The 62,050-nt window shown below is 44.3% G+C and overlaps 1 pseudogene; it reads right to left on the bottom strand.

Moving 5' to 3' along the window:
- Positions 1 to 11,163: 11,163 nt before the first annotated feature.
- On the bottom strand, positions 11,164 to 60,107 carry LOC114695751 (annotated as a pseudogene).
- Between the last annotated feature and the right edge of the window lie 1,943 nt (positions 60,108 to 62,050).

The following is a 62,050-nucleotide window of genomic DNA, read 5'->3' on the forward strand; positions in this document are numbered from 1 at the left end:
TTCCTCCCTTCCCCGCTCTGGAAATGAAAGTAGGTTGTGTTTCTCTCGCCCTCTTCCTCCGAGATCTCAGAAAACTGGAAACTAAGAGGACTTTTATTAAGGTATCTCTGATTGCCTCTTTAGATTCCCAGCCCGACCTGTCCGTGTCTATGCCTTTTGTCTCCGAGTGACTGATAAAACGCTAGAAAAGCCTGCTAGACTGACCACAGATCAGCCACTGTGGCTTGCAGGGCAGGCATCAAGTCCCTAAGGGATTGAAAGTCAGCAGAGGCTCCCTTCCCTGGGGTTGGGGTTTGGGGTGTAGGGAAGATGGTAGAGCCACATGGGCACTCACAAGCGGGGAACAGAGCCACACTGGCTGGTTGCGGGAAAGGTCTGGGAGAGGACTCTGCATAGCCACACTTCAAGCCATGGGCTCCTTCCTCATCGAGAAACTTCTCTTGCCCTCTAACTGGGCATAAAAAGACCATGGAGCATGCGCGGGGGTGGGTGGGGGGCATCGGAGAAGCAGAAAAGGAGATAGTTTCTTCCGTCCGGTGTGCAAACTCCAGGGCTCAAGCCTGTGAAAAGGCGCCCTACCCACCTCGGGCAGGCTCCTTTTCTTGTCTTCACTCAGCCTCAAGGACTGTGATTCAGGAGACCTAGAAACTGAAGGAAGGCAGATGGAACCCCAGCGACTCTCACAGGCGATATACCGCGCTCATAAAAGTCAAATCCCTAGCCTCGGTTCCCAGGCCCCCCCGCCCCCTCCAGGCGCCAAGGCGGGCAGCTGTGGCCAAACAGCAGGTGCAGTACAGAGGACTCCCGGTGCCTCGGCTTTCCATCAGCCGACCAGAGGAGTGGAGGCGAAACAGAAACTGCAAACTCCTTAGACAGAAATACTTGCTGGCCCTAAGGATGGAGAACTGCACACGTTGGCTTCAGCGCTCGCTCGCTTGTGGACAGCGGGGCGCTCTGCACAGCCCGCGGCAGAGCAGCGACCTCGCGCGCCCCTCCGGGGCCCCGCACCGTGCCCGGGGCGCAGCGGGACTTGACCCAGAGCAGAGTGAGCGGCTTGGCCTTAGGGAGGAGCATGAGCGAGTATACAGCCCCCAAGTGCAGCAGATTCATCATGATCACGTTCCTCCAGACGATGCTCAGCCGCTTCCCGCGCCGTGCCCAGCTGCTCGCGGATCCCTCGAGCCCCGCACGGATTTCTTCCTTGGCGTTGCAGAAGGGGATCTTGGACGGGTCGCGGCCGAGGCTGGCATGGTTGGAGAGCGGTGGACACTGCTGCCTCTGAGCCGGACGCACAGCACTTCAGGTCTCCGCTCTCTTCTCCAATCCTCTTCTTCGGAGTGGCCCGAGGGTGCACATCTCAGCGGTTGGCATCTGTTGGTGCTCTGTCACCCGCAAAAGCTGCAGGAGTGATACTCAGCTGCGAGGAGAGGAGGCGGCAAGAGGGCCAGGGGCGGGGAGAGGGGTGCAGAGGAGGGAGGGCGGAGGTCGGGAGCAACACACGGGAGGCGACACTGAAAGAGAGAAGGGAAAGAAGACCTGCACAACACACGGCCTATCAGGATCGCCTACAAGGTGTCTTAAAGAGAAAAGGCAGCCTTTGGCTCCCTGCCTGACCTCAGAGCCTGGAATTAGCAGCTGTGCCTCGTGGTGGTGCATGGATGAGATTCCCTGGCAGGCAGCCTGTGGGGCATCTCATGGCATTCCTGTTGGTTATGGCGTGTTTTTCTTCAGATCCCTCAAATACCAGTTCTAGGCAATACCTTATTGGGAACTCCACCTCCACCCCCTTTTTCTGAAACCACAGGCCACCTCTGTAGGATAATTCTAGCCTTAACTTGTACTCAGAGTTAAGGCCAGATCCACCAAAAGACTGTGAAGTCCTTGTGTCTATATGTAAAACTCCTTGAACCGCGACCGATGGAGAAGACCGGGCAGTTGCTCTGCTCAAATTAGTGGCCATGGATGATGTAAGCACACAGTAAGTGCCCCATGAATACCTTTGGGGATACAGATGATTTGGGGAGGGCTCAGCAAGCAGCACTACCCTGCCACACACAGCAGACGCACACCGTGGCTCCACTTGGCAGTTCTGTTGATGGTGAATTCTCAGACTTTCTTCGCAGTTCTGTTGATGTGAATTCTCATTCTTCTTCGCAGTCTGTTGATGGTGAATTCTCATTCTTCTTTGCAGTTCTGTTGATGGTGAATTCTCGGACTTCTTCGCAGTTCTGCTTGATCGGTGAATTCTCGACTTCTTCGCAGTTCTGTTGATGGTGAATTCTCAGGCTTCTTTTTCCTCCAGACAGAACAATCAGTAAAGTAGCCCTGAGGAACTGGGCTTTAGAGAAGATCACAGAGAACATTTCAAGGAAAACTTGCCTATGAACATCCACCTGTTTCTCCCCTCCAAAGCAGATTTCTAGCTGCCGCGCGAGGTGGGAGTTGCAGAAACAGAGGGTGAGCGTGTGCCCAACAAGTGCCACTACACGGACACGCACGGAGAAGGGGACTCTGTTTCTTTCGACTTGATGGCTTTGGTTTGACTTGGTTGGGTTGTTTTCTTGTTTGTTTTTTTAAGATTTATTTATCACAAAAGCAGTACTCTGTGGAGTTGGAGTTTCTCTTTGTCTTGGCAGCCACTTCCCAAGTAACCACTCAGAGAGTTAATAATTAATTATAAGGATGCTCGCTTGATAGCTCAGGCTTTTAATAACTAGCTCTTACAACTTAAGTTAACCCATATTTCTTATCAATGCTTTGCCACACTCACTAAGTACCTTTTCTCAGTAACCCATGTGCATCTTGCTTCTCTCTACATCTGCTTGAGACTGCAGACTCCACCCTTCTTCCCAGCATTCTCCTTGCTGCTCTCCTGCCCAATCTCTTCTGTCCAGCTATAGGCCAGTCAGCTTTTTTTTATTAGCCAGTAGAGATAATACATACTTACGCTGCACAGCAATTCTGCATGCATGTATCCTGCAGGCCAGAAGAGGGCACCAGATCTCATTATAGACAGTTATGAGCCACCATGTGTTTCCTGGATTTGAACCCAGAACCTCTGGAAGAGCAGGCAGCACTCTCAAAATCCTGAGCCATCTCTCCAGTCCCTTGTTTTTTGTTAGTTAGTTTGGTTGGTTTTGGTTTTTGGTTTTTCCGAGACAGGGTTTCTCTGTCCTGGATCTCACTATGTAGCCCAGGCTGGCCTCGTACTCATAGAGATCCACCTGGCTCTGCCTCCCAAGTGCTGGAATTAAAGCATGCACCACCACCACCCGGTCCCTTGTTGGTTTTTAAACCCATCTCAGCATAAATTCCTTTTCAAGGAAACAGAACTATTCTTCTTCCAGCTTGCAAATTATTTGCATCTGAGTTTGATAGGGTTCATTTTATTTTTGATTTTTGTTTGGTTTTTTTGAGACAGGGTTTCCCTGTGTAGTCCTGGCTGTCCTGGAACTCACTCTGTAGACCAGGCTGGCCTCAAACTCAGAGATCCACCTGCCTCTGCCTCCCAGATGCTGGCATTAAAGGTGTGCGCCACCACCTCCCAGCTGTTTTGTTTTGTTTTTGATGAATTGTTATTAAGAATCCAGGACTCCTAAAGGGCGGGAAAACCCTACAAAAATCAAACAACAACAACAACAAAACCCACTAAGAACTAAGCACCGCAAGGACTATGTGGTGATTATTTTATCTGTGCTTTAATAAATAAAGCTTGCCTGGAGATAAGAGGAAAAAAGCCAGCCACAACACAGAAGTCACAGCAATGTTAGCACACACCTTTCAATCCTATCACTTGGCAGCAGGCGATCTCTGTGTGTTCAGTGGCCACTGAACCACACTGGAACAGAGCCAGGCGTCCGGTAGCATACGACTTAAATTCCAACACTAGTTACCCATGGAGGTCTGGAGGTCTGTACAGACAGACAGGAAGTGACAGAGCTGGGCAGAAGAGCGACGTGATATTGGTGATATTCTTATTTGTACTGAAATATGATTTTAATTGTATGTTAATAAATAAAGTTGTCCTGGGTCAGAGCTATTAAAGCCATAGCAAGAGCGTGGTGGTTAGAAGAGCTAGGTAGATTTCTGTGTGTTCAGGGATACAGCCAACATTGGGAGACATACGCCTTTAAGACCTGGAGGGCGGTACTTTTTTTTTTTTAAAAGATTTATTTATTTATTATGTATACAGTGTTTCTCCTCTGCATGTGTCCCTGCAGGCCAGAGGAGGGCACCAGATCTCATTACAGATGTTGTGAGCCACCATGTGGTTGCTGGGAATTGAACTCAGGACCTCTGGAAGAGCAAGCAGTTGCTCTTAACCTCTGAGCCATCTCTCCAGCCCCCTGAGGCGCAGGTACTTACAGGCAGTGACGAGGCAGTCATGTGTTTGGGTTTACAACCAATGAGAAGGAAGAACAGAAAGACCTATTTAAAGACAGACACACAGGAAAGTAGCTCTCTTTCGAGGAAGCTAGGAGCACTGCAGGAGGTAAGATTTAGCTCTGAGCTCTGACCTCTCGGCTTTCTCTTTTACATTGGTTCTGTGTTTCTTATTTTAATAAGACGATTCTACTACAACGTGAATATAGCACTGGACAGAGAGAGCAAATCATCAGATGGTAGAACACCAAGGCATCATAGATGTGTGGGTAGACAGGAAGTAACCTCCATTTGGAAGCTGCAGAGTTGGTGACAGGTAAGGTTGGCTGGTGGCTCTCACTATTTCTGACCTCTCTAAGGCTTTCACCCCTATATTCTCGCTCCTGTTTTTTTTATTTAATAAGACCACTTAGAAATTCATCTACAGGACTACACACCAGTCCCTTAATCATAACAGATCTGGTGGTCCCATCAGCCAGATAACAAACGATGCCTAATTTAGAACCAAGACCAGACCTGAGGCTGGGGAGTCCTGGCTACTGGTGCCTTCTGCTGGAGCTGACATTGTCGGGCAACGAGAGGAAAATCGTCTGGAACTCAGAATATCATGTCGCACTATGTAACAACCAGTTGAGACAAAGGAGCGTGGCACCCTAGAGAATGGATGCATTGAACTGGGCTTTATAAGAACACTCCTCCTTCCTCTCTGAAACTCTGGCTCCCACCAGCCCCTCGTAAGTCCCCGGTGACTGACCACTTCAGACTGTCTTTCTCTCTAGCTGGACACCACTCACTTGGCATGAGGTCTCCCCTTGAGATTCTTGGGAAGGACTCCCCTGCTCTCTCATGTCACCATTCAGTTGTTTGTTTGGTGTGTACTGAGCAACTGTTTTTGTGCCAGAATCCGGTGGGTATGAGAATGGAGTAAGGTGTGGTCTCCTGTGGGGGATATTCTACCACTGTGAACCCTGAGTTTTGCATTTGTGTTAATTAAACAAAATTAACCTTGGCGTCAGGAGGCTCAGTTAGCAGCTGGTTGACAGAAAGTAATCATAGAGCATCAGAGGGCATCTGAAGAGAGAAAGAGATGCACCGGACAGCAGTGAGGAGGGGTTTTTGAGTGGCATCATTTTTTTTCTGTTTTGGAGGAGCTGAAGGATGGACTTTTTGGGAGAGGCCAGCAAGGAGAGAGGTTAGCTAGGTGCTATTCAACCTCTCTGAGCTATCAGGTTTTCACCCCAGCCTTGAGTTTGATTTATAAATAGAATGACAGAGATTTAGTAAAAGCTACCTTTAACAGCAGCAACACAGCCAGCACCTGCGGGAACAGAATTCCCACCAGACTGCAGCCTGAGGGGCCAGATCACTGCCAGAGAGAAGCAGACAGGTAACTGCAGAGTCACAATCGCTGGCTGAAATAGCAGTAGATTAAGGTGCAGCCACTGTGCCAAAGATAAAAACAAGTCTCCCATTATCCATCATGAAACCAAGACTGGCCACTTGTGTGACCAAGACAAGAAATTCCAGCCCATCATCAGACTTCCCACCCCAGGGTGAATCCAAGGCCTTTTGCATGCTATGGAAGTGCTCTGCCACCAGGCTACAGCCCCAGGTGCCATGTGCATGTGTGTGCACACATGTGTGTTAGGGGCACATGCATCATGAGATGTCAATCATATAAACAGGTGGTCCACAGAGAGCACTATAAGCTGTTAAAACTGACTGCTTATCCTTCTTGTTACCCTGCTGTGCAATTCTGGGGATCTTAACACATGCAGAGCAGACACTTTGCCCACTTATCCATCTCCACAGCCCATGTGCCAAGATGTGTGGAAGGCTGGAGAGACAGTTTCATGGGCAAAGTGCTTGCCTCATAACATGAGGACTGGAGTTGATCCCCAGAACTCATCTGCTGTGGGATGGTCTGTATGTCAAATGCTCTGATTGGTCAATAAATAAAACACTGATTGGCCAATGGCCAGGCAGGAAGTATAGGTGGGACTAACAGAGGAGAATTGAGAGAACAGGAAGGTGGGAGGAATCACTGCAGTCACTGCAGTCTGATAATGCAGCATGTGAAGACACCAAGACGCCGGTAAGCCACAAGGCAAGGTATAGATTATGGAAATGGATTAATTTAAGCTGTAAAACAGTTAGCAAGAAGCCTGCCACGGCCATACAGTTTGTAAGCAATATAAGTCTCTGTGTTTACTTGGTTGGGTCTGAGCGGCTGTGGGACTGGCAGATGACAGAGATTTGTCCTGACTGTGGGCAAGGCAGGAAAACTCTAGCTACACTAATCTAACAAAGCTGGGGTGCTGGGAAGGCAAGGGTAGGTGGATCCCGAGGCTCACTGCAGTGAGCTCCAGGTCAGCAAGAATCAATCTCAAGAAAAAACAAAAACAAAAAAAGGTGGGCCAGTGCCTGCAGAACTACACCCAAGGTTGGCCTCTAGCCTCTACAGGAACAATTATACATGTACATGCACACACACACACTCACACACATATGTACTCACCTAACACATAAGCATGTATATAGACATGCACACATACAGAATGCCAAAGTATTTTAAAACCATGACAAAAGTATTTTAATAAGAAAATTCAGGCTTTAGAGAAGAGAATGAAAAGCATGCCTCATTCTTGAATCGAAAGACATGAGTTTCACTTGTATGCACTTGTTAAATAAATGTACATTCTGACCACAGGTGCTATCGTCAATGAAAATGACCAAGCTTTGCCACAGACCTGGACTTTAATTTAGTCCTACCCACTTTGAATCAACAAATCTGAGAATTCTGTGACCTGGAGGCAGACACAGCCTCTCCGATTTTCAATGTCATCCTGTATAATACAGGAATTCAGACAGATCTTCTCTGTGAAATTACCCATCAGTCTCAAAAAATCAGTGTTTTATGTGCAACACGAGACGGCACCACACTTCCAAGAACTTTGCGCAGTGTTGTAGTGGGTAGCCATTCCAGCTTGGATCTGGAAGTTCCAACCCCCATTGAGACTCTGGCAACTGTCAGGCCTACGAGGTGGGGCCAGGGGAGGCACCTGGAGACCCGAGAGCTGGATGGGCCAGCCCTCTCTCTGGGCGCTCTCTGTGCCGGGACCCTGAACGTTGGAGGTGGACTGAGCAGAGTTCCAGAGAACACCGCTGGACTGTGATACACCTTCCCCAGACCCTGTGACCTACCTATCACTTAATTTGTGAGTTACGCCATTAAATAAATATCCTTTTAACTACGTGGAGTGGCCATAATAATTTCACCAATACAGTGTTCCAGTACTGACTAGTGTGGTTTTGTTATTTCACGGCATCTGAGATGGGTTAGTGCCTGGGTGTTGCGTGGGCTCCAGGCTGAACAGAGAGAGAGAAGTGTGACTAAGTGGGCCCCAGGGTCAGCTCTGGACATGGTTTCTAGGAGCCACAGAGCAGCGGTGCCGTGAGGAGAGCTGTGAGATCCAATCACCCACTCGGCTTTCTGTCATCTGTGACTGGGAAAGGGCAGCTCCTTTGCAGAGGGAATTTGCCTGCAACTCTTTGGATTTAAGTGGAGGGGTGGGGAGGTCACTGACAACTTCTGTAAAGGGAGCAGTCCACACCAGGGTATGGAGCACTCCTCAGACTTACACCAGAGGGCGTCAGGGAGCAGAGGAGGGAAGCCAGACTTCCAGGCTGCAGGGAGAGTCAGGAACCCCCGCCCCCCCCCCCACACACACTTCAATCAGTCTCCTCTGCTTGCTCTGCCACAGGAGGGCTGGTACAGGCAGTGGATGAGGGAAGCCTGGTTCTCTCAGATGAAGACTTGCGTTGCTTTGGGTGAGGAGAGTCAGGGGTTTCCTCCACAGAGCCTCTCATCATCACGTTTCCTGTTCTTGATAGAACCGCTGTGATTTGACGACAGAAATGAAGCTCTAAGGCGGCAGCATTTGTTTGGGACAGGTAGGAGGTCTCTGAAAGACTGAAACACTTAAACCCACCTCTCCTCCTTGTCAGCAACGGCGTGCCCTTCGTATCTGAAATGACCTTAACTTTGAACTAAAAAAAATATTCTGGGTTGTTTCCAGGTCCTGGCTATTACAAATAGTGCAGCTACGAACACAGTTGAGCATGTGTCCTTGTGGTATGACTGAGCATTCCTTAGGTACATGCCCAAGAGTGCAATGGCTGGGTCTTGAGGTTGGTCCCCCTGCCCTCTGGTCCCCTGCTGCACTAACACCATCTTTTTTCTTTCTGGAGGCTTGCTTGGGTCCCAAGGGCAGATAGACAAGTCCCTGTGGTTTCTCAGCATCAGCTTGTGACTGTTTCTGTTCCAATGGCTTCTTTCTTCCTGCTGTGTCATTTACCACAGGCTGTTCTCCAGCAGGGGGCAGGAATTCGTAAACAGAGTTCAGGAATGTCAAAAGGGTGACCGGACTTGCAGCACCAAAGGGACAGTAGGAGGTGCCGTCTGGCAGTCCAGGGGCAGCCCGCACCCGGGGGCAGCCGTTCCTGGTGAGAACCAGGTGCACACAGGGCTGGGGTGTAAGCACATGCTCAAGGAGGAGGCTCACTACTTAGACGCAATGTCTGGAATCCTCATGATGGAATCCTCAGATCATAACCATCTCTTCTGTGCTAACCATTAATTTCAATCAAGGTGCACGATACTTTTCTTCTCCAGACCGGAAAGCAAATGAACTCTCCAGGGGAAGAATTCCCGATAATTCCTGTCATCTTTCTTCAAAGCTTGCTGCTCACCAAGTCATTTCCCATCCCTCAGGAGGCTTGTAGATCATATACAAGGCCGATGGACCACGGGCTCCAGGGCCCTGAGAGAAAGGAAAAAGCCCAGAGGCAAAAGATAGACAAGGCAATTTAAGGAAAGCTGGCTAGAAACAAGCCAAGCTAAGGCCGGGCATTCATAAGTAAGAATAAGCCTCTGTGTGTTTATTTGGGAGCTGGGTGGCAGGCCCCCAAAAAGAACAAAGCGTCTAGACAACAAACAAACAAAAATCTGTACCATACCTGAATTTTAAGACAGTACCTCTCTATGTAGTACAGACTGACTTTGATCTTATCATCCTCCTGCCTCAGCTGAATTATACGTGTTACCCCACACAGCTTGATCATCACTGATTTTTAAGCAAGGTTAGCCTTAAACCAAAGTTCCTGAGTGGTAGAGACATATATTAAAATAGAACCATTTACAAAATCCAGGTGACTTTTGTTCTCTTTTTAAAAGAAGTTTATCTCCAAATAACAAACTGCTCTTTCCATAATGTGGAATTGCTGGCACTGGCCCCACCCACACTGTACCCTTTCGGGAACTCATTCCTTTCATCCTTTGACTCTCTCTCCTTCTCTCTCTCTCTCTCCTTCCCTCCCTCCAACTATGACATCCTCACACCAAGGAAAATAAAGCCTAATAGTAGGCCATGCGTGAAAACAATTCCTTCACCTGTCCAGAAGGCCAAGTGGTCACCCCAGTTCCTGGAGCTGAGACCGTCTGTCGAAGTCACAGGAGACTCAGCCAGCCCGCCGTCTGTCGAGACACTATCCTGATACCGGGATGCTAGCACAGTGCTTTTCTGCTTCTTGTTACAAACTGTTCTCAACTACAAAGTCGAGTTAATTTTTTTAAGTGTGTATCTGGGAGGAGCGGTCCTCTACAAAGGAAACGGAGAGGTTCTTGAAAGCTGCTTCACGCAGGCTGGGAGAGGCCACTGGACAAATGCACCAACTCCCTCTACAGCCCAACTACCCACAGAGCAGTCTCACTATGCATTTTCTGGTTTTCTAACCTGCTTAGAAAAGACGGCATAAATGAAGATTATTAGTACCCAGTTCTCCTCCAGATTCTACGGGGCTCGTGATCTTTGCTTGTCACACAATCTACGTAAAGGCAGACACTAAACCACCTGACAGAAAACTGCCTGGAAAACCATGGCTTTATTTAGGAACCTGGCTGTAACAACGTTTTCTTTTTGAACTGAACTTTAAGAGCATAGGTAATTTACTACCTACATGGGGGAGCAAATCTCTAACTATGAAATGAGACAATCTTGAACCCAAGCAGAACACTGAAAATACTTATAAACAGAGAACTCAGTAATGTGCGCTGCAGACATGCAAATGCCCAGCGCCTTCCTGTATATATTTAAAGCTAACGATCCACTCCGAATTGGCATTTGCTAATAGCTACGTAGCGACTTCCACATGTCCGTCCATGCTCAGGACCAGGCAGCAAAGGTGCCGTTCTCTCTCTAACGGTGGCTCTCAGCCTGTGGGCCGCGACCCCTTCAGGGGCTGAGCGACCCTTTCTCCGTTATCACATATCAGATATTTACATTCATATTCATGACAGAAGCAAAACTGGTTATGAATTAGCAATGGAAATAATTTTGTGGTTGGGGTCACCACAACCTGAGGAACTGTATTAAAGGGGCGCAGTATTAGGAAGGTGGGGACCACTGCTCTATAGTGATGGGAATGGAACCCAGGACCTCACATATGCCAAGAAGTGCTCCATCACAGAGCTACAGCCCCAGCTCAGCAGGCGATTTTTAAAAAGACGACAGGGCTGGTGGATGGCTCAGTGGGCAAAGGCGATTGCTGCCAAGCCTGACAACCTGAGTTCAGTCCCTGGGAGCCACATGGAGAAAGCAGAGAACTGGTCCCCGCGGGCTGTCCTCTGATTTCCACATACACAGTGGTGTGCCCACACCCACTCATATACATAACAACATGTAATGAAGATGAAAAAAAAAAAAGACTATAAACAGGTAATCGAATTACACACTTTAATCTGACTGACGTGGAGAAAGTGGGGAAGACATCAGAGAAATTTCGTTGTGGGTCCATTTTATACATAGCCAGATGCAGTTTTTCCAAAAAGTACAGCAAAGTTTTAAAAAACCACTCTGTCAGAATCCCTCAGGAACCCACAGTGTGTAACCCAGGAAGGACACTATTTGCGGAATAGGAGAATCATAATGGGCAACAAAAGATTCAAACAAAAGAAAGCACCAGGCTCCAGCAGTTCTAGGGTGAGTGCACCTGCAGAAATCACGTTGAAGCTCTGGGGTGGCTGCCGTGGAAACATGCTACGGAGGGGCTGCCCGAGTCTCAGCATGGCTTTCTTTGGAGAGGAGGCGATGTCAGCGGACAGCGCAGCTGTTCTCAGACACCCAGCTTACTGGCCTGACTGAGAACAACCTTGAGGACCGGCATGAACGCCGACGTCTCACTGAAGTTGCTGGTGCTAACGATGTGGGTGTGGACAGTCAACCCTTCCGAGTAGTTCCTCGTCTCAATGCTCCTCGCAATGCTGTGTAGACCGTTGATGATGGTTGGGGAGAGCTGAAATAAAGGTGTTGGCAGGAGAGGGTTACATCAGGGGTGTCCTATGAGACCCTCTGAGACAGAGAGCCTGAAGTACACTCTCTAAGGATGTACAACTAGCTAGCATTTCTGGAATATTTTAAACCAAGCAAACATTTTTTAGACCAAGTAGAAGTTACATTTTAAAGTAGAACCATGGTAAGATGATTCGTGTGAAGTCATTTATGAATTAATTACACATGCACCGGTCTCTTCTGGCATTTACAAAAATTTGTTTTACTTTTTCTTTGCGGCTAGATCTAGCAACATTGTGCAGGCTGGTCTCACACTCCTGGGTTACTTTCTCCAGTTTACTGGCTGAGTCCTCTCCCTCTCTATGTCTTTTTGAGACAAGGTCTCGTGTATTCTGAGTAGCCTTGAACTAGGTAGCTGAGGATGTACTTCTGACTCTCCTGCACCCACCACCTGGCTCGCCCTCCCACCTCTTAAAATCAAAGTCTAGCACTCTGCCATGCGTCACTCAGTACTTCCCATCCTTTAGAAGAAGACTCTTTTAGGATCAGTCATAGACCACGCCCCTTCCTATTAGGCCAGCTTTCTTTGCTTTGGTTCTCATGAGCAATGCTATTCTCAGATGGTACTTCGTGTGAACAGGATTACTACAACCCTGTCAAGCATGCCATCTGTCCTCTCCAATCTTAGTGCATTCACTATTAACCTACAGTGGAGCAGCAGGTGGGTTCAAGGGACCAACCAGCGACTCCCTGCTGTGGTTCTTCTTCACAGTCACACAACATTACCCTGACCACCTGGTGGTGACATCTGGTTTTGCTTTCTGTATCAGCTGTTTTGGGAGAAAAAAATTCGGAGTCTTAGACTCCAGAGACAGACGACAGATTCCTTCTCTAGACCACAGAGCCCCTGGCTTGTCTCTGGTTTCTGACACACGGCTGTGAACATGAGCGGCAGGCCAGCTATCCTGGGCCCAGCACAGTCCCGTCTGTATCTCCCTGAGGCTGTCTCTCCCATCCACATAAATGAGATCTGGAAAGCTCTCTCTGCAGCTGTCCTGGCCATTTGACCCTCCACACACTGTAGGACAGTGCTGACGAGACGCTTTCTTTATAGCAACAAGAAAGAACTGACTGTTGTCATCTACCGTTCCCCCGGAAAAACTTACTGTCTGTTCCCTAAGCTTGTCGTACAGAAACTCCAGGCGCTTGCTGGCATCGTCTAGCTTCCTCTTGGTTTGCTATAGGACAGGAAGAACAGGCGTTACACATGAATCTTTCGATGCTATTAGTGTGGAGGCAGCATGACCACAAGCTCGAACAGGTTGCTGGAACGGACATTAACGACCTACTGAAGGCAGGGAGGGATGAGCACAAAACAGGTTTTAAGTAGGTTTCATGTGGATCACCAACTCCCCTGACGAGGAGTGCCATGTACAGCCTGTGACATGTTTCAAAGCCTTGGGCAGCAGCAAAGGATCAGTGTCACCGAAGAGGACAGTGACGGGAGATTATGTGTGTCAAAAGGAAACAGAGGAGGAATTGTGGAATCTCTCTCTCACCTCAAAATTCCTATTTACACACTTCCCAACACCTGCCTCACGTTTCTGGCACTCAGATCACTAGGAGGGGTGGGTGGTGGGTGAGAGCTCACAAACATGGACCACCCCTGGGTTGATCCCCAGACCTCCTCCCTCCAAAGAGGATGACCAAGAGGGAAACAGACTTAAATGAAGGTCACTCTCCTGCTTCAATGTGCACACTCTTATGTGTAGAGCCAAAAACTTTCAAACACTAAAATTAAAGGTTTTAAAAATAGAATATGATAAATGATCAGCCTTAGAAATATCTCATCATTTTTATTGAATATCTACCATGTTCTGTACTAGAGACAGACTTACATATCAAAACTTCTAATAAATGGGAAAACACTAAATAATTGCAGTATTTTCATGGTGACTGGCAGTGTTGGGAGCTGGCTGAGGGTGGAAGGGGCAGCAAGCACAGGTGCCGGGGTGTGGGCAGGAGTGAGTGCCAGCCTGCGTCTCAGCAGAGGGTGAGGGCACTCAGGGCAGCACTGCACACTAACTGTGCTGCATGCCTATGTGTGACTAAAGGGGAAGAAGAAATCCCCATTACACAAATGACCCTCACTGCTAAGTGAAGGGAACTTTGTAGACAGGAACCCCATGGCCCCTGCTGAAAGCTACTGCCACCTAGGTACAGACAGACAGCTGGACAGGACAGGGCTAACTGCAGAACAGAGCTGCTCCTCCTGCTCCCTTCACCCCGGGCTCCCAGGTACGCAGAAGGAAGGAGTTCTGGAGACAGAGGAGGTTGGACTCAACACCAGCTGAGAGATGAGCCATGTACTGCATCCTCTTCACCCACGCCTGAAGAAGTACTGGAAATCTGCCATGGCCTCACTGAACACCCCCATTTTTGGAAGACTGTGCACAAGACTGCACCATTTGGCTATTGGCTTCATTTGCCCCCTAGTCTACTTGGTCTTTCTATCACTCCCAGAATACCAGTGCTGAGGTCTCTGAGGACATTTTCAACACAGAACACGGCTTCCCACTAGGCTAGCAAAAGACTGAACAAATCAACACCCATGTCTGAAGAAACAACAAATCCCAGAGGCTAACTTCTCATTTTCAACAGATGAGCGGCCAATGGCTTAACAGACATTTTCTGTGCTTGCTGGTACAAAATCAAACTTCATTTCCCACAGGGCCGGCTTTATGGGCTCTGCTGCCAAAACAAAGGCATCCTACGCAGTTATGTTGACCATGGCCACATCTCCAGTACTGAAGAGCTCCCAAGTAGCAGCCCCCTGCCTGGCCTGTCACTGCTGTGCCCTACATCTGCATGGGAAAGGTCAGCAGACGACAGGCAGCTCAGCTTGTAGGCTGAGAACCCGGAGCAGGCTGTTCTCCGACTCCCCTTTCTCATCTGGGAGAAGAACGAAGACCCATCACAGGGTTGTTACAAAGGTTAAATGTAACTCACTAATCTGAGTAAAGCAAGTGCTAGCTTTATTACCTCTAAGACACACAATTTGCAGGACTTGGAACAATAATGAGGGAACAACTAAAAGGACTTTAAAAAAGATTGAGAGATTTTTCTTTTACTGTTTTATGTGTACACGTGTTTTGCCTGCATGTACACCACATGTGTGCAGTGCCTTCAGAGGTCAGAAAGAGGGTGTCAGATCCCCTGGGAGTGGAGTGACAGACAGTGGTTAGCTGCATGTGGTGTTGGGAATGAAAACCCAGGTCCTCTGTAAAAGCTCTCCAGCCCCAGGTTATATTTATAATTAATTAAACCACACGAGGGAAAATACATACAGGATCCGTGGCTGAAGAGAGGCAGCGCTGGATGAGGTCCTCAAACGTGGTCTTGAGGATGAGGTGCTCATCTGGAATAGGTTTCTTGGTGATTTTCTCTGTTGGCAGAGCCTGCACATGCTGTAAGAGTTAGTGGTATACAAACAGTCAGAAATGCCCAGGAAGTACTTTTATATACAGTCTGGAGTCTGTGGGAAAGAGAACCAATCACCTTAGAGAGATCAGTTAGAAACACAGTGAAGACTTCGTGTGTGAAATCCCCAGCATAAGACGACACTAGGAGGAAGTTGCAGCCCTCCCTGGGCAGCTGATGCGCCTGAGCAGAGGCTGCAGCTTGAGCTGTGTGGGAGAATGCGTGTCCAACCAATGTGAGGCCCCGGGATGCATCCCATCTCCTCTCCTCTCCTGCCCTAACCCCTCCCCTCCCCCTCCCCTTCTCTCTCTGCTCTCTCACTCACACACACCTTGAAGTAACGGTACTAGTCTAATATACTGAGTCACTTATTTCGTTTATCCTAGCGTTCTTCTATTCGTGTACTCCTTTCTCATTCATTGTCTGTTTGGGACAGGGCTCTGATGTACAAGCCAGGCTGTCTTGAACTCGGCGGTGATTCTAACATAGCCTCCAAAGTGCGTGAACTGCAAGTGTATACCACATCCAGCCACTCTCTCACTCTTCTTAGAAAGTGTGCTGGCTGACTACAAAAGACGGCAAGATTAGGCCAGAGGGTAAGACAGAACAGATCACAACGTTGCCAAGAACAAAGACGAAAGGGTAAACGGGGACTCCAGTTTTCTACACTTCTTGCTCGTCAGTTAATTCTCTCCTTCACACAGTAAATGCAGGCAACTATGGCACCAGGACTAGCTACTCACTGGTGAGCCAATATAGAAATGATCTCAGATGAAGAAAAGGTCAGAGGCCACTGGGAGAGAAGCAAAGCTTAAAAATGTAAAACTACACTAAGTCGATGCTTAGGGGAACTAAAAAGTCACTAAAACTCAAATCTGACCAAAGGGAGGGAATGCACTTCAGAAACTTATAGAAGATAAGCAGGCTAACCACTTGAGGAGGTAGTGAAGCATCCCAGACAGAGGGAAGAACATGCAGAAAGGAAGGGCCACAACCACACAAGGGACCAGATGGAGGCCAACGTGGTTGGAGCAGAGAGCAAGGAATAATGGATAATGGTGCCTTATTTGTCTTTTTCCATTACAACAGGAGCTGTAACGTTTTAGCGCAAAGGCGAGGTGAGAACCAACCCAGGTGATGCAACCCTGCAGTACCGAGAACTTCTTTAGGCAGGATGATCTCTCAACAACCATCCATATGCTCTAAGCTCAGGCAGGACTTCGTTCCATTTCCTCATAGTGGATACTGACCCACGCTCTTCACATTTTTGTGTATAGGTCAAGACATCTTTGTCTTTCTAAGTCTCACTTGGAAATGTATTAGGAGTTCTTAAACTTCTGAGACGCTGACAAAGTATAAATGTGTCTCACCATCTAGCGGTACGGCTAGCTTAGCAGGGTTTTTTGTTTGTTTGTTTTATTGTTTTTTTCCCAAACAAAGAGTTTCTCTTTGTAGCCCTGGCTGTCCCTGAACTCAAGAGATCTATCTGCCTGCCTCCGCCACTGAGTGCTAAGATTAAAAAGGTGTGTGTCACCATGCCAGCTTGGCTTAGCAGGTTTTAAGCAAACACATTAAATGATGTAACGCATAACATTTTTAAACATGTTAAGAAAAGCCTATAAACCAGCTTTTTACTTAGCGACTTCAGATGTTAGAGAAGACTCATCCAACCTTAAATTGTGTACTGACTAGATTAAGACTATAATTACCGCGACATAGTAAACATACACTCCGAAAATGGATAATTCTTGTTTCAAAAGCTTACATATAATCATGTAATTGAAAAATAACATACATGTGCACAATCAATGCTCTTAAAATGGAGTTGCTGCTTTGAAAACACCATGGGTAGAACTGTGTAAGAACAATGCTGAAGCGAGCCATCTTCCCATGCCACGTCTACCGATTTATGTTACCTGGATGGTGTTTCCAATAGGAGCTCCCGGGGCCCCCTCAATGTTGGGCTTTGAGAAAGACGGTGGCATGCCTGTTTGACCAAGAGGCTGCTGGACGCCATGGAAGGGCTGGCCGCTTGCGAGGTGCGGCGGCTGTGGGAAGGAGGCCTGGCTTGACAGAGGCCCTGGAGCTGAAGGCTGCTGCTGGAGCATCTGGGACTGGGGATCACCGCAAGGGTTCATGATTGGTGACGTGATGGGAACAGGAGGCGTGAAGTTTTCAGGAGTCTTTTAAAAGATGGGGGGAAAAATTAAAACACCAAAACTAAGAATAAAAAGGAAAACATTTTTTAGCTAATTAGAGTACCTCACAGTTAAATTTTCTTTGCAGTAGAACACTTTCAAATGAAACTTTATGCAGAATCGCAGGGTAAAACATCAATGCAGACCTAGTGTGGCTAACGTAGGTGAGGAATACACCTAAGAGCCAGCTCCCTGTGATCTCATACAGTCACCAAGGCCATGGCCTTTTCGTCTAGCAGTACAGGAATTATGTGTCATAATGTGTGCTCATGTGAGCACGTGCATATTAAATGACAAGGGACATAACTCCAATCTCTTAAATCACTAAGTAGCTATTACTAGGTACTGAAAACAGCAAGTTAGGTTTCTAGTTATTATTAACCTTTTGTTGGGGCTTCCTTACTAACTTAATGTCTTCTAATTTTATGTTCTAGCCTCTCAATATTATACTTGAGGGAAAGAAATCACTAAGAATTTACAATATATATAGTCTCAAAGAAAGGAAAAGAAAAATACCATTTTGTGTTCATATCACTGACACTGTATAACAATTACTGACATATAAACAATGCTAAATACAGGGCATTTCTTCATTTAATACTGTGACAGGGACAGCAAAATGGCTCGGTGGATAAGGGCAACTGCCACCAAGCCCAAGGACCTGAGGTCAGCCTCTGGGACTCACATGGTGGAAGAAAAGAACCAACTCTCTACAAAGTGTTTTCTGACTTACACACACACACACACACACACACACTCAAGTGCTTGTGTGCACACGGAAAAAAATCAGAAACTTATTTTTAAAAAAATATTGGGAGGGGCTGGAAAGATGGCTGAGGGTTAGAGCACTGGCTGCTCTTCCAGAGGACCCGGGTTCAATTCCCAGAACCCACAGGCAGCTCACAACTGTCTGGAACTCTAGTTCGAGGGGATCTGACATCCTCACACAGACATACATGCAGACAAAACACAATCATTAAAAAATATTGCAAAAGGAAATCTAAAATGTAATTATAAATTTCACTGATTACAAAATATAATCATGATTATTGTTGGAACTCAAATAATCAAGAGCCCAGTGTGAAATCCTGTTTCCTGCTGCTTGAGGCCTGTAGGAGAGTGACAGCCTGCCTTACCAGAACAACCTGTCGCCAGAACAAGGCTCTCCCGGGGTGGGTACCGGCAGAGAGATCAGCTGACACAATCTCACGACAGGGTCAAGCCCAGTCGGCCTCAGACTCCGACCAGTAGTTGGGATCTGGGCTGTGTTTCCAGGTTCTTGGCCTCTTATTCAGAGGACTAAAATTAAGGCTGGCATACATTTGCAAAAGCGGTAAAGTAACTTTATTCAAAGCAAAAAACAAAGAAGGTTTGGATTAGAGAGACACACGGTCAAGACTGACAGACAGCAGGCCCCATGAACAAGGTCACTCAACAGTCCACGTTTGTTGCTGTTGTTCCCTGAGGTTTCTAGTTATGGAGTCTAAAGGCAGGGGCTTTTTGTTCTCCATTTTGACTGACAGAATAATTTATAGAACCATTTATCCACTGCTCAGGCCCCACCTCACAATGCATCTGATTTTACACATGCAAGCTAAATCATGTGTAGACAGAGATGGTAAGCAGGAAATTCTTCCTAAAAGTTCACTTGTGGACACAGTTTTGCTTTATTCCACATGTGCTCAAAACTAGTTCAGGCCAGATCAGGTTTTCTAATCTAGTACGTGTTCAGCTAGAATCTGTCCAAGTTTGGTGGTCATTAAGGAGAGGAGAAACTTATTCCATTGTTCAGAGTGGGATACCTGTGCAGCTCAACCAAAGTGGAAGCCCTAAGTGGCTAATGAGTTGCTAGGTGCATTGTTCAGAGAGGGAGTGTGGACACGGAATGTGCAGGTAAGCATCTCAGGCTGCCAAGAACATGAGAAGAGGGAAGGTAAGCTCATTCCAAGCTGAGTCCCAGGTTCCTCAGCCATTCCCCATGGCTGCCTGCCTCAGCCTCCCAGTCCTCCACACTGAACTGGGGTGTGGGCCGCCCTCAGCACAGGGAAGGCTTGAACACATTCTCGATTCCCTCCATCGCCACTGCTTAGAGATGGGTTTTTCTGGAGATAAACTGGGCAATGCATTTGACATGCATTAACCTGCAAGCTCTGCCTTTAAAAGGATCAGTCAAGTGTGGTGTGCTCTGCATGGCCATAGCTGATCTAGACAGAGAACTTTTCCATTACCTTTTTCTTCGGTACTCTGTTCAAAGCTGGAGGATCATTCCAACCATTCTGAGGACCTAGAACAGACAACAGAAGACATTTTCCTTCAAAACCCTGAAAGGAAGAAAATGATTCATCTTACACTTAGAAATTCTCCTCAACAGTGAGGTAGCTGCCATACGGCTTTACCAATCAGCAAGGGTCACACAGGGCATGAAGTCCTTATGTCTAACAGACGGCAGCCTCCAAAGGCAGTTCACTCTCCTCTCCAGAGTGTCCGTCATCCTCGACGGACAAAGACAACTAACGGGAAAATGCAGTACAGCATGCACATCACAGACACTCAACACGGTCCTCTTAAAAAGAGTGAGCACCCAGGTCAAGCAGCAGCTCAACATTGGAATGTCTGCCCAGAATAGGAAGTCCAGGTTCCATTCCCAGGACCACAAGGCAAACGCCAAAAATCCAACAGCGCTCAGCTATATAACAGCAGTAATTCTCAGTTTCCTGTCTTATGAAGCTATAGACAACTACAGTACGTTTCATCAGAAACTGGAAACCCAGTACCCCAGCATCTCCAGGTAAAAGTGGCCATCAGTATTGCTCGGTGTTTTAGTGCCAGTACCTTACACAGCACGCTGAAAGCCGACAATTTCCAGTTAGGACGAGGTTACGTTACACCTCACTATGGACACAGACGGCTGCTAAAGCACATGTGTGTGAGAGAACATGTGAAGATGGATTTCCCCCTTGCCAGAGAAGCTGATACACATACTAAATCACAACAAAAATTGCTTAGCACACCAAAGGAACTGGTTCATGCTTAATGTTACTGAACACGGTCAGCTCTTTTCCTAAACACGGTGGACTTAGCTGCTTTGCTTTTTAAAACAAACTTACTTCCTACAAAATTCATCTGAGACAGGAGGCTGAATAGGGAGGGCTTCGAACATTTAGGAGCTGGTCACAAGCTACTGAGTCACACAGGAATCATTCAAATCTCTCCCATGACCTCATATTCTTACCTGCATAGAGCAATCTGTCAATATTCATAGAAGACACATGGCTTCTATGATTTAAAGCTGTGAGTCATCATACACATTCAATCACTTCTAAAATTTGATTCAATTAAGAAGCCAAATAAAAATGATACCAATCAGATTTAGGGTAAGTTCACATGCATTATTGCTGATGTCCATTCATTAGCTGTATTTAATGATTAAAGCATTTTAAAGGTATATTTTACAACCAATTCACCTTCCAATACAGATGCCTGGTCTTGGAAAGACTGATTTTCTGTAGATAAATGTAAAAGTCACTTAGACAGTATTATGGAAGACATTCTAAGCTCAATTATCACGTTATATTTTTTCCGTCCCTGCTTACAGCACTCAGAAAATGCAAATGCCACTGCAAAGCAACAAAACTTACTTTACAATTTGTAAAATTTAGTTCTTACAAGGTCTCTAACTAGATAGCCTGGACTGCTCAACAATGTAGCCTAGGCTACTCACTCTGTAGTTCAGGCTGCTCACTATGTAGTCTAGGCTAAGTTCAAACTCATGATCCTCCTGCCTTAGCCTCCCCGCTCCCAAGTGCTGGAATTACAGATGTGCACTACCACATTTGCCCTAAAGCTTACTTTTAAATCAAGTGATGTGAAATGTCTTCTGTCCGATTATGCTCTAAGAGAGGTTTGCCCTTCGCTTAGAAGCCAGTGTCCCTAGTCCTCGTCCTAACGGCTTCTCTGTTTGACCTGCATTTCCAACGATACCTCTTTCCGCCATACGGCACCAAAGTGTTTTCACGCTAGCATCACTCAAAGCTGTGAACCAAGCTGACTGAGAACCTTGTTTAAACTAGATTCTAATTGGTGAGGTTAAGACAGGGCCTAACGTTATCTTTCCAGAGAGTTCCTCAGTGACACCAGTGTCGTCAAGCTCTCTAGCACTGGAGCAGAAGCAAACAGTCTGACCACACTCCTGTCCCGGCAGGCACTCAGGGCCAAGCCGGCCTGGTGCAGCTCAGAAGCATGAAGGTAGCTACATCACAGCCTTTCAGAGTGCACCAGCTTCACTTGGTAAGGAAGAGCCAAGAGAAAACAGCAATTAAAAAGGTGAACTCAACTCCGTGTGAGCTTCACCAAGACACACACATCCTTGAGAAAGCAGCTGCGGTAGGAAAGGATCCCACAGCCTGAGGTCTATTGCTCGAAGATGGCTCCAGTCTTGACTGACATGTTTCCCTTACAATATGGCTCCCAAATGCAGGCCGATTTCTTCATCTAGGGCTTGACTGAAGAGTGATCAGTGCTGTCTAGAAATGTTTACATGATGACTATACCATACAACCCAAACTCAAACCACAGTTAGCCAACGTCTGGAGAGTCACCACGTGTACTCTGTAAGGAGACTAGCCTGGTTCCAATTACAGATGCACTGTCTGCGCCCAGACCTCGGTTTACGGGGTGGGGATACCACAGCCGACACCTCCAAGTACCAGAAACAGGCTGGATGTGAGCTTCTTTGAGGAGTGTGTCAGTAATATGCCCTCTTCTTCACCCTCTTGACAGGAAGGGACAGGGGACAAAGACTCTTCCAAGCAGAAGGCTGGGAATGCTTTCACCAAGTAGCAGCACGAAGAAGTCTGGGGAGAATTTTCACATGACCCTTAGTGGCGACACAAAGGTCAGAATGAAGTCAGAAATTCAAAGTTAGCAGTGAACTGGAATCAAAACAGAATCGACTCTCGAGAGAGAGCAGCCAGTTCTCCAGCTTGAATGAGAGCCAGGAGACACGGCAGTGAGGCAGTTTGCCGAGGAGGAGAATCTGACAATCATCAAGCCTCTCTCCGTTAGATGCTCCCTGACTCTGGCCTAACATCAAATCATGCAATGTTTAAAACGGGTTCTGCTTCAATAAGTCTGGCTAAACATTTTCTCAAGTTAATACACAGTTTTGGCTCAGCCATATTCTATTGTAAAAAATGTGGTGATTAACTTAGTGTTCATGCATGTGGGTGTACCACAGCTCACATGTGGAAGCAGGAGACCCATGGGAGTGCTGAAGCGGGGTCTCTCTTGTCTTTGTCACTGAGTCTCACTGCAGGCTAGCTGGCCCCACCAGCTTCACAGGTTCTGGAGAACTCAGGCTGTGAGACTTGCAGAGTCGGCACTTTTTACCAGAGACAGGGCCTAGTCCTCAACCCTGTCCAATCCTGCCCCTCCACTGCCCCCCCTCTGTATCTGTGTGTGTGTGTGTCCTCCTCTCTCTCTCACTCTCCTCTCTCTCTCTCCCTCTCTTTCATGAGTAGAACTGAACCTCAGCTCTAGCTTTTTTTTTTGCTTTGACAGTTTAAATAATTATTTACATATGACATTTTACAAACACAACTGATCTCTACTTTACAAAACTCTATAGAACTACTCTACAAAACTATTCTACTCTACAGAACTACTCGACTCTACAGAACTACTCTACAGAACTACTCTACAGAACCACTCCCTTTCTCTATAAGCCCAGCATGGCATTTTTTAAGGGGTCACAAGACGACTATTATAATTAGAAAGATAAAGAATCCTTGAAACCATTGTTCAAAATAAAAATAAAAGCACTCAGAGAAAAGGATGTCTCTCCTGTGCCTCTCCTTCATGTGAAGACTAAATAAATCAAGGACTATGAATGAACTAAGGAAAGTCCCATGAAAATAAGCAACATCAAGTACATGACTCCATTTTGAACAAAAACAGTAATGTCCACCCAAAGACAGCTTCATCATAGCTTACAGGCCATTTATCGTAAAATAATTTTTGAGTAAAATTCTAAAGCCTTCATAGTTTTCAAAGTGTTTTCTCTTAGGAAGCCACTTTCTCAGACCTACACCGCCGTTCACTTCACCACAGGGCGGCGGGCGGGAGGGCAGCGTTTGTCTTTTCTCTAACTCTGCTAATCTGTCCACAATCTCTCCTGCAAGGACAGCTCCAGGTTAACTGACCCTGAAGTACCGCTTAGTAGTTCAAAATCTCTCACTAGACTATATTTTGTTACTGTATGAACTATAAACTCCTACCCTAGTTCATAAGGCTCTTCAAAAACTTGACACAAAACTTGCAGAGAAATCTTATTTTCTAGCATACAACAGGAATTCTATTCCCTAGAAATACACTGTCGTTTTCTGCCTGTCTCCTCTGCGATAATTCCAATTACAGATTAAACAGGCTCTCATTAAGAAACAGACTGAGTAAACAACATCCATTTCTCTGAGACTCTGGCACACACTCTCATATATTAACAGAAAGCTTGACTCTGCAGGATCTAACAGGAATTTTATGCACTGGCCAACTGGAATTTCTAAATCCCGAACAAACCCCACGATCCAAGAACACATTACAGTAATGACAAAATTTCAGTCATAATTACATAACATCAACAAAAACTTTAGGAAATCCACAATGAAAATGTGGTGAAGTACTGTACAAAGAAGTAAAGGAAGGCTAATATGTAGGAGGTTAACAGCAGCAGGGCATACCCAGTGCATGCTGAGTACCAGGATGTTAGTTTGGCTCTTCTTCTGTCTCTCAGCCAGATTAGAACAATTGTACAGCGCCATACCTCATGACAAAATGCACTTTTGCTCAAGAGGAAACAATGCTGTGCAAATATTTATTTCTATTATAAAGTGACAAATGCCCCCAGCAGTGGTGTGGGGAATTTCTGTAGTTCTACTGGGAAGCGTCTATCACTAACATCAGAACTCTGACACAGACTGAAGACACAGACCCGGGCGTATCCTATTGAGACTGTTCTCGAACTCAGAAACCAATGCACACACTCCTGAGACTGACTGTTCACAAACTCCCAGGAGCTCTAGTCTCCTCATCTACATGTTAACAAGACAAAGAATTTCTGTTTCTTGGATGTGTGAGGACTAAACACAAAACACACAGTGAATGCTAGAACATGTCCAAGACATTTAATAAATGTGAATTCCCCTTCTACTTCCTGTACTACTTTTTTAGAGGGATTTACTTGAACCCACAATACCTTTTTGAATTAAGAATCATATCCAGCTACTCTGAATGGTTGCTAATCTAGGCTTATAGGGCATTTTTGGAACTCTATGAGCTGGCACTCATTTCTAAATGATCAAACTACTAATGTGTCTGCAGTGAACTAGTGAAATGGGTGTGTGGCTGGCTCCCCTTATAGGTAGTTTTGTTTTCCACGGTCAACTTCAGTCCAAATTTATTAAATGGAAATATTAAGAATCTGTAAGCAGTATTTGTAAAATAAACATGAAAGCTTTTAAAATCATGTATCACTGAGCAGCCTGATACCATCTGATGCTTATTCGGCTGTCTTACCTCACTTCGAGACAGAAGGTGCAAGCTGTCCCTTTGTCTGGCATGTCCACTCTGTCTATGCACCCACCCCATGGGCTGCCCTTTCAGTCAGCAGAGCACCTCCAATGCAGTGGAGAGCACCTCCAGTGCAGTGCAGAGCACCTCCAGTGTGGAGCACCTCCAGTGTGGAGCACCTCCAGTGCAGTGCAGAGCACCTCCAGTGCAGTGGAGAGCACCTCCAGTGTGGAGCACCTCCCAGTGCAGTGGAGAGCACCTCCAGTGCAGAGCACTCCAGTGCGGAGCACCTCCAGTGCAGTGCAGAGCACCTCCAGTGCAGTGCAGAGCACCTCCAGTGCAGTGCAGAGCACCTCCAGTGCAGAGCACCTCCAGTGTGGAGCACCTCCAGTGCAGTGCAGAGCACCTATAGTGCAGTGTGGAAGCCTCCAGTGCAGTGCAGAGCACCTCCAGTGCAGTGGAGAGCACCTCCAGTGTGGAGCACCTCCAGTGCAGTGAGAGCACCTCCAGTGCAGAGCACCTCCAGTGCGGGCACCTCCAGTGCAGTGCAGAGCACCTCCAGTGGCAGTGCAGAGCACCTCCAGTGCAGAGCACCTCCAGTGTGGAGCACCTCCATGTGCAGTGCAGCAGAGCACCTAGTAGTGCAGTGCAGCACCTCCAGTGCAGTGCAGAGCACTCCAGTGCAGTGCAGAGCACCTCCAGTGGAGCACCTTCAGTGGCAGTGCAGAAGCACTCCAGTGCAGTGCAGAGCACCTCCAGTGCAGTGCGAGCACCTCCAGTGTAGAGCGAAAGTACTGATGCTGACAAGTTATGGCAGTTTGCTGTTTGGTTTGGAGTTACTGCTAATCTCTATTCTCTTAACTACTAACCTTTCTATCACATATGGGCTGGTACTGAGCACCCACCGGAGCTTCCACAGATAAAGGGAAGACAACTAAGTGTCTAAAACCCTGAGAGTGTGTCATTTTCATTCTCTGGATGTTAATATTACATATTAGAGAAGGGAAAAGAGAGTGTTTATAATTCTAAGACCCATTATGCATAAGACTCTAGAAGCAGTAATATTTAAAAAATGTTTCATATCCACATTTATTGTTGTATTTATTTTGAAAAGAATGTTTCTACCACATACCTAGGAAAACCTTTTATCAATCTGAGTTACAGCCAGCATTAAAACCAGCCAACTACAGAACAGACTCTCCAGAACATCTTCAGGATTAGGGGCTGACCAAGTCTCACTTCAAGCTTTCTGCCCTACTAGTCTGAACATAATCGGAAAAAGAAAACTCAACTGCTGATGTAGACAGAGGCCTTACTTTAGGGTTTTCTTTATTTGTGTATGTGGAGGGCAGAGGACAACCTCTGGAGTCACTTCTGTCCTTCTATTCTCCCTCACGGGTCCACTAGGATCAAACTGAATTGTCAGCTTGTAGCAAGTGAACACTTACCTTACTGAGCCAGCCTGCACGCCCCCAGGGCAGTTTTAAAACAAGAATATTTTAAGAGCACTGAGCACACTTCAGCTCAAGTAAAGAAATGAAGGACTCTAATGAAGGCCTGCTTAGTGGTAGATTCACTTAGCTAGCACACGTGAGCCTAAGTTCAATCCAGGACGCCCCTGTCCCCCACAAAAATTCAAGCTCTGCATTTCACATAACGGTTATCAACTAAATCTGATTTTAACTACCATTTGTCTTGTCAACTAATTTCTACCTTTCAAAGTAAGTTAGCAGCAGGTTACACACTCTTAGCATTTGGAAGCTCTCGAGTAAGGTTTTCCTCGTTTAGCAGCTGACGTTCATTATGGAGGCTCATACAGACAGTTTTTAAAAAACTCAAGCAGTACTCACATTACTCAGTTCACAGACACTTGCAAAGAACGCCCCTCCACCACCCTTCTGCTCATGAAACAGGAGGCCCAAGCAATCCTTCCAAGCGCAGACCTGTTCTTTGGGACGCAGGCAGCTCACTGGCAGCAGGCGGTGTACCTGTTGTTCCAGGAGGCAGTGCATAAGCTGAAGATGATGGAGGAGCTCCTGGTCGCCATGCTGGAAGGATGCTCCGGAGGAGGGGGAGGGGGGAAAGCAGCAGCAGAGTTGGAGGTAGGAGAGGAGGCTTGCGTGCCGGGTACATCTGAGGCTGCCCAGAGTAGGAAGCGGCAGGGGACATGTACCGTGTTAGGGTTAGGGTTAGGGTAAGCGTTAGAAGCAGGAGGAGCAGCAGGCTGCTGCAGTCGGTACGCGTGCTGACCCCCTGTTCCAAAGGAATACTGCTGGGCTGGCTGGTAAGCTACATCAGGGAAGAAACAGAGATTTTAATTAGTTACATGTTTATTCAGACAGTAGTACGGGAAAAAAGTAATCTCACCCTAGAGACTAGATGACTTTAATCATTACTGTTAAAACAGTAAGACCCAAACCTAACACTGAGGGTGGGGATGCAGCTCAGTGACAGAGCACTTGCCTAGCATGGGAAAAGCCCTGGCTTCCATCTCCAGCACCTCAAGAAGAAAAAACATTAACAGGAAAACCACCATCCCTAGAATACTGCTGCTGTGTGACGAACATTCTGGACCATGAGACCCAAGAGCTGTTAAACCTGACCTCTCTTCTGAGACGGCCTGTGAAGACTGCAGAGACAGCTAGCTACCACCAGATGAGCCATGCAGGACTTCTGTACCGAGCATGTCTTCTTTTCTTGAAAACCCTATTAGTTTCAAGAACTTTTTGGTAGCTCAATACTTCAACTTTCAACCCGAACCCACCCTGGGAGACGCCACAAGCGCCACATTCTGCATGGAGCAGGGCAGGGGAGGGCATCTTCAGTGTGCCCCTCCACCTGTCACCCGGAAAACAGCTCTGCTGAGCACTGCATGGAAAAGGCGCCATGTGAGAAACCCAGCAGGCCAGAAGGCTCTGTTAGGATCAGTTCTTAGGTGGGGCAGCTCCGTTTGTACAGTTGTTTAACCTTACAACTGTCCCTGATATTATTTAGGCCTTTATTCTTATTTTTTTGTTTTGTTTTGTTTTGTTTTGTTTTGTTTTTTTTCGAGACAGGGTTTCTCTGTGTAGCTTTGCGCCTTTCTGGAACTCACTTGGTAGCCAGGCTGGCCTCGAACTCACAGAAGATCCGCCTGGCTCTGCCTCCCGAGTGCTGGGATTAAAGGCGTGCGCCACACCGCCCGACAATTCTTAATTTTTTAATAGCTGTTCAATAATTTTACCCTGAAGTTTTTATTTTAGGTTCTTTATTTTTAGTTATAAAAACAGTAGTTTTGGGGTTTTTTGTTTGTTGTTTTTTTTTGCAATAAGGTCTCTCTACACAGCCCTGGCTGTCCTGGAACTATGTAGACCAGGCTGTCCTCAAACTGAGATTTGCCTGCCTCTGCCACCGCATCTGGTTGTATTTTTATTTTTTCAAGTGTAGCTGCTCTCTGTCAAGGTCCACAGAATATTACAAACCCCAGAGTGAACACTCACATAAACCACGGGATCTGACATGCTAGAACAGCGTCATTTGTTCACTGCTGCAAAGCATGGCAGTGTGGAGCAGGGTGCAAAGTAGTATGTGGAAGTGAGCACACGCAGGTACTCTGCACTTTCTGCTCAATTTTGCTGTGAACCTAAATTTATTTTTTAAAAATCTACACTAAATAAAGTCAACAATAACAGTTAAAATGGAAAAAACAACAGCAACAAAAATGTTCCATGAACCACTCCTCACAACTGTGGTTTGTGTCCTGTTATCTGAAGAAAAACAATATCTATGATAATTTCTACAGCTCATTTCTCTATTCCAAAACCAGGCACACTATTTATTCTCTTTAGCAGGTCTATGCACGACTCAGGAATGGAGCACTGGTCTCAATGGGATGAAACAAAAGCTGCTTCCTAACACTGACTCAGGACTCTGTCTGCTCTGCCCTGCGCAACCCCCCACTCCCCTCCACCCCCACCCCTGCGCTGGAGACTGAACACTGCAAGTACTCTAGCACTGAGCGACATCCTAGTGCCCCCTCCTGCCATTTTATCTGTCAAAGCTGATTTGACCATGTCTTTGTTGCCACTAAGTAGCTGAGGGAGGGCAGGTCACTGTGAAGACTGCAAGGGTCTATTACTTACGCTGTGGCTGTGGATAAGGTGGTAGCTGGCTGTGCATATGGCTGGAGATGTAGGAAGCGGAGCAGCGGGATTTGGATTTAACATTGCCATGCATGATGAAACCTGGAGGTGGAGGGTTTTCTCCCTAGGAAATGAGAATAGAATAAAAAGGAAGATTATATTTGGGACCAAGAACATCATCATGGCCTTGTAACCTCTGAAATGGAATTGGTGTTTATTTTTGTAAGCTATTATAGAAGAAAGTTGCATTTTGTCTATGCTATCTTCCTGAGAACACCCCCATTTTTCTAGGGGGCACATTCTGAGTGATTTAAAGGTCCAAAGGAACTGCACTGAATGGCAAACGCTAAGAGCCCCATAGAGGGTCCAATAACACTGTGGTCATGTGCTCACACTACGGTAAGGCACCGGAGTTTTTCATCTCTACTAACTTCCGTTTACTACTCCAGACTCTGGAGATAGTATCATAAAAGGGACTTCTGGTTTTTTGATTTCTGAAATGCTTACAAAAAAGAACAAAAAGAGAAACATCTTCAGTAAAATTCAATTTAAACCGTTATTTGAACCTTGGTTGAGATTTTTTCTAGCTCAAGAAACTTAGAACTGCAAAAGAAGAGAAAGGATAAGAAAATAAATTAATTGTCCTAAAAATAGCCACTTGCATCCATAGGCAATAAAATGCAATGAGCAGGCCAGATGGATGCAGAGAAAGGACTGGAGAGGAGGAGGAAGAAGGGCAGAGACTAGATAATCATATATATAATCAGGTAGTAGTTATATATATTGAGCGAGCAGACCCTGCTCAAGGAGGAATAAGGAAGGCTATACCTGTGTGTCAGAGGGAGGAGAGGCTGCAGGTGGTTGGCTGGGAAGGGCAGTGGGAGTTTTGTTACTCCAGGTAGTAACAGTAGGGGCAACTCTAACCTGAATTGAACAAAGAAATACCAATCACAGAAAATAAAACGTAAAAAACGGTAAAAGAAAAAACAACTCCAAAGGTCTCAGCAGCGAGAAGTAAAAGCAGTAAAGAGTTCATGTAGTAAGCGGGCGGGCGACTGCTTTCCAGGGCCAGCTGCTTCCAAAGGAAACCAGCACAGCAGCAGGCGGGAGGCAGGCAGGGCTCAGCGTGAAAACCTCCACCAAAGCAAAGGAAGAAGCCCATTCAGAGCATATGAGGAGGAGGGGCCGCGGCTGAGAGATGGATGCTGAGAGAGGACCAGGCTCAATTCCCAACAACTGTCTGTAACTCCAGTCCCAGGGGATCTGGCGTACATGCAGGCAAAACACCATAACACATAAAAATAAATAAGCAAATAATAAAAAGAGTAAGTAGGGAAGAAAGGTCCTTTAGGTAGAGAAAGAAGCTACTCTGGGATAATAAGTAAAATCTTTTCCATGCTACTAGTGATCTGCAACATGCTCTATCAGGCCATTTCACAAGAATTGCATACTTGCTTCTGTCTGAAGATTAAAAATCACATAATCAAAGCATACTCAAGCTGGATATTCAAGATGACTCATCTAGCCCCCGCTTTTACTTAAGACTGTTAAGGCCCACACAGCTCACCGGTAATGGAGTTAAGACTGAACTGGCCTTCCAATTCTCCGGGCAGTGTACCCTGTTATCCAAGCTGCTCACTCTTAAGTCTGTCTCAAAGTTTTTCTTTTTAAGCCAGCAAAATCCTTTTTGGTTTACAAATCTTTACAGAAACTCCAGCACACACACAGAAAAATAAAGCAAAGCAAAGCTGTGCTGTTATAAGGAGACGGACTGCTACTGATGCAGCTTCCCTTCCTTCCCTTTCCTGCCTGCAGAACTATTTTAAAGCTCTACCACTGTCCTCACGCATGCAGAGAGAAAATCCTTGTTTTATTTGACTGAACTTACTTGATTTTCTTAAAATATAAGGTTGGTAAAAAGTGAAGCAGATTATTTTGTGATTTTGTTGGGGGTTGTGCGGTTTTATTTTGAGATTGGATCTCAATATATACCTCTGGTTGGCCTGGGATTTCCTATGGACACCAGAATGGTCTCCAACTCAGAGATCCATCTGCATCTGCCTCCCAAGTGAGTGCAAGGATTACAGGGGTGCACCAGCATACCCACAAAAGGTCAACAGTCTTCACGTCTTTACTGTTTCTCAGAAAGATAAACCCAAAGAAAGAAAGAATAACTAACTCTTCTTTTCTCCCAGTGTAGAGTAAGTCTTTCTTTATTTAGTACCTTAAGAAACAGCTTAGTCCAAACACAAGGTGACTGAAAATTCTAATCCTGGTTTAGCCTTCAAGCAGCCATGCAATGCTGAGAAATGACATTTCTGTGCCTTGAACTCTGCTAGGTCATGTGACATCCCATCTCTGATTTCTTGGCCAACATTTTATCCCCATTTACATCACAGGCTTTATAAGTACAACGACAAGAGGGTAGAGAAATTGCATATTTTGTTTACCAAGATAATCCCTACAGCAAGAATATGCCAGGCATTCACAGAGGAGTTGCAATAATTATTTGCCAAATGAATAAAAAATTAGAAAAAAAAAATTAGAAACATAGTGTTCTAGATAGTAAAGCTATATTCTATAATGTGATTATGTTCTGTTATTAATCAGTTTTGATTAAGGACTGATCCAAAGTCAAAAAAAAGACATGAACTAGATCTAGGCCTCAGGATTTTAGATTTACCTTTTCTATAATGAAAAAAATGATTGACCCTATCACCAATTTGTTCTATCTAAAATGCCAACTTGGCTATCAATCAAGACCATTTACAATTTATATATATTTTAAAAAGTATCTTCCATTTAAGAATATGAAGGTAGGCAGGGTGTGGTGGTACATACTTTTAACCCCTACACTCTGGAGGCAGAGGCAGACAGATCTTTGTAAGTTCAAGGCCAGCCAGAGCTGCATAGTGAGACCGGTCAAAGAGAGAAAGAGAGAAAGACAGGCAGACTATCTGTTGGTCTGTAAATAATCACAGTATAATCACATTTTATGCCACAAACATGAGACTAGATAAAGTGAGTAATCCTGTCCACACTCGACAACGCCTTCAGTCAGTTCTCTGCAATGTGTAAGTTGGTCCACTCAAACGTGTCTTCGGACACACTTGACTGTGTGGACACAGAGGACAGAGCACACTTACACCAGCGATGGAAAAGAACTGTCAAGAACGACTGTCTGAAAAGTCACCAGATCACCGAGCGGGTTATTCATTCTCCCACTTTACCTACATACTTGCTTAAACAGATCCAGTAGAAATTCAGGGAGAGATGGACATGTGTAGGGGAGGACTGGCCACTCTTTCTAGGGACAGTAAAACTATTTTCAACCAAACCTACGACAACTGCATGAGAGAGGTGATTCTGAGAAGCAGGTCATAAACACGAGTCTCAAGGGCACAGAAGTGTGACTGACACGACAGGCCCTGTCTGGCTTCACTGTGTCTTTTACCAAGCACATCTGGAAGACGCACACACAGGTTCCCACGTCATCTGGACCATAACACTCACATGGGGATAATATTGCTGAGTCTGAACTCTGGGCATCTGCGGGTGGCCAGCACTGGTCCTGGTCTACCCTTGGCCAGCGGCTGCCTCTCATAAGGACTTTTAGATGACTCCTGTCCCGGCACAGGCTTCCCTTGTGCTCTGCAGAGTCTGTCACGAAGCTGCACAATATTTGGCTGTAGGAAGCAATGAAAGAAAACAGAACTGTTAATTCACCCAACTGTATGATTCCTTTCTTAAAGGAATCTGATCGTTTAAAGAGACCCCCTCCAAAATTCCTATGTTGAGTATTCTACAACATCATCTATATTGTACCTGTGAGTCAACACTTGGTTTCTGATACTGAGACACAGTGCAACTTGTAACTTCACTGAGGCAGGGCTTTGTACTATGGGGTTTCTTGGTTAGGATACAGTTCAGTGTCATATTATGGTTGCTCTTTGGGTCTATTATGGCACAATAACAGTGCTCCCAAATCACAGGGCTACTTTAAACAACACAATTGAAAGAAAGTTCTCCAAAGAGAATCAACTACTGCAGCTAGGGATGAAAAAGGATCCATCAGATTAGGAGACATTCTTAAAAATAATTAAAAAGAGAAAGGGATTAAATTCAAACCTGGACCTCACACAGATTCACAAATACATAGATTTACAAAAACTAATCATATATATTGACTATGTATATAAGAGCCTTAAAAAGAAAGAAAGAGAGAGAAAGAGAGAGAGAGAAAGAAAGGAAAGAAGAGACAGAGAGAGAGAGAGGAAGAAGGAAGGAAGGAAGGAAGGAAGGAAGGAAGGAAGGAAGGAAGGAAGGAAGAAGAAAGAAAGAAAGAAAGAAAGAAAGAAAGAAAGAAAGAAAGGGAAACATAGATAGATAGATAGATAGATAGATAGATAGATAGATAGATAGATAGATAGATAGATAGATCAGGGCATGGTGGCACAATCCCAGAAGTACAGAGGCAGAGGCAGGGCATCTCTGAATTTGAGGCCAGCCTGGTTTAAAGTAAGTTGCAGGATAGCCAGGGCCCTATCTTGAAAAACTAAACCAAACCAAACCGAACCAAGATGTACCGTCAGCTTAATTACCTGGCTGGTGTTGTCAGGAAGAAAGGCCAAGGCTGCGGCGATGCTACCCTGGGCTGCCAACAAACTGGCATACTGACTCATCTTCTCAGCCAGAAGAGTCCCTACAGCATTCGTGTCCATGGCTTGGGTGAGCTGCACAGCCTTTCGGAGGATGACAACTTTCTCAATCAGATCCTAAATGATAAAATAAGGGAGAAGGAGACAATCAGCGATCCCACGTGTATATGAAAGAAGCAGGAGAGAAACAGTCACTGAGATTTCCAAACCCACCAAAGTCCAGCACCTATCCTCATCCCTATTTGAAAACCATGGGAGAACTGAGCACCATCTGGATGGCAGCCAGTGAGGGGGAGGAGGGAGCCTGCCCTCCATGGACAGCACACAGAGGAAGAGGAGGAAGAGGCCTGCCCTCCATGGACAGCACACAGTTAGGAGGAAGAGGAGGAAGAGGCCTGCCCTCCATGGACAGCACACAGAGGAAGAGAGGAGGAAGCCTGCCCTCCATGGACAGCACACAGTTAGAGGAAGAGGAGGAGGAAACCTGCCCTCCATGGACAGCACACAGTTAGGAGGAAGAAGAGGAGGAAGCCTGCCCTCCATGGACAGCACACAGTTAGAGGAAGAGGAGGAGGAAGCCTGCCCTCCATGGACAGCACACAGTTAGGAGGAAGAGGAGGAAGAGGCCTGCCCTCCATGGACTGCACACAGTTAGAGGAAGAGGAGGAAGGCCTGCCCTCCATGGACAGCACACAGTTAGGAGGAAGAGGAGGAGGAAGTCTGCTCCCCATGGACAGCATAGATTATTTCTAAGCATCCTCAACCTGTCAGACATTTGCCCACTGATCTCAGATGGACAAGTATCCAAACTGAATGTGATGGGCAGATACCCAGCAAGCAGAGAGGAGTTATGTGTAAACACAACATACCATGGTTCCTGCAACAACACACTACCACACAGACTCATGACAGAGGCACATGACCTCCACAGGGGCTCATCACTGCTTGAGTTAAATGTTCCCCCAAAGGCTGGCACTACTGAGGGGTGGTAGAACCTTTAAGAAGTGGGGCCTTAGGTCACTAGGGGCATCCCTTAAGGGGACTGTGTGCCTAGGTCGCCTTCTGCTGCTCGTCTGCTCTCTGTGGCTCAGCCATGTGCTCCTATCAAAATATGTTGTTGCCCTTGCCCGAGGCCCAAAGCCACGGGCCACCCAACCTTAGAACCTCAAATAAACCCTTTCTCTGTAAGTTAATCCATGCAGCCACTTCAGTACGGTAATGCAGAACTGCCTAACACACAATGTGGCAACGCTGTGGGGCTGATCTTGGGGAGCAGGAGGGAGTGTGTGGAGACCCTCCCTGATGGGGAAGCCATCAATCCACAAGAGGAAACATGTCTTCTTCTCAGAAGCTCTTGAAAGGAAAAGCTTGCTTTTTTTTAAGACCTGACCTTTAGTCTCAAAAGATGACAAGAATGATCTTTAAAACAATGACTATGGATAAAATGTTTTTCCAGAGAGAAAACTAACTACTATATTGAAATACCTGAAGACCGGGGAAAGCTGAGGCTGTACGGTCCCCACAGTCCGGCTTTCTAGCTTGTATAGCGATTGTAAGGATCAGGCATCCCTCTCCCTCTGCTGCTGAGGCTTGAGAGAAAGCAGCTAAACACGAACAGCGTTGACTGCAGAGACGACCGGGACTGAGCTTTACAACACAGACATGCAGAGACACTAGAGAAAGGAAGCAGCAAGGTTCACATCTAGCAGACTGTTCAGTGACTACTTAGTTCGTTAAAGAATGGAGGCGGATAGCATATCACATACCGTATGAGTCTCTAACTACAGAACTTCTCTCCATCAAGTACATCAGGAAAGAACAATAGTGGGAAAATTTGAACATAAAACTCCAAATGGTATATATAGAATACATTGTGATACATAGATACATATATAGAATACATATAGAATACAGTGGTGGCTAAGTACACTACAAATGTACTACAAATACAAAAATCCAGAAACATATAGTGAATATCCATGCCAGCAAGTAAGCCTCTGTGCTTCCTAAGCCACGAAGTTAGCCCTGGCCTGTAATGGTAAGTTTTACCCGTTACCATTACTAATTGATCCCAACTAGCATTTATTGCGAACTGTATATGTGCCAATTACAGGTGAATAAAACGAGGCTTAGAAAATGGTCTTTTCTGGGTCACAGAGCTTGTAAGCAGCAGAGGCAAAATTTATATCCTGGTCTATCGGAAACCACTATCACTTAACAGCCTACTTTTAAATGACATATTTTATATCTGCTCTCCCTTCTTTCGTCTGTCTGTCTCTCTCTTCTTACTCAGAATCAGCTAACACGGGGCAAAGCCCACCTTCATATTTTGTAATTCTTACTTGAGATTAGACACACAAACCTGCCCTATATAACAGTTCCATACGGGGCTTACTTCTTACCACACAGGGCTGAGAATTCGTCCGGCTTGGCGTAAGTCAGCACCGCAGCTAAGCCTCTCTCCAGTTTTTAAGATCACAGGACTCAACAATCTCCTTCCAGTTCTTCATCACCACTGCAGTGATGAGCTTGGAAAAGGAAGCAACAGGAGATGAAGTCTCTACTCCCCCCGGGAGACCGACTGTCTAATCCTCACATGTCTGCAGTGCTGGGACCTACCACAGGGAGACAGGTGACTGCCATCCAGACCCCATCTAGCAACCTTATCTTTCAAAAACGATCACACAGCAGCAAAGTGAACAACATTCTTGAACCAAATATAACAGATGCTATTTTCCTTCAAAAAGAAAATTGCATCAACGCATTTTACAAAGGGCTTCAAGGGAAAAGCACAGGACACTAGCAGAGCATTGCACAGGAAGATGCTCCTGGGTCCAGTGGTTCAGGAAAAGCTGCCGGCCATCGGGTTTGAGGGACTTGATTTGAAGGACAAGCAGGAAGGAACTTTATGAAGAAGGTTAAAAAGCCCTCTAGGGCAGTGAGATGGCCAAGTAGGGCAGAGTGCTGGCTGGCAAGCCTGAGGGTCAAGGCTGATGACCTAACCCCCAGGACCTACTTGGTAGAAGAGAACCAACCCATGCAGTTGTCTGACCTCAACAAACACTCTGTGGTACATGGGTGCACTCAAGGCTTAGGAAGAAGAGCGTGGGAGGAACTGAAAGGCAGCCAGTGTGACAGACAGAGATGCACGAGGCAAAGCTTGGAAACTGGGGACAGCCGCCACTAGGATTCAATATTGAGATAATTCATGAAAAATAATCTCCAGGCCAGGTATGGTTGCCCATGCCTTTAATCCCAGCACTTGGGGCAGAGGCAGGAGGATCTCTGCATTCAAGGCCAGCCTGGTCTACAGAGCATGTTCCAGAACAGCTAAGGCTGATAATCACAGAAAAACCGTATCTCAAAAAACAAAAACAAAAATTTCCAAAACTATTTTTTTAGATATGGAAAATAACACCAAACTTAAAAATGTTCAGACCCTCTATGCCAAAAATTCTAGTAACTGAATAATCAAAACTCTGTTCAAATCTTTAGGCAAAACAAGGGTTTTAATCACTACATTAAACAATGTTGTTTGCCTATATGAGGAAAACATTAAAACGAGCCCAAAAATCCTAAATAGTGACATAATACATCCTGGTCATAAAATAGTGTCACAAGATATTAGATAAAAGTCTAACAGTCCTTAACAAGGCAAGAGAAGCTGACACTGTGACTGTGTCTACGAGAGAACGACGTGCATCCACATGGGACCCTGACTCTCCACATAAAGGTGTGGAAAAATGGGCACTAACTTCTTAACAAGGTTAAGAGACAACTAAAATTCTTACCTTGAGATTTTCTATACTAAATCTCTGCAAGGGAATCGAAACACTGGAATTTTATCACATCAAAACATAAACAACCATTTCTGCATCAAAGAACTTAATTCTTTCCTGTTTTCTGTATCTCAATTATCCATAATAACAATAGGATACTATCTTCAAATCAGAATAATAAAAGTCTATAATTCTAATACCCAGGAGCCTAAGGCAGAAGGATTGAAGATTCAGAGAAAGCCTGGGCTATGTAGCAAGACTCCCACTGAAAAATAATTTTTTGGGGAAGCGGGGGAGCAGTTTGAAGAGAGGTTCTTTGTGTAGCCGTGGCTGTCCTCAAACTCAGAGATCTACCTGACTCTGCCTCCCAGGTGCTATGATTCAAGGTCTGTGCCACCACACCTGGCTAACAGAAAAAATTTAAAGTGTATACGAGAGTATGTGTTTCTGTGCTACTATTTATTTTGAAAAATAACATACCCTGGTAATTTTGCTTTGAGATTTTGCAAAGTATTTTTTTTGTGTTTGAGCCAAGAGTTCTGGTCCACCTGCTATGGCTAATATAATAGCATCAGCCATTCGGTTATCATGTAAACAAAGGTCAACTGCACTCTCAAAATTGCCCGTCAGCAAAGCCCGAGTAATTAAACATCAATATCTGCAACAAGGAAACACAACATCCAAGTTAGAGTTTGTTACGGATAACAATTACAAGAAAACTACGCACACCAGTTTTTATACACAGACAAATGGGGAACACAATGCTAATTTTATCATTACTAGCAGATTAAAGTTGTAAAAAAAACTGTCCCTATTTATGAAAGTTATGGAAATAGACCAGGATGTATACATAGTAACTTTTTGTTGTGTTTTAATAAAGATCACTTAGGTGTGTCAGAACTCATTACCCTTTTCAAGACACTGGTAATACTATAAATGATGACCAAGTTCTTGCTTAAGCCTGCTCACTGGGATAACATATTTCTAGTTATGACTACTGGTAGATAACTGAAATCCCAGGTCTAGGAGGCTGAGACAGGAGGATTGTCTGTTTGAAATCTACACAGAAAACTGTTCAAAAACAAGAAACAACAGTGCACTGTTCTCTCCTTCTCCCTCTCTCTCTCATTAATTATCTTGAAGACAGACAACTTGCTTATGGCTAAGAGAGATTTCAGACAAAGCCAACAGCACTTACCCCCACTGACGGAGATGTTAAATGTCCCTCCAGCTGAGGGCAGAAAATCAGACTCCTGTTTCTCCTCTTTAATTCGCTAGGAGATGAAAAAGGCACAATTTAGCTAAAGTGAAACTGAAATGATTTACTGCCAAAAATTATATGTGATTATTCATCTCTGAGAAGATGATACACCAAGCTGTTTCAAAATGTTCCCAATTCAAGTGTAGACTAGACTCTTGACTTCCTAAGGCATTAATTCCCATGAGACATAAACAAAACCCATCATCTTTGAACACCAAATCAAGTGTCCACACTCGTCAGAGACCTGAAAAGTTGCTGTCAAAAAAGGAACATTTTCTCAGACTGCCAACTCTGAGTGGCTCAAAGACGCAAAATATATGTGTTTTTAATGATAGTGTCTATAGGTTTGATATAAAGTCTTTTTGTCCAAGTTGAATCACAAAACAAATCACTTGGTATCCTCAGTACAAAAGTGAAGCAGAGTCTGGACCAATGACACAGTCAGAGAGCACACGAGAGAAGGCTTGGTCTCTGAACACACACCACACACACACACACACACACACCACGCACGCAGCGCGCACACACACACACACACACACACACACACACACACACACACAACGGCAGTACAAACATTGTTTTAAGTATACATTTCATTTTCCTTTAAATTATATATGGAACAGCACATAGTTGAATAATACACACACACACACATTCCTATTACAAAAGTTACACACTGAGTGACTCAATTCAAAATCTAATACAAAATTGTTGTGGAATATTATTTAACTGGGCAAGATGTGTTACATTTGTTTTTGCTGCATTTGTTTTAGGATGAAAAGATGTGTTGCTCCAGGCGGTGGGTGGCGCACACCTTTAATCCCAGCACTCGGAAGCAAAGCCAGGCGGATCTCTGTGAGTTCGAGGCCAGCCTGGCTACCAAGTGAGCTCCAGGAAAGGCGCAAAGCTACAGGGAAACCCTGTCTTGAAACAAAAACAAACAAAAAAACATCTGTTTCACTCTGCCTGCCTAAGGCACCTAAAAAAAGCTGAAACTGAGACAGACAGGAGGATAGAAAGGTAAAAGCCCTGAGACAAAAGGGAGCTAAAAGAGAAACAGGTTAATTTAGGGTAAAAGAGCTAGCCAGAACTGAGCCTAAGCTAGGTCAAGCATTCACATCTAATAATAAGTCTCCGTGTCATGATTTGGGAGCTGGTTTGTGGCCCAAAAGAAAAAGCCTGTTTATACAAAATGATCTGAAATCCAAAACTTCTTAGATTTTCATATTAGGGACAATCTGCTTATAAAGACTCTACAGACATCCCCAAGCTTTTCTTTTGAAATAAAAAAGTTATCCTACATGAAATCAAACGTTCACACAGGCATCCATGCTGCCTACACACTTGAATGTGAACGCCTCACACTCTGTGCAGAGTACAGTACAGACTCATCTAAAGGACTTAGTTAATTAACTGCCCCCTACAGAAGGAAGCTAACCCTACTTCCTTCTCCCTTTTAGCATTTCAAAGTTTAGAAAAGTGCTGTCAGTTTACATCAGTAACACTGAGGAATAAATCAGCCACCCATCCTCAATATATCTGTTTACCAAAGTTACAGAACAATGCTTTCAGGGCTGGAGATGTGTATCAATGGTATAGATACACAAGACCTGGGATGCATGAGGCCCTGGGCTCAATCCCCAGGTCTATACAAACAATGCAATCTTCCCATTTTCTAACTCAGCATTTTCTTTTTTTTTTTTTTTTTTTTTGGTTTTTCGAGACAGGGTTTCTCTGTGTAGCTTTGCGCCTTTCCTGGAGCTCACTTGGTAGTCCAGGCTGGCCTCGAACTCACAGAGATCCGCCTGGCTCTGCCTCCCCGAGTGCTGGGATTAAAAGCATGCGCCACACCGCCCGGCACTAACTCAGCATTTTCAAATGAGGTTTCTTTATACAACTAACCTTTACTTATGAACCCTGGAGATATAATGCTTAATTTCTTATGTATGAAAAAACCTTGAATGTACAAGATACTATATCTAAAAAGCAAATAGTATCACCAAGACAAAAGGGAAGATTTTACCCCCTTATGCATAATTTGTTTCAAACCTTTAAAGTATGCAATGATGACTACTGTTTGGCTAATATTTTTATCACCTATTATTCATGAGTGCATGACCAAATCATCATTAATTTGATAATACATAGTAAATCTACTCATACACAAATGAACATACTTGTAGGTATCTATAATTTTCCATAGTATCTCCAAAACTAGTTCAAAATTTTAGCAAGATTTTACAAATGTCCCCTATTTCTTTCTTAAATTCTAGGAGATTGATTTTGATAGAAAATATACTTCACAATCAATTTATAGCAGCCCCATATATTCATGAATTATATTTTATAAGCATCTCATAGTCAAGTTAGTCCCCCACCATAAAAGGCAATGGAAAAGTCAAATTAGATAATAAATAAGAACTTGATTAACTTTCTAAGATGAAATGAAAACAGAAAGCAAGCAGAGTAAACTATAATTAGTTGTTAGTTGAGGGAAGAAAGAGAGAGAGAGTTACAAAGAAATTAATTAATGGTACAACTCTGTATTCAAGGTCTTTTTTCAATTAGTTACAGAAATTACCAAGCACAGCTAAGGACATACTAAGAGTAAGTCATCACAATTAGCTTAGCTATATAAACTCTTCATTGCTTCTGTTCCAGTTCAGGACAACTTGGAAGCCTCTATCTGACAAGGCTATACAAATTCATGCAAGAAAAAAAGCATTCCTTGACATGCAGGGCAACTGCATTTCTGAGTAAATTCCGTCAGTTTAGCATCCTTGCAACCATCTGACCCCAATTAAGGAGAACTCACATCTACTGCTAATTTTAAGCCATACAATCAAGAAGCTGGGCCAATGAACCAGTGTGCAGGACACTTCTGTTAGTATCTCCCTAAACACACCTGAGAAAGCAATACAGTCAGACATCATTGGCAACAAGTAGTCAGAAAATGTCCGTATTTTCAAGTGAGATACACAATTATCACACAATTGTCCAATAGAATATAAAAAAATAAGTACCTCTCCCAAGAGCTGCTCTTCAGCAGCAGGACTCTCCTCCCCATCACTCTGTGCTACTTGGTCAGGGTCTTTAAGAGCCTTTGGTACATAAAACAATCACAGAGGAAGTTGAAGAATGTAGCATTAAAAGGTTATTAGTAACAAGACAGACAAAAGACCCAACCAACCACACCCAGAGCTTGATCATGAGAAGCAACGAACAAATTTATTCCAGAAACAACATTAAAAGAAAAGCAGAAAACCATCACTACCACCACTTCCCTTTTGGTCACCAAGTGTCATGTGACATACAGGCGCTTTACCTTGTCTGAGCAGGCAATGATTCTGTTTTCCCTTCTATGAAGTTCAAATATACCAAAAGACATGCTTTACCAGCTAAACTTAAGATGAGAATTACGAACTACTAAAATACTTAGAATTTTCTAAACCAGGAAGGACAAAACAGATCAACTGCTCTAATTACACTGCTTGTCCAGCTCTAACCACACTCTTGGAAGACAGCGATTTGAGGTCTTACCACGTCGGATCCATCCACTCTGTTCAAGGCCAAAGCAACCTGAAAGAAAAACAACCCACCTACTAAGTGCAATGCTAATCCGGGTGGACAGCAAAGTTTAGCTTTATTCTGTTCTCAGCCAAACTCCACAAAAGTTCTTATCAGGGCCAGTATGTTTAGGAAGAGCAAACATCTGCGCACAACTGGTTCTTAGTGGTTCTAGTTTCATTTACATGGAATTCTACTGCTCCGATGATCTTTAGCTCTGCTGTCTAATCACAAAATCAACCTTAAAGAAACATGCTCCCTACTTTGTTGTTTTAAGTAACTATATTTTTGTCTTGTTGTTAATTTTTTTTCTTAATGTTTTATTTTGTTTTTTAAGACTGGGTCTTACTATGCAGCCCTGGATGGCCTGGAACTCATGGAGATCTACTGCCTCGGCCTCCTGAGTGCTGGGGTTAAAGGCTTGCACCACCACACCTGGCTTACAAACACTTTTTAAAAAGATGTCCTCAGGTACTCAATATAGAACAAATTGCTTTAGAAATATTCTGATGATTTTATTTCCTAATTTTTTGCTTTCAGGCATACAATTAAAACTTTAATCTCCTGGAAATTTAGAAAAATCAGAGCATTAAGGGGCTACAGCTAATAAGGAAATCAAATAAATACTAACACTTTAAGGAGTAAGCAAAGACACCAGCAGTGTGGCTGCCCTCAGAGGAGCACATACGTAGACGACACCAGACGCAGCCCACACCAGTTAGGCAGCCTATGTAATTCTATAGAAAACTTTAGTTACCGCCAACAGAGGTGAAAGAGAATAAGAGTATTTTCAAGGTTTCTACGGTTTTTACTGCTACTGATTCTGATGTCAACACTGACACAATTCAGACCCTTTCTGAGAAGACTACAAAACTATAATGTGTGTTTCTCTTTTAAAAAGGGAATTCTTTCAAAAGCAAAACTATGAAGCAAACTACTTGGCCTTTGTTTACTTAGGCTCATGAAAATTCCATCCTGTTTCAGCTACCTGTTAGCTGGTCAACAATAAGCCATTTAAGAATTTCATGCTAGCTGGGTCGTGATGGCACATACCTTTAATCCCAGCACTCAGGAAGCAGAAGCAGGTGGATCTCCATGAGTTCAAGGCCAGCCTGGACTACAGAGTGAGTTCCAGGACAGCCAGGGTTACACAGAGAAACCATGTCTCGAAAAGAAAAAGAATTTTATGCTCCAGGGTGGGAAACTGCAGTGGCCCCAACAGTGCTCGACTTCCCATACACTGTACAGTTGGGGAGACACCTAATCCCTGCTCTCCTCTCTCGAGGCCACTGTTAGCACACCTTAAGGAACACCTCAGTGTATGTGACTTATCTGTCACGGCCAAACTATCCCTGACAGTCCAGGCTGAATTAAAGGTGGTTCTGGTAGCTTCTACATCCAGGCAGAAAGTGGAGTTTCACATCTGAAAACTTAGGTGACAAACACCAATTCTTACTAAACGTTAGTTGACTGATTGGAGACTCTGTCTAGAACTTTATACACAGATACCCCACCCAGCACACAAGCATCTGTTACGGCGGTCATTTGATCTTCTCAGGACCTTACCTTCTTCCCCAGATCTTCTCTTCTGTATCCAAGAAGCTCCAGGTATTTCCCACGAGAATCCTCCTCAAAATTCACCTTTTAAAAGAGACATAATCTTCAAAGATTACATTTAAAACCTAGTTTTCCTAAGAATTGACCAAAAACTCTAAAGTCTATAAAATCCTGAAAATTCACTGTTCAAAAAGAATTTATGTAACTTTAGAACTGTTTTAACTATGCAGGCATGGATATGGCTGGGAGCTGATTTGTGCACAGCAAGTCCAGTGCTGGCAGAGGTCAGAGGGGGCATCCAGTGCCTACGGCTGGAGTTATGGATGCTGGGGACCCAACTTGGGTCTAAAACACAATGCCTGCTCTTAACTACGGAGCCACCTCCTGCACTGGAGTGGTTTATTTGAGTCTCACTATAGAGCTTTGGTTGGCCTGGAACTTGCTAAAAAAACCAGAATAGCCTCAAACTCAGAGATCCACCTGCCTCTGCCTCCCAAGTGCTGGGATTTAAAGGCGTGCACCACCTCCACCTGACTTTATAAATAACATTTTTTAAAAACTAGTTTTCTGTTTGTCTGAGACTAGGTCTCACATAGCCCAGGTCTCAAATTCAAACTCTATACAGCAACTGATAATCTTTTAAGTTCCTCTACTGCCCAACTGCTGAGATTACAGCATGCACCGTCATGCATGGATAAAATAGCTATGTTCTAAGAGTAAGTAAGTATTTGAGCAACTCATCATTCTGGATAAATGAGGCTTGTTTTTAACTATAATTTTGTTAAAGACAAAGTAATTCATGTTCAAAGGTTCTATGAGAAAGCAAGACAGTGTATGCAGTATTCAACATCCCAAACTTTTTTGAATTCACACCTAAGCTGGGCAAGGAGGCACACACTTCCACTGCAGCCCTAGACGCAGACAGGTGGATCTCTGCGGGTGCCTGATCAACAGAGAGCAGTGAGGTGAGCCAGTCTCACTATAAAGAGAGAGACTGTTTCAAATGGAAACAAAATTGTCCCCTAACTAACAAACTGCAATTTCTACATTGATAGAGTTTAACCTCATTGTATTCAAGATGGTTTTTTCTTGGAAAACTCAGTATCAAGAAATATCTGTGAAAGCCAAACTCTTAGTCCGCTATGAAGAAAGACAGTGTGCTGCGAGGCTGTTTTTCCTTTGACTCTCCTGTAGCAGCAGGGAAGAGAAACCCCTCTAGTCTCCCCTCTCCTCTCCCATTCCTCTCACCACGTTCACTGACCAGACTGGCTACAGACACTAAATTCTCTGTTTTATTACAGCAGCTCCCATGTTCTAATTTTTAAGATCTGTTGAATGATGTCGCTCTCCCTTAAACATATCTTCACACTATTTAGCTTATAATGGTGTAGAGATTAGGCTGTGTTCTCTTGAGATTTATCTTGGCTTTTTGAGACAAAGTCTTGCTATAGCCCAGGCTGGCACTGAGCTTGAGATCTTCCTGTCTCAGCTTCCTGAGTGTTGGCATTACAGTTGTGTGTTACTGTGCTCAACTTTCGTTTCTTGAATTCATCATGCATTCCTGAAATCATATTATCTCACATGTTTCTTTCAAAAGGAAGATAGACTTTAATTATAATAGGAACAATTATCAATAATAAAATGAAACCATTTTAGGGCCAGAGAGATGGCTAAGCAGATAAATGTGCTCACTGTAAAATGAACATGCACGTAGACACACACACAAACAAAAATTAGAAATAAGCTCAACTTTACCTTCAAGAAGGACCACACATTTTTTCTCAAACTCAGTCTGAGAAGCGTCGATCTTCCTCTGGCAGTAACTGATGAAGCCCTGGGACTGTACAACCTGCTGCAGCTGCTCCGAGCGGCTGAGGAAGTCCTTCTCGGTCACCACCTGACTGATGAACACGTGCTGGGGCCGCTGCTGCTGCTGCTCAGCTCCCTGCTGAGGCTGCGCTTTGACGTTCTCAAAAGTCACCAGCTTCCCTCCGAACTGCGAGAAAGAATGAACTCATCAGCACACTAAGCTGCCCTGGAGGGAATGGCCTGCAGCCTGCTCAGGTCAGGAACTGGATGGGGATCACTGGCACACCCTCCCAGGCTCCCGAACGTCACTCCAGCCCCCAACTGTCCGCCTTCTCAGTCCTCACAAGTCCCCTGGGATGAAATGGACGTGTGCCGTCCCAGAATTCCTCAGTTCATGTTACACAAACCCTAGAAACAAACTCCACCTACTGAGAAGGAAGCGCCAACAGGCCTTCGGATCCACTTGGGGGCTTCTTCAGGGGCAGCACTATGCTGTGCTGAGCAGTCTGCTGAGGAATTTGTAATGGAGGAAGGGGCTGTCCTGTGCCAAAAGGATCAAGGTTCCCAAAAGACGATGAAAGCTATTTTTAAAAAAAGTATGAGTTAGTAACCACATAAACTATGTTGCAATTTTTCAAATCATACACAAAAAAAATGTCTAGTAACAGTTATCCACTACAGCAGCATTGCTGGTTGGTAAAAATCACTCAAGATAATTACACAACATGGTTCTTTTTCTCAGTTGTCATCATCAAGCGCCTTAATACTGCCCATTACCTTTCAACTTGTTTCTGCCTTAAACCCATCCATGCTGCCTCCCATGATGGAATAAACACTGATTCGTCCATCAAAAGAAGCAGCCGACAGGACAGCAGGTTCCGAGGACACCACTGGATATCGAAGCACCACTGTGTGCTGTGGGAAGTTCATATAATACCTAGCCCAACATAAACAAACAAGCAAAAAGTTAGAAAAAGGTAGCCAGATCATAACCTAAAGAAGTAATGCTGATAATAAGCACAGCTGAACATTACTTTAAAAAGTCTTTAGCAAGAAAACCAAGGGTAAGTGTCTCTTATAGTACAGTGGTCCCGGGATGGTCCACAATGGTAAGTGTCTCTTACAGTACAGTGGTCCCGGGATGGTCCACAATGGTTAAGTGTCTCTTACAGTACAGTGTCCCCACAATGGTAAGTTCCTTTACAGTACAGTGGTCCGGGATGGTCCACAATGGTAAGTTCCTCTTACAGTACAGTGGTCCCGGGGTGGTCCACTAATAACAGGAATGCCAGTCAATATTTCTTTTCCTAAAATGGCAGCAGTAGACAAGCTGGAAAGGCCAGAATATTTTATCAAATTCCAGTGCTACTCTTTTCAACTGTTTTTGCCTGGCAAGATCCAGAGAACTATGTTTAGGTCACTTGAAGACCAAACTTGAAACCACTCTCAGAAAGAACTCACTGACAAATCTGGCTTTTAGCGAAGAGAAACATGTCTATCTCATTCTTATTGCTGAAGAATCTTAACAAGACTTGCCTCTAGGTTTTCTACAGAAGGAAAGGGCCGTGGGACAACGTTACAAACACTACTCCAGGCTGGGGAGATGCTCCATGTGTGAAGTATGTGCCATGCATTCACGAGAACTGCGGCACAAGGCCCGGCCCCTGCACAGAAAAGCCAGACCTGCTACTCGCTTACAACCCACAGCTGCGGAGGCAGAGACAGGAAGCCCTGGCATTCGCTGGCCAGTCCCTGAGGGAGGTCAAGGAGACAGTCTCAAAAAACAGCTGGAGATCTAACTGACAAAGACACACTATCAATCTCCGGCAGCCCGGTGTGTATATACAGAAGTGCTCATGCATTTGTACATACATGAACATATACACACACAGAGGAAATTAAAAATAAATAGTTATCAGAACTGTTACACTTGAGGCCCTAAGTTCAATGCTCAACAGCTAAAAGAACAAAACCTGTTAAAACATTTTTTGTTTATTCATTTATTCCTCTGTGTGTGTGTGTGTGTGCGCGTGTTTTATGGGTAACTGTGGGGGGGGGAACATGTTTACAGTACACATGTAGAGGACAACTTTGGGGACTCGGTTCTCTCCTTCCACCTTGTTGAGGCAGATTCTCTGTTGTTTCTGCCATGTTGTACATCCAAGTGGGCTGGCTCATGAGCTTCTAGGGCCCTCTTGCTTCCAATCTCACTGCAGGAGTGCTAAGGTTACACACGTGGCCACAGCATCCTGTTCACGTGGATTCCAGGTATCAGAATCAGGTTTCCAGACCTGACTGCTGAGCCACCTTGCCAGCTGGAAGACTTTTTTTTTAATGGTGCTGGAAATCAAGCCTAGGCCTTTCACATGATAAACAAGCACGACTTCTGAGCCACACTCCTAATCCAGCTACTCACATTTCCATCAAAATAACTTCAAAAGCACCTGAAACAATACACTTCAATAGAGAAGAGGCAATGGTATAAGGCTGCAATTAGGGTCTGGAGAGATGGCTCGCAGTTGAGCACCAGCTGCTCTCCAGAGGACATGGGTTCAATCCCAGCCCCAACATGGACGCTCACAACTGTCTGTGTGACTCCAGGATCCAACACCTTCACACGGGCACACATGCAGGCAAAACACCAATGCACTTAAAATAAAAACGAATCATTTTTTAAAAGGCTGTGGCTAGAATCTATGTTTCAACAGAGAAAGATTAATTTTAAAGTACAAGGAAATGAGCCTGGCTAATGTTCCTGACAGAGAACATATCTCAGACCGCCCCCCAATGGTCTTAATTATATCATGGGCTTAAAACCATTTGGAAATGTCTTACTCAGGTAGAAATAAGTATTAAGAGTGCCTTTTGAAAGGTTGAGAAGCATTCCTCTCCTACCTCCCTGTGTTAGGGTTAGAGCACAGAATCTTAGCATCTTTTCCACAGCTTAGTAACAATTCAGGATCTGCCATGCTCCAAGCAATTGCCAAAATTCCCCTAAAAAAACAGGCGGGAGAAAAGAACAAGTGAGAACAAAGTATTGTCACACACAGATGTAAGACCACAGTGGAGCTCCCTTGTCCATTTACTACTTCAACGATCAGCTTAAGAAAGAAAAAGAGAAAGGAAGACACGCACACCGTAGAAAACCCACAAAAGTACAAGGAAACGTTCAGTCTTGAAGGAAGCAAATTTCCAATCCCTCCTGTGCAGGTTGTAGAGTCCCTATGTTAACAGAAGTGGAACTCACCTAACTTGGTAACACGGATGCTACAATGGCACAGGACGCTCAGCACCGGGCACGGTGCAGATGGCAAGCAGTGAGAGTGAATGCCCAACAACCCCTGGCTGTGGAGTTTTCACTCACAGGCGGGCTCTTTATGAGACAGAGCACAGATAAACACCCCATATAGCCGGGTGGTGGCGGTGCAAGCCTTTAATACCAGTGGCAAATGATCTCTGTTTTAGTCCAGCTTGGTCTACACACAGAACAATCCTGTCTCAAAAAAAGCCTCTACATGGGAAGTCATGCTCTCCACAAGTCTGCATCCTCAGTCCTGTTTTTAGCTTCTGTCAGGAAGTACTCTTTATTGAGTATACTGAAGAAAAAAATTAGATATTTTTCAAAGAAACATTAAACTCTACAGTATAGAAGCATGGTCTTACAGATCACTGTCTTAGAGTAAAGGGGCACACAGTATAATCCTCGGGTGAGGTGCTTGCCGCACACTGTGTCTAAAAACAGCCCACTGAGATGCTCAGTAAGTAGGGCACCTACCGCCAAGCCCTAAGACCTCTTAGTTCAATCCTGGGTCTTGTGAGAGGGGACACTGACCACAGGCTACTGTGACCTCCACAGCATGTGGAGTGGTGTATATGCATCCACATCCACACTCCCTTCCTTCCACACGAAGCCAGGTATGACAGCACACATTGCAATCCCAGCTAGCGGGGTGGAGAAAGGCAGATCCACAGAGCTCATCTGCCAGCTCTATGTCCAGCGGTGACTCCAGGCTCAGTGAAAGACTGTCTCAAGAATATAGGCATCAGACGGTGACTTGTGGCTGCCACAAATGTGTGTACACCTCCCCCACCCACACACAATCTTCTGTACTCTATTATTTAGAGAGAGTCAGAATTAATGATTTTGTCATTTCTATATCCATATCTATGTTACTCAGAGATTCTATGAGAAACCAGAATTATGTTTGGTTATTTCTTAAGCGCACACAATTGGAGGTCTGAGTATTTTGCTTAGTAGGAAGCACTTGCTTAGTATATACAAGGTCTTGGGTTTGATCTCTAATACAGCAACAATACAACAACAAATAAAAAAAAATTTTAATGCGCGCACGCACGAGAGAGCAGGTGCCCAAGTAAGCTTGTGGCCATCAAGCCCCTGGAGCTGGAGTTACAGATGGCTGTGAGCCACCATGTGAGTGCTGAAAATAAACTCAGGTCCTCTGGAAGAGCAACAAGTGCTCTTGACTACGGAGTCATCTCTCCAGCCCAATATATTATATATTATACCATTATTAAGATATAAATAGATATATATATTAAGGAAACTAGAACTATAGGGATGGAAGAGAACCAAAAGATCAAATAATCTATCATTATTAGTATAAGAAAACTGCCGACTAGAGAGATAGTTTCTGTCATCCAGCAGTGGGCGTTACTAAATTCTGATGGTTCCTTCCCAAGCTCTGCGGTAGAGTGTGGTGTTAGACCACTCTGAGATCAGCGTGAGGGTGGACTGCTTATATATGACCTTGGCAAGTTGAACCTTGCTGACCTTCAATTTCTGGCCTGTGAGACATGCAATAGCAGTTTCTAGAGTTAATTCTGTGATGAGGCTGGATCACGGTGCCTGTGCAAGGCTTGAACACTGTCTATGTTATGTCTCTAAGTTAGCTGTCTTCCCTCTACAGTGCAGGTCCCGGAAGTTCATGTGGTGGTTTGGATGAGAATGCCCCCCAGGCTCACGTTGGAATAGACGTCCCCAACTGCTGGAACCACTTGGGAAGGATTAGGAGGTGTGGCCCTGGAGAAGGTGTAACACTGGAGCTGGCTTTGAGGTTTCAAAAGCCCATGGCAGGCCCAGTCTCTGCCTATGGATCGGATGTGAGCTCTCAGCTACTGCTCCAGCACCACACCTGCTCCCACGCTCCTCACCATGATGGCCAAGGACTCACTCTCTGAAATTAGAAACAAGCCCCAGTTAAATGCTCTCTTCTTTTTTTTTTTTTTTTTTTTTTTTGGTTTTTTCGAGATAGGGTTTCTCTGTGTTGTTCTGGTGCCTGTCCTGGATCTCACTCTATAGACCAAGCTGGCCTCAAATCACAGAGATCCTCCTGCTCTGCCTCCTGACTGCTGGGACAAAGATGTGTGCCACCACTACCTGGCTAGAAACTAGTAAAATTACAAGGAATTTTTTTATTTAAACACATTGAACTAATTTACATAAATTTGCTACTACCGGGGCTGGAGAGATGGCTCAGTGGTTAAGAGCACTGACTGCTCTTCCAGAGGTCCTGAGTTCAATTCCCAGCAACCACATGGTGGCTCACTACCATCTGTAATGAGATCTGGCGCCCTCTTCTGTACACATAATAATAAATAAATAAATCTTTAAAAAAAAAAAAAAATTTGCTACTACCTAAGTATCAATGTTAGGAAATTTGCCAAACTAATGAAATACAATGACACTAAAATATCAGAAAGTTTCCATTTTTCAGAATATCTACTCAACATATTAATGCAAACTGAAAGCAGATCACCTAATTTCTCAAAAATGTTTGCTTTTCAAGGAAAATGGAAACAGAATCAAACCAGTTTCTAAACTGTTGCTATATGGCATCAATTTTCTTAGGTCTGATGACTAATATAGATCTAACTCTATAGTTAATGTCAAGAGTTTGATATACTCAAATTTTTACTATTTTAGGTGATTTTAGTTTCTAGCTGAGGACAGCCTTGAATCCCTGACCTCCTTGCCTCTGACTGCCAAGTGCTGGGATTACAGATACATATGTCTATGCCTTGCTTCAGTATTTGAAGTAAGCAGGGGAAAATGTTCTAGCAAAGGATTCATGTTAGCATGATATGATCTACCTACCATTTTGGAGAGAAAATCCTGACTACTGCTCAAAATGAAAATGAGGAATTATGTTTTAGAGCAAAAACAGGAAGAAACGAAGTTCCCTGAAACAGCAGCACGGTACCTGGCATGATTTTCCAGAACCCGGAGGAGAGGAGGCAAATCGAAGATCCCACATCTGGATCACTGGTAACCGATCATCCTCAGAGGCCAGGACCATCTGTGTAGCAACATCAGGGTGCCATGCCAGCCCAGAGCAATGCATCTGCAGACAGGTAAGGCCCACATCTTAGCAACCATGTTACCTTATGAAAAGCAGACCTAGAATTTGAAGACTATGTCACAACTGAAATGAACAGGAAAAAGCATCAGCTCAGACTAGTCCCAAACCTTTTAAATGTTACTAGACAGGCTTAAATAGTCTTGGAAATATAGCATTTGCATGTTTTCTATTCATCTACTTGATACACATAAAGCAGTTCAGAATCAAAATAATTCTATTATCTAAAATGATTTCACTATCAATACTGTAACTTAGAGGATTGTTTTGGGGGCTGGAGAGATGGCTCAGAGGTTAAGAGCACTGGCTGATCTTCCAGAGGTCCTGAGTTCAATTCCCAGCAACACATGGTGGCTCACAACCATCTATAATGAGATCTGGTGCCCTCTTCTGACGTGCAGTCATACATGCAAGCAGAACACTGTATACATATAAATAAATAGATTTAAAAAAAAAGAATTGTTTTATACAAACTTAAAATATAACACTTTCAAAAATAAAAATAGATAAAAGTTATCAATTAAAAACAAAGTCCTTCTACCTTTCCTAAAAAAAAAAATAAAAATAAAAATAAAAAATAAATTAAAAAAAAAAAACCACCATATCTTAAGCAACAACTACCATCCAAAGTTTCATGAGATAATTACTATTTATTGGGAATGACCAAAAGTTTAAATTCTAATAAATATTCTACATAATGATTAAGATTATTTTCGCATGCTTTATTCCACTGGAACTTGTGTTAACATTCCTGGTCCACTTAAACTGTAGTCATCTAGAAGAAGGTTCTTTTCAACAGTTCTGTGGCATTTTAAATGATACACACATTCTGACTTAAGTACTCTTGTTTTAGAAAATCTTTACCAGGGTGGGCAACAGGGCTCAGCACGTAAAGGCACTTGCTGCCAAACCTGGAGACCTAAGTTTAAGTTTGGAACCCCATGGTAGAAGGAGAACCAAGTCCTTGAAGGACCACACAGTGCACAATGGAGCATGAATGCTCACACACCAACAACAACAAAAAAACCCCGAACACCATAAATGTAATAAAAGTATTTTTGAAGTTTTAAACAAAAGAAAGACAGAGAGAGAGAAGAGAGAGAGAGAGAGAGAGAGAGAGAGAGAGAGAGAAAGAAAGAAAGAAAGAAAGAAAGAAAGAAAGAAAGAAAGAAAGAAAGAAAGAGAAAGAAAGAAAGAAGAGAGGAGAGAGGAGGGAAGAGAGAGGGAGGGAAGAAAATCAGGCCACCAAGAGGGCTCACTGGGCAAAGGTGCCTACCACTAAGCCCCCCACACCTGAGTTTGATCTCTGGGACCCACTGATGGAAAGAGGAGAACAATTCCCAAAAGTTGTCCTCTGAACTCAACATGTGCTTCACGGCACACGTGCTGACACTGACACTCACACACACACACACACACACACACACACACACACACACAGAGGCACATGAAATTACTAAATACAGTGCTTAAAAAACAAAAAGCATATCCAACATGGTGTACTGGGTATTTAATTATTGTACTGAGGGGCAGGGAGCATTCATCCCACTATTAGCCGATTAATAAAAGACAGGATTTTAATTTTACAAAAATTTGATTTCTTGAAAAGCCTCAGAGCACGTACAGTAGAAGTACTGTTTATTGTAAGTCAGTCCTATACTTACCCTGTTACTGTGGTCACTGACTTTGATGATGGGCTCATTTTTCCTAAGATCCCACACGGTTGCCCGGCCACTGGACTGGCTGATGCTAAAATATGCTGAACTTGCCTGTTCCATGCAATGCAGCTGATGTCTTCCGGTGGCTACAAAGGAACACACCATTAAAACCATTGTCATGCTGTGCTGGTCAGCTCTGTCAACCCGAGGAGGGACTGGAGTCACGGAGAGCCTCCCTGAGGAACTGCCTCCATGAGCCAGCTCTGAGGGGTGTCTGTGTAACACTTGCTGCTGCTGACTGATGTGGGGTGCCCAGCCCACAGAGGGAGGTATCAGCCCTGGGCAGGTGGGTCTAGGCTATAGAAGGAAAGAAACTGGTCAAGCCAGGGGAAGCAAGCTCTCCCCAGTGACAGACTGTGACCGCGACGTGGAAGTGACATCATAAGGTTCCTTCCCCAGGTTGACTTTGGGCACTGTTTAATCGCAGCATCAAAAAGTAACTAGAACATTACTACATTCAAATTTAATTATAAAGCCAGGTGTGGGGGCACACACCTTTAATCCCAGCATGATGGAGGCAGGCCATTTTCTGAGTTCGAGACCAGCCTAGGTCTATATACTGAATTTTGGGACAGCCAGAGCCCTGCCTCAAAACCTAAAAATAAATTTAATCATAAATTCTGATTCTTCATTTATAATTCATTCTCATTCTCTCTCTCTCTCTCTCTCTCTCTCTCTCTCTCTCTCTCTCTCTCTCTCTCTCTCTCTCTGAGACAGACAGGGTCTCACTCTGTAGCTCTGGTTCCCCTGGAACTCACAGAGATCCATCAGCCTCTGCTTCCCAGTTCTGGGGTTAAAAGCATATACCACCATACCTGGCTGATCCTTTTTTGTTTGTTGTTTTTTAAATCTATTATCTAAAAATTAGATCCATCTATTCCACAAATTTCCTTTTTATTCATATATTCACAACACATATCATATTGTTTAAAACACAAATCTACATAGCTTCAAATACTTGATATTGTTGAATATCGTCTCATCCACCAACCATTTGTTGAGTTCTTGCTATAAACTAAGCCGTTTCTTTATTTGTAGTTGTTGCAAGACAGACCACAAACTACAACACTGATGGCTGGTGAGTGTGACCTCTAATTACACAGGACAAAAAGGACAGGCTAGACAACCAGGAAAAAATGCTTTTATAAAAGGTAGACTATAGGCTATCATTAAGCTACCTTTCAAGACTTCAAAATGGTAGGAGCAGTTACAAGGGCCAGTAAACTGGTACTCTCTACACAATGAAAAATTTAAAATGAGCAGCTGCTATTGCCCAGCCTACGTGAAATACACAGGAGTGAGTTTATTTAGTAAATCTGAACCTGATAAAACCGCTACTATTTATCAAAGAAGAAGACTGTCACTGTGAAACAATCATCAAACATCTGTCTGTTTTGTACTTCTCTAGGCCTAGTACAACAAATACTGCCAGTTGGTAGGTGATGAATGACTATGTACTGTTCAAAGAATCACTGATACCTTCCTTGCAGAAAGATTGTATTTTCTTTTATTTTTTTGAGACACTGTCTCATTATGCAACCCTAGCTGGTCTGGAACTCACTCTGTAGATCATAGTGGCCTTGACTCACAAATTTGGATCTGCCTGACTCTGCCTGCTGAGTGCCAGGGTTAAAGGCCTGTGCCACCACACCTATTTTTATTTAGATAAGGTCTCATTCTATATTCAAGCTCAAAGCAATCCTCCTGCCTCCAACTTATAAGAGAAACATAGTTATCAATACTTTACTATGCCATAGAAAATTAATGATATGTAAGTACTGGTCTGCATTCAAAAAACTTAAAATCAACATAAATACATTTAAAAGAAGGGCTTTTGGTTCCTTTGATTACACTGATAAACCATTCATATTATACCTGTGTTTTGGCTCCTGGTGTCATTGGAGTTGCGAAATTGTTTAGATCCCAAATGTAGATTTCAGATTCATTAGCACCAGAGGCCACCAAATTGGTCTGCAAAAAGAAACAATAATCAAATAACAAATAACTGAAAACTCAGAATAACTAAAAACTAAAATGTTGACTTTAATACATACAGTTTTTCTATTGATTCAAAACAATCACGTTTGGCTTCCTAATTATCTATAACTCTTCATCCAAGTTAACTTTTGTGGAACTATTTTAAAGCAATGCGTTACAAAAAAGAGCAGTTCCGGAGTTGAACTGGTAAAAAGTCAAGCACATTAACCACGTAGGGAGCTCTGTTTGTGGCTGTGCATCTCTGGAAGAAAATGTGACCACAGACAAAAGCACTTGCCAATTACTGCTCTCCAAGACACCCGAATCCTACAACTACACCCTACAGCTGCCGCATCCTTCTCAGGCACCTCACAGCCAGCGCCCGGAGACAGGAGAGCCTGCCGCTGTGCTCACATACGTCTAGCTCATGGCCGCTGTGCTCACATATGTCTAGCTCATGGGCACATAGTTTTGTTACAATGAATAGTATTTCCGGATGATTTCTACTTCAAGTCCATTGGGTTAAAACGATCCCAAAAGTGGTGAGAAGTACAACAATAATGGGTTTCACAAACTGACCTCATAGGCTACTTTTCATGCTCATAATTTTTATCAACTGGTGCTATGAGCTGACCTAACATAAGCGTTAAAGTTTCCAAAGTCTGGGGCTCCTACTACCTACAGGTGTCCAGGCAGAAGGCATGACATTTTAAACTTCTAAATATAAATACAAGCCAGCCTATCAGCTAAATGTTTTAGTCCCAGCCTGCTGAGGGCAGATATTACCTTTTGTGCGTATTTGGTTGGGTAACGCATCACGTGAAATGTGGGTGGTCAGGCATCTGTGTACATGTGCATACGAGGTCAGAGACCAACCTCAGATGTCATCCTCAGAAACACTGTCCACCTCCTCTGAGGTAAGATCTCACTGGCATGGAACCCACCAAACAGGCCAGAGCAGCTGCCAGCGAGCCCCAGGGGTCCTGGCTCCACCTCCCAGGACTGACATCACCCCTTTCACAGGGTCCGGTGATTGAACCAAGTATTCGTACAATGTAAACACTTCTCCAATCCAGCCAGCTCCTCAGGGCCCTGGGGTTTTGTTGTTTGAGACAGAGTCTTGAACTTACCATGTAGCTGAGGCTAGCCTCAAATTCCTGATCCTTTTGCCTGCACCTCCCAAGTGCTAAGGTAATAGGCATGTGACACCATGTCTATGCCTGGCTTCTAATCTGAACTCTGAATTGTACAGGAGTAAGTCTTTACTTTTCATTTCTAATACTGAAGCCTAGTAGTTATTTTAAATGAAGAACAATATTTTAAGAACCATGAAAGGGAAAAAAAAAAAAATAACCATGAATGAATGTCAAACAAAGTCAAACCTGGAAAATGTTTATATCCAAGGCTCTCACTGGCCCAGTATGCTTGTCCTTTTGGGCAATCACAACTTCCTTGTCTCCAGCTATGATTTTAGAAGGATCATAAAGAATAATGTTTCCATTTTCTCCACCTGCAATCAGAACTCCAGAAATATCTCCTTTGGAATCCATCTTATGAGGTCCCCAGATCAACTTGTGGTACCTTAAGGAGAAAATAAATAACTCATTCTTAGAGTCAAATAAGTGTCTATATATATATATATATATATATATATATATATAGTTTGTTGGTTTGTTGGTTTTTCGAGACAGGGTTTCTCTGTGTAGCTTTGTGCCTTTCCTGGATCTCGCTCTGTAGACCAGGATGGCCTCAAACGCACAGAGATCCGCCTGCCTCTGCCTCCCGAGTACCACAACTGCCGGGTTAATGTCCAAATATTTTTAATTATATTTTTATCTATAACTTCCTATGTAATACAAACTGTAGTTTCTTTTTTCTCTTTGACTCCTGCTGACTGTATCGCCAGTAAAACAGAATTTTAATGTCTACTTAAGTATTTATATTTGATTACCTGATCTCTAAACAGTGAAGACTCTCCAGAAAAATATAGAAGTTTACTTGAACTTAAAAATGACTTTATCATTTAAAAACTGTGCATCCCTGGGCAAGTACTTAATAATCCCAAAATGTATTCTGTTCACCTGCACAACAGAGCTAATCAACTACTTTCTTAGAGAATAAAACATCGGGCCAGATGGTTTAATCCCAGCACGCGGGAGGCAGAGGCAGGAGGATCTCTGTGAGTTCTAGGCCAGTCTGGGCTACAGAATGAGTTCCAGGACAGCCAGGACTACATAGAGAAATCCTGTCTCAAGAAAGAGAGAGAGAAAGAAAAAGAAAGCTTTCCATTTGATTATAGAAGTGTTCATGAATATGTAGTCTAAGGAACAGGAACAGTAAAAGTGTTAAGGGAGTCATTGGAAATTTTCTGAGACATGGTTTCAAAATTACATGTTTTATTTCTAGTAGAGGACAATGATCCTGGCCTCATGTGGAGATAAAATTAGACTGTGGAATGAAAGTATATGGCCTGAAACAGACAGTGGGTGGAAAACCTTTGCACCAAGAGTGCACCTTGGGATCTTATCACGGGAGAAACTGCAAAGCCTGAGAGGACCCACAGACCTCCACGACTCAAGCTATATTCTCTTCTCCTGAACGCCTCTTTAAAACCTGCTCCAAACAGGCACTGGAGAGAAGGCTCAGTGGTTAGTGGCACGGCCACATCTGATGGGACGGCAGAGGCCGTAAGGCCAGCCCAGCTGCCTGACAAGGACCCAGCAGAGCTGAGCCATGGGATGGCTGCCACGCCACCTTTGGGTTTCATCTCCACCTGCTGCACACTTGGGAGACTTTTAATATTTATATCATTTGGGGATACTAAATTGATGGAAAATATCTTATGTATCATTTATGCCTTCTCCCAGGAGTATTGCTTCTAAGGTTCCCCAGGAAAGTCCTGAACATACTATGCCTCCCACTTTTAGAGAGCTATCCTTATCTACTTGAAGGTCTTCCTTACCGTGGAGGCTGTGACACACCTAAAGAAGCCAGAGGTCTCTTTATGAGGCTGTGAGACATTCTGAAACATCTGTCCCTGTACTTATGCAGGAACAAGATGTTCAAAACAAAGTGAACTGCTGAAATTGAGGGTACTTTCTCTACGTTACATACAATACAGTATGAGTGGGCCTGAGAGATGGCTGAGAAAGTGAAGGCACTTGCTGCCAATCCTAACAGCGTGAGTTTGATCCCAGGACCAACATGGTAAAAGTTGAAAACCAATTTCTACAAGTTGTCCACTCTTTCACATATACCCCTTCCCACATAAACTCCCATAAAATAATAAATAACCAGGCATGGTAGCCAGTAATGAATGGAGCCGTAATGGACACCTTAAATCCCAGGACTCAGGAGGTAGAGGCAGGAGGATTTCTGTGAGTTCAATGTCAGCCTAGTCTACATAGGACAACCAAGACTACATAGAGAGATCCTGTGTGTGTATAAACTATGTGTGTGTATACTCCCTTCTTTAGTCATACCTACATTTTATAAGACAAAAGAGACAAACAACTCTCCTACACTGAGAAAAGAAGGATGTTGGGGCTGGAGTCTTCTGGCCACACTACACCTAACAGCGATGAAACCTTCAATAGGACTTACCAATACTTTACTTCCACAAAAACGCACTTGTACACTTATCCACAAGTTTTTCATGTCACTGGCAGCACTCCTTAGAGTTTTTAACAATCCTAACTACAGACAGAGGCAGACCACAGGACTGGGGTGTGGCTCATTTGGTAGAGTGCTTGCCCAGCATGCACAGTCCTGGGTTCAGGCACAGGCACTACACAACCCAGCAATGGGGGCACTTGCCCATAACCTAGCTCTCAGGACACAGAGGCAGGAAGAGCAGAACTTCAAGGCCATTCTTGTCTACAAGTGAGTTCCAGGTCCACCTGGGCTACAGGAGACCCTGCCTCAAAATAAAAATAAAATAAAATAAAGCCATCTACCACAACACACACCTTTTTTTGGCTTTTTGGTTTTTTTGAGACAGGGTTTCTCTGTGTGGTTTTGGTACTGGTCCTGGATCTCGCTCTGTAGACCAGGCTGGCCTCGAACTCACAGAGATCCGCCTGCCTCTGCCCCCGAGTGCTGGATTAAAGGCTTGCGCACCACTACCCAGCCTACACATATACTTAAATAATAATATGACCTTAAGGCTGAATCTCATACCTGTGAGCAGAGGAAAAAGTAGCACAAGACTTCATATCCAAGGATGGGTCTGAAAGGTCTAACTCAAATATCTCCAGGGAAGCATTGGTACTAAATGTTGCATCCAACTGCTGAGCAGATGTTCCTACAGAAAATTATTGTATGGTAACTACATATGCAAAATAAAAGACTTGGAAAGTGGCAGGAAAGAGAAACTAAAAGCATGTCTTTAATTGTCATGAATACATCTGTGGCTGAAACACATATGCCACTGAGCATGTCGAAGTGACTGCAGCAATAAAATTCTGGCCCAAGGCTGGGAGATGATGTCTCCAAGAGTAGGTAGTTACAGGTAAGATTTAAAGGCTGTAGCTATCTTAGAATCTCTCTGGACAAACAGTCCCATAATGCACCGTATCTGCTTTAAGTCCTATACAAAGTGCTCTTTATTTAAAGTGCTTCTGTCAAGTTTGCTCATGATTCATTCAAACTCTTTTGTTATGTCATCTGCTGCTCCAACTTCTGGTGGGCTAAAAGATGAACTTGATTCCTGTGCATTGGGAAAGATACTATGTACGTAACACACGATCAGTGCTATCAAGTACAGCACTGTAAACACAGGAAGATCACCACATTAAATACAGGGAGGATGAAGGTATTTAGGTAATCACACTGTCTTCTCTTTTGAACTTACCTGTGGGCTAGGTAAATGGGGTGGTTCTGAGCAGGGCTCCATGCCTGCATAGCTGTACGATCTATTTCCTTTAACTTCATTCTGCTAAAGTGAACATTTTACAGAGAAATATAACACAGAATATTAAAATACTCATAGAAACATACTGAACAAATCACTAAAATTTTAATAATACCCCAGTACCAATAATACAAATGTATTGTTGGAAATGTCCAATATTAGACATAAACGTGGGACTATTTTGGGGACAAATATTCTATTATTCTAACTCTCTATGGATTACACAGTTGAGTGCCCATTATCTGAAATGACAGGCACCAGAAATGCTTCAGATTTCAGAGTTTCTCTGATCCTGGAATATTTTCTAGAGCTGAACATGCCTAGGTACAAAATCTAAAATGCTTCAAAATATGCAATTCTTTAGATGTTTCAGTTAGGGGTGCTCAATGTACAGTCCTCAGCTAAAAAAAAAAAAATCAGCCTGTAAAAAAACACCCCACAAGGGTTGTGTGGTGTGGGTGTGTGTGTGTGTGTGTGTGTGTGTGTGTGTGTGTGTGTGGTGTGTGTGTGTATGCTGGGCCGCAGTGGCGCTGCACACCTTTAATCCCAGGGCTCTTTTGTGTAGCTATTATTTCTCTGTAATTGAGACCTTTTATATTTTCATTTCCACACATTTCTGGTTCTAACTTTGAAATCCTAAATAATTTTATTTAATGACATGAATCCCCAGTTTCTTTATTCATTAACTCACCAACTGCTAGCTGCACAAATGAAGGTTATTTTCATGTGTATGGTGTTTTGCCTGCACACATGTCTGTGCACCACGTAAGTACAGTGCCCACAGAGGCCAGAAGGTAGCGTAAGATCCACTGCAACTGGGGGCTGGAGGTGGTTTTGGGTGCTGGGAACTGAACCCGGGTCCCTGCCAAAGCAGCAAGCGCTCTCACCTTGGAGCCGTCCTCCAGCCCTGGCTCACACAGCCTGCTGCTGCTCTGCATCTTTTTAATTTTTTTTTTGGTTTTTCGAGACAGGGTTTCTGTGTAGCTTTGGAGCCTGTCCTGGAACTCCACTCTGTAGCCCAGACTGGCCTCGAATCACAGAGATCGCTGCTCTGCCCCGAGGGCTGGGACTAAAGGCGTGCCCACCGCCGCCTTTTTCTTGCCCTCTTAAGTCAACAGCACTATCATTAGTAATTCCTTGTACCACTGAATGTGCTGAGATTTCCCCTGACCGACTTGACTCCGAGTCCCTGCAGAGTAGAGCTCTAGACTTTCCAATCTCCTACTCTGCACTTTCTTCACTTGCTGCTTGAACATCAAATCCTGCATTATGGACTTCTACCCTCCTAGCCTTTCTCCTTCGACCCTCTGGTTCCCTGCCAGGTGAATCAATGCTCTC

This window comes from Peromyscus leucopus, unplaced genomic scaffold (genome assembly GCF_004664715.2).
Source record: "Peromyscus leucopus breed LL Stock unplaced genomic scaffold, UCI_PerLeu_2.1 scaffold_298, whole genome shotgun sequence".
In the NCBI taxonomy this organism is placed as follows: Eukaryota; Metazoa; Chordata; class Mammalia; order Rodentia; family Cricetidae; genus Peromyscus; species Peromyscus leucopus.